The 72,089-nt window shown below is 34.2% G+C and overlaps 3 protein-coding genes and 1 long non-coding RNA gene across 6 annotated transcripts; 3 read left to right on the forward strand and 1 right to left on the reverse strand.

Moving 5' to 3' along the window:
- The first annotated feature begins 6,814 nt into the window (after positions 1–6,814).
- On the forward strand, positions 6,815–10,967 carry LOC136216537 (uncharacterized). Its single transcript, XR_010683329.1, has 3 exons — positions 6,815–7,502; positions 7,915–9,213; positions 10,613–10,967. It is a non-coding gene; the product is annotated as an uncharacterized lncRNA (long non-coding RNA).
- Positions 10,968–26,967: 16,000 nt separating this feature from the next.
- On the forward strand, positions 26,968–33,501 carry LOC136211137 (uncharacterized). Its single transcript, XM_066002685.1, has 7 exons — positions 26,968–27,268; positions 29,122–29,291; positions 30,001–30,103; positions 31,015–31,131; positions 31,231–31,401; positions 32,756–32,879; positions 33,189–33,501. The coding sequence occupies exons 1-7, from the start codon at positions 27,011–27,013 to the stop codon at positions 33,326–33,328; spliced, it is 1,083 nt and encodes a 360-aa protein (XP_065858757.1). The 5' UTR covers positions 26,968–27,010; the 3' UTR covers positions 33,329–33,501.
- On the reverse strand, positions 33,160–45,286 carry LOC136211138 (uncharacterized). 2 transcript variants are annotated; one of them, XM_066002686.1, is made up of 4 exons: positions 44,595–45,286; positions 39,289–39,421; positions 39,122–39,196; positions 33,160–33,299 (listed from the first exon to the last, which is right to left on the reverse strand). In XM_066002686.1, the coding sequence occupies exons 1-3, from the start codon at positions 44,765–44,767 to the stop codon at positions 39,140–39,142; spliced, it is 363 nt and encodes a 120-aa protein (XP_065858758.1). In that variant the 5' UTR covers positions 44,768–45,286; the 3' UTR covers positions 33,160–33,299; positions 39,122–39,139. The 2 variants fall into 2 exon arrangements, with proteins under 2 accessions (XP_065858758.1, XP_065858759.1); XM_066002687.1 differs by having other exon boundaries at positions 33,184–33,299; positions 39,103–39,196.
- Positions 45,287–67,049: 21,763 nt separating this feature from the next.
- On the forward strand, positions 67,050–71,919 carry LOC136211140 (BTB/POZ domain-containing protein POB1-like). 2 transcript variants are annotated; one of them, XM_066002689.1, is made up of 6 exons: positions 67,050–67,499; positions 67,700–67,837; positions 68,214–68,341; positions 68,424–68,487; positions 69,527–69,806; positions 70,899–71,919. In XM_066002689.1, the coding sequence occupies exons 1-6, from the start codon at positions 67,241–67,243 to the stop codon at positions 71,707–71,709; spliced, it is 1,680 nt and encodes a 559-aa protein (XP_065858761.1). In that variant the 5' UTR covers positions 67,050–67,240; the 3' UTR covers positions 71,710–71,919. The 2 variants fall into 2 exon arrangements, with proteins under 2 accessions (XP_065858761.1, XP_065858760.1); XM_066002688.1 differs by having other exon boundaries at positions 67,052–67,499; positions 67,700–67,852.
- Positions 71,920–72,089: the final 170 nt, after the last annotated feature.

The following is a 72,089-nucleotide window of genomic DNA, read 5'->3' on the forward strand; positions in this document are numbered from 1 at the left end:
TTTAGGCTTCTATGCTGACCTCTTCCTGTCTTACTTTTTATATTTATCTTTATTTATATTTATACTCAACATTGAACAAACTGATTAGTACAATTAAAATAAAGCACTTAAATTTAATTGTCTCTTAATCATGGATGATTTTGTCAAATCAAAATCTTGTGGAAAGGTGTTTCAACAAATCCTTCCGAGCTTTTTCAATCCTCTACTGAGCTCTTTAAAGGTAGAGCATAAACCTTTTACAATAGCAACTGAATATGCAAGAGTACCGTCCTCTATTCGTCTACTCAATAGCACGTGACAACAACGTTGAAAATAAGTTACTTTTATATACGACATGATAGTCACGTGTGTGCATGTAACAGTTGAATTAAATAAATAAAAAATATAATTCTTATTATTTTACTATTATGATAAGTAAAAGTCAATCATTTTCAATATAGCTACCACATACATTATTCTAATAATCATTTTAAATAATGTGTATGAAACTTATTTCAAACTTCAATGATCATTACAATTTACTCTAATTTTTTACTTATTTCAAACATCAATCATCATTATAATTTACCCTAATTTTGGGTCAATTGGTTACTCTATTATATTTGTAAGGTAAATAACTTATTAGTCCTCTTTTTTTTACTATATACTATTTAGTCTTTTTGTTTTAAAAAACATATTATTCCTTTATCACTGTTAACATGTCTATTTTTCTTTAGATTGTTAACTGTTGTATTCGGTATAAACATGCAGATAAAAAATAACAGAGTAACATAGTCATTTTTTATCGCACTATAGCTGTCCTAAAAGCTAAGATAAGTTGGTTAAAAATCTAAAAAAAAAAAGACAAAAGGACCACAGAATCAACAGTGACAAAAGATATAGATCTTATAATGTGTTTTCTTAAATAGTGAATTAAATAGTGTTACGTAAAAAATGTGGATATTAATAAATTATTTAGGGTAAATAATTTATTAGTCTCTGCCTTTTTACGCAACACATTGTTTAGTTCCTCTATTTTGAAGAACACATTACAAAGTCTCTATTGTCTCTATTGTTTGTCAATATTAACCATTTAGTCCTTTTATCTATTTTTTAAAGATTTTTGACCGAACATATCTTAGCGTTTAGGACAGTCATAGTATGATACAAAATTGTTTGTTACTTTGTTATTTTCTGTCTATCTGTTTATGACAAATATAACGGTTAAAAATCTAAAAAAATAGACAGAAACGTGACAAATGATAGAGATTTTATAACGTGTTTTCCAAAAAATGGAAATACTCAGTGTTTTTTTTTTTGAAATACGGATCTAGCCCAATGGGAATTCCAACCAGGTTGGCATCCCCGAAAAGGCAAAGAACCAAATATATAAATGAAGAGATGAAAAAAAGTATGAAACCAGTACAAAGAATGTTTTAAGAAAATCTAAACATATCCCTACCAATGGCATTATCTTTAACAAGAAGGGAGCAGAAGTCTGGAAGGGTATTCCACATTTGTAAATCTGAGGCCAGACGTCAGGACTAACAAATTATTTTACCACTAAAAAATTATATTTTTCATCTTCACACGTGTCATAAGAAACTAAAAATAAATAATATATAAGAAAAAGATTAATGTATACATGTTCTCTTACCAAAATTATATAAAAGTTGACACAAATTTAGAATATTATCATAACATAAAAACAGAAAAAGGCAAGGGCTTGTCAAAATAGCTGGAATGTTGTATATATATGTCAGACAAAGTGCTTATCAGGTCACAGAAAGGAAACCCTAGAAATATTTTAATTTTATTTGTCTCCAGAATCTTTATATTTTATAAATAAAATTAATTAAAGTTTGATTTTCCATTAATCCAATGTACTTAGGCCTTAATTAGCCATTTCATCTGTTAATTAAAAATATTTATGTTTTAATTATATTCAATATTATTATTAGATTAATGTCTAGGGTTAAAACCATCCGGTTTCACATTTTTTACCGTGGTTGTCAAAATTTTCATATTTTTCCGAATTTAGTCGATAACGGCCTCAAAATAAAAAGTTAGTATCATATTTATTATAAAACCATATTTTTTATTTTTCAAAATCATAATTTGTGCAGTTTTTTCTCTCCAAACATTAATTTTCTCTCTCATAAAAAAACAAATTTAAATAACCTCAAACCTAAAAGGTTGAAAAATTAAAGTTGCTTAAAATATTATTTAATTCTTAAAAATTTTCATTTTGAGGTTGTTATCGATCAAATTTAGAAAAATAAAAATCATACCAAATCATAGGTACCGGTCTAAAAAAATGTGAAACCACATAGCTTTATTTGAAATTAACCCTAATTTCTATAGGCGTGTGTTTTCGTAGAAATTTCTTTTTCTTTGTATAATTTTTATGTTTTAAATGTTATCAGCATTGAATCGACCTAACTGGCTCAATCCGTTATGTTTTTATATTTTGAAAACCGGTTTAGAAAACTACTCTCGAATAGACTAGTTAACCGTGAACTGTTTGAACTGGTGCCGGTTGAAGGGTTTGGTCCAATCAATTCTCTAATCACATTTAATTTAAAAATCAAATTTAAGTTGTATAAGATTTTAACTTTAGACTTGTAGATTCAAAGCAATCATGCTTTACTATTAAGCCAACTTTCAATTAATATTATTCAATAAATATTGTGGAAAAATTACTTTATTTTTTGGATATCAATAAACTTTAATTAGTAGTGGTGAAGCTCTTAACCTAGTGGTTGAGAGCTTACCTATGCCTTGGGAGGTCATGGGTTCGAATCACATCCGGGTTTGGTGGGGATTTTTCTTTCTTCTTTAATGTAAGCGCATTGCGCAACTTTAAAAAAAAAATAAACTTTAATTAGTATTTTATTTTTATGGAATTTTAATTAGTAATTAAATTTTAAATATATACAAAATAAATTTTAAAAGCGTAGTAAATTATATAATGCAAATTTAATTATAAAATATATGTTGAATTTATTAATCTCATATCTAGAAATTTTAGTATAGTTATTGTTAATATTATTAATATTCTACTATCATATAAGATTAAATGAGTATTAAAAAAAAGAGTTAAACAATTTAATTTGTCTACAGATCCTTATACTTTTATCTTTCTAGTAATTAAATATATTTTTTTCCTTATCAACAATATGTAGTATATCAATAGTTCTCATATGATCATTGTAATTTTCATGTATATCAATAGTTCTCATATGATCATTGTAATTTTCATGTAGTATAATTTTCAGTTCGGGTCGATTTTATTCGATTAATTTTAAATTAATCCCAAACCAAATTCAGTTCATCATTTTTAATAGAATTTTTAATTCATTTGAAAATTTAATTACTAGTTCAATTTTTTTTTAATTAGTGTAGGGGTGCAAACGTTTCTTGATAGTTCGCAAACTATTCGAGCTCGGTTCGGTGAAACCTCAATCAAAGCTCGGTTCGATAGGACTCGACTCGAGTTCGGAATCAGCTCGAGCACTAACGAGTTGAGTCCGAGCTTCCTCGGGTTCGGTTCGAAAGCTCGCGAGCATGCTCGATTGTTTTTAATTACTATATATATTTAATATATATATATATATATATATATATATATATATTATTGGTTATTATTAGTTTCCATCACAATTCACAGCTCAAATAAGATTTAACCCATAAAAAGGGACACAAAAAAAGCTTAGACATTTGAGTCTGTAGCTAGACAATTAGGTTTTGACAAGGAATAAAATACATTACAAACTTTAATATATATGTCATTGTTTGAAATTTTTCTCCGAGTTTGTATTTTCTGATTACATATACTGTTCTGGAATCTCGACAATAACATGATTGTTTTTCTTTATAAATATTAAGGCTTTTCTATTTTTTTTCTATTTTTTATGCTACTTATTTTATGCATGTATGATGAATTTGGTTAAAACTCGTTAGAAGTTCAATAAAAGCTCGGCTCGATCAAAGCTCGGTCAGATTCGGTCAAAGCTCGGCTCGGTCAAGCTCGTCAAAACTCGATTCGAGAGGGCTTGGCTCGAGATATTAATGAGCCAATACCGAGCTTACCTAGAGTTCGGCTCGGTTACACCTTAGTGTATGCAAACCAAACTGATTTAGCCCGTTTTAGATAGAACCAGACCGAAATGTAATTCTTTTTCAAAATTTCCTCTTTTACTGTTCAATTTTTTTCATTTTCATTTGATTTTTTGATCCGAATTGGTCAATCATAGGCTCAAAAAAATAGAAATTGGTTAAAAAAAATTAATTTATATAATTTTTTCCCTAATTAAAGATGTTTAAATAGAAGAATATTTTCACTGCAAAAAGAAAAAATAAGATTTATTCGTATGACCTAGATTGTCCCAGATAACTAAAAAGTAAACTCTAGCTATAGGGAATTGAAACTAAGTACAGTTTATAATATATTTTTAAGATGTAATTAAGTACAGTCCATGCTTAATTAAATATGCATATTCCAAATATTTTTATATAAAAAAGGAAAAAGAAAATTAAGGACATATGCAAAAGGCAAGTGATGGGGTTTCCACAATGCAAGGGATTGGTAGGATGGTTCTATATGGAACAATTAGAAAGCAATAATTTAAGAATATGAATAAATCTCTTTAATTTATTTATTATTAATTAGGAAATAAAGGTATTCCAAGAGCAATTATCTTTTTTATAATATAATTTTCTAATTTACTCCCACCGTATTATAATATAAGTCGTTTTAGAAAGTGATTTTTTTTTTCAAAATTTAAATCGTCTTGGTTTTTCAAGAATTTCTACTTTGGTTTTTCAGTCTAAGTATTGAATTTTTGTAAGTGTTTTTTAACATTCTAATACTTATCATTCAATCATTACATGAGAGAAATTTTTTTTTTTTCAAGTTAGCCAATGTAAAATTCATTAATTTGACTCTATATTAATTGTATTTATTAATTTCTGTGAAAACTATAGATTGACTTATATAATGGGACGGAGGCAGTATATCTGAAGGATAAATATCACATATACGGATCATCGGATTATCTCTTATAGTGCAGATAACGTCTGATATAATTTGCAATGAAAGCATGGATCACTACGACTTTCGTATAATTGGTCATGCTTCAACCACGTCGAGGTTAATCGGGAGAGGAAACGAATGATCCACGAACTAAGAGCGACTGTAGTTGTGTGAGAGAGGGGGCGGGACAAGGTTAAAGAGAGATGCAACCTTTCTCCATCTTTTTTTGTATTTTTTTGTATTAGGTTAGAAGGCTAAGTGTTTATTTATAGGGAGAGACTAAGGCAAACCCTGACCTCCTTTTCTCTCTTTTGGGGTTGGTTCATTCCATCTACGGACAAGCCATTTACTCGGCTTAAACCCGAATAATTTTAACATATAGTAGTCCTATAGTTACATTAGAATATACTATTTTTAATAAAAATAATAAACAACTAACAGCAATAAGAAGAGGTGAATCAAATCGACTCTAAGGACATGTTTAGTTTAGTTATTGTTGTAAACTGCTTATTGTAACCGCTAGTTATTTGCTATTACGGTTAAACGTGAGCTAATTTTTCTTCTGAAATAGTTATAAGTAGTTGTTTTTCCATACTAATTAAACACTTTATGTTTATTGTTTGAAATAAAACAACAAGAAAATTTACAATAAGGAAAATATGCATGCACTAAATTATGGCCACTCTATTAATAGTATGACTTCTAAACTTTAAAACGTAATATAAAAGTTACTAAACTTTACATGTTCTAGTATTATGGCAACTAAACTTTAATTAACGTCTCAAAATAATCGTTGATGACATCAAAATGGAAAATTTCAAGAGATGATGATATTCTAAGGAACTTTAATCCTTCAACTTTGTTCTTTTGATGTCATTTAGGTGTTGTTTGGTTATGAGAGAGAATGCTCAAGAACTAGTGATTTTCGAAAATAAAAAAGACAATTTCATAGTAAATATTATTCTGAACAACTTTAATTCTCGAACGTTTCCATTTTAAGATCGTCAATGGTCATTTTGAGACCTTAATTGAAGTTTAGTAACCCTCATGTTCAAAAATGTAAAATTGAATGGTTTTGATGTTACATTTTGAAGTTTAATCGTCATAATAATGAAACTAATTAAACTAAAAGTTTAAACTGATAGTTAAGACTCAAAAACATCTCTATATTAATCGCTGACGCACTTCGCACTCGAATACTCCTAGAATTGAAGCGTGTACAACACATAGTCATCTTCCATCTAGTTTTAATTTCACCAATTAATCACGATTCGAACTATCGACCACCTGGTCTCTAATACCACATCATGAAACCAATTAAAGTAAAAGTTTAAGTCGATAACCAAGGCTAACAATATATTTTACATTAATATATGACAGTCATACCATATAAAGTTCAGTAGTCATATATATAATATACCCTCAGTTTGTTTCACATGTTCCTGTTTTCTGTTTACTGTTGTTCCTGTTAATATATATTAGTCAATTTTTCTGTTAAAAGCAGCTCTTTCGAATTTTTACCTAACATTTTTTTTTGTCTCATGTTTATATTTAAAAGGTGAAAGAAAAGTTTCGAAAAATGAAAAGAAACGACGACTTAGCGAATATTTATGTAAATAGGATGAATATATATGCATATATATATACAAGAAAAATTATATATATATTTATTTCTTACAATATGTTATTAGTACTATTGAGAAAAATAGAATTATTTTTTTTATGTGACTTTTATTTAGCTATATAAATCCATTTGCTCCACTCTTAGATCCATAAGATATGCTTAGGTTCCTCTTCTTCTCTCTCTTTCTCTCTCTCTCTCTCTCTTCATCTTCAACCTTCTTTCCTTTCTCCATCTCTACTACTACTTCCTTGAAAGTGGCTGCAGAGATCTGAAAACTACGTCGTTTTGTTTTGATTATATGTATCTGTAATTAATATTAAATTAAGAGAGCTTTCTTCAGTCCACTCATGGATGGTAATAAGATTTAATTAGCTGCCGAGTCATTCATCCAAATACTGAGTTTTAAACCAGAAGATGTTAACTCAGTAACTGAGTGAATGACTCGGGAGACAGATTTATTCTTATGCTTTCTGTACTTGGACTGAAGGGAGCTCCCTTTTTTCTTATTTTTGTTTCCCCTCATTATTACTTCTTTAATTTCATCATTAATGATAATAATATACTTATTCTGTTTAATTAATTTTAATTTAATTTCTTCCTTCAAATTTCATCCATCTGAGGTAATAATAATTGTTTGATTCATATTTCATTACAAAATATTAGATTTTGAGTTATTTAAGTTCAAATTATTGCTTTTTAGTTACTATGTGATTAGGGTAAATAATCTATTTTTTTTTATAGTTTATCTGATTTCTCGGTTGGAGGCTCGTCAGACACTCTTTAAGTGGATCATCTCCCAATTAAAGCTTTCTGCATATGTTACGACTCGAGCAACCTTGTGTCCGCTCAAGACAATCTTAATTGGTACGGTAAATAATCTATTAGTTCTTACATTTTTACGTATTTTAATAAAAAAACAATAGTTTTGTTTTTGACTTTTATTTTATTCAACAGTTTAGTCTTATATAAACTGTTTAATAATTTAAATATTTGAGATATTAAACTTTTGAATATAATAAAAGTTAAAGATTAAATGATGTATTATTAAAATACGAGCTAAACCATTGTTAGGTAAAAATATAATAACTAGTAAATTATTTATCCATTATTTTATAAGTCTATAATTAGAAGATTTTAATTTTTTTCTTATATTTATATATATATATATATATATATATATATATATATATATTGTATTTATGATCCTAATTTCTTTTTTTTTTTTGTGTATCCTTTGAAAAAAAACCTAACAATGTTCATTCTTGTTTACTTACAGGAAACGGATCCACTTCGAATGCCAGGGCAACTATAAATCTCGATAGGAGTTTATAATAAAATTTACAGATTATCTATCAATAATAGCTAAATTTTAACTGAGTAGTAAATCCAACTTCAAACTTATCAAGTAGAAGTATCAACTTTTTACCACTCGGGCAACCCGAATCAGTGGCGAATATAGAACTACTGTACCGGAGGGGCAATTTTACATTTTTTCCACGCTATCTTGACACTCCAATCCCAATCTTTCGGACACAGTGCCGAAACCATCCCTAATAGAGGTGATTTCGGAAGTTGGTGGGCCGAGGCCCCGCCCAGGCCCCCCTTTGTCTTCGCCCCTAACCCGGATTGCCACTAACAATTGAATTAATAAAAAAAGGCCTAACCCTTTCCCAGCCCCTTAAACTTGTAACTTTTTTTCATTTAGCCAACTAAACTTAGAGTGTTCCCATTTAGCCACTTAAACTCAATAAATGAGACACCTTTAGCCCTTATAAGCCTACATGGCACTTACGTGTCACTTGTTGCCTTCCCAGCCCCTTAAACTTGTAACTTTTTTTCATTTAGCCACTATAACGGTAAAATTTCACCACTTAAAGTATCACGAAAACCCTCAAATCCGGGAAGATTGTTTTATGGATGTCCAAATTATGGGGTTAGTTGTTTAATAACTTAATTGGTTATGATAAATTAATAACTGCATTTGACGAATTGGTAATTTTTTTAAATTTTGATTTGGAAAAAGAGGCTAAAAGAGTTATAATATTTGAGTTTAAGTGGCTAAATGGGAAGACCTAAAGTTAAAGTGGCTAAATGAAAAAAAGTTACTAGTTTAAAGGGCTGGGAAGGGGTTAGATCTTGAGTTTAAGTGGCTAAATGGGAAGACCTAAAGTTAAAGTGGATAAATGAAAAAAAGTTACAAATTTAAGGGCTGTGAAGGGGTTAGGCCATAAAAAAACTTCTAAGCTTCTATTTATTCTTGTAGCAATCTTTATCCATTTTGTCTCATAATCTCTACTAATATTCATGCTTATCTTGTTTGTTTTATTTTGTGACCTAAAAAGTGAGCTATATATATATATATATATATATATAGCTCTACCTTATCTGCAAAATATTCTACTGTTGCAATTTTGTAGCTACTAGAATTTACAGTCTGATTAGAAATTTTATACTGTTCAAAATATTCTCTGCGAAGTTGTGAAGGTGAGAGGTCTTTTCTGATCGGATTAGGGACGCTCGTAAGACGGAACTTATAGTCCGGTGACCGGTGATTACACTTCGATACTTTAAATTAGTAAGTAATTAATTGGGCAATTATCACATTTTTATATCTAATTGTTGAGAGTTCTGTAATATTCCTGAAATTTCTTCCTTCAGTTAAAAAAGTAATATACATTTTTTATTATATCCTAAAAATCTGTAATATTTAACGATGAATCATTTTAATTAAAAGTTTAAACTGATAGTTAAAGAGTAAAAATAATTTTCTATTATTATTAATGATACATCCGCTCGTGTAAATACTCATCGATTTAAAGCATATACAACATAGATTAAAACTATCATAACTTACAAGAACATTATTGCAAATAAAAGTTTAAACCGATTGTTAAGATCCAAAGATTTTTTTTTTTCTAAACTATGTTTATTTTCATTGAAATAATTCTGATCCGGGTTTATTCATAATTAAAGCTCTTCACCCTTTTTGTAGATATATTTATTGGAAATCGAAGATGAAGATGAGATATATTCTCAAAAACACAGTTTTTGTTACTAATTTCACCCCAATATTTTAAGGAGGTGCAAATTTAGTCTTTAACGTATGAAATTGTGCAAATTTAACTCTAATGTTTTCAAGTAAAATTAATTTTAGTTATACATTATTGAATATTAGAAAAAAAAATTGGTTTGACTGCTGTTTAACTGTGACTTCATATCTTCCAAATATCAATTATGTCTAAGATATTTAGTATATTACTAACAAAATTATAAAAAGTCTGTTAAAATACTACAATCTAAATCTACTAAATATAAGTTAATCATATTTTTTTTGGTCAAACTGTCTAATATATCTAATGTTATTAATATAGTTACAAAGTAACCAACCAACCAAAAAACGTATGAAATTGTTTCAGTTTATCGACAAACTTTTTGTAAGGTCTGATGTGATAGTTGAATAACAGTAACTTAATACATTATTTGCCCCATGAATTTGTTCAAAAAGCTTGATTGACTCCCCGAATTTTGAAAGTGTCTCGATAGCCCCCTTAACTTACATAAAATGTCCAATTAGCCTCCTCAATTTGTCTAAAATGAAATCAATTAATCATTTAGTTGCAAAAAAAGAAGTAAATTAAATACGGAAGATGTGTTGCAGCGTTCATGAGGTAACTAAACATTTTATACAAGTTGGGGGCTATCAAGACACTTTGGAAAGTTCAGAACCAATCAAACTTTTCAAATCAATCTTTTCAAATTTTTGATAAAGCATGACTAAAATTGATCTTACTTAACAGCGTTAAAATTAAATTTACACCATTTTATAAGTTGGGACTAAATCTATAGTTGGCTTAGTTTAATTTGACCCTTATCCCACTATTTTATTTGAGTGGAAACTGTGAATTAGACTGTTTATTATATAAAGGAATATTCCGTATTGTGTACTTATAGTTAAGCATATGTTTTATTTGCAGTTTGAAGTGAAAGAAAGAAAGAAAGCAACAGAGAAAGAAAAGTAGCAGCTTTAATTAGGGTTTTGTTTTTTTGAAGAAGAAGAAGTGAAAATTACAATATGATCCTCGACATTAACTTCTTGGGGTTTGATCTTTTAACTGCAACAACAACAAGTTCCTAGAACCAAACCCTAAATATATCTCTGTCTCCTTTTGGTTCAATTACCCAAATATCCAGGCGGTGCTTCAGTCACTTTTTTTGTCTTTTTAATTAGGAAGAACTTTCTGTTAATCTGTTTCATTACTTCTAATTAATCTCACTTTATTTGGATTCAACTTATTTTAATTGTACTAGATGATTTTCCGTTACTTTTTGGCCCTGTTTGGGATTTAGCTGTTAGTTATTAGCTGATTACATTAGCTGATTTGACTAGCTGATTTGAATAGCTGTTTGTGTACCTGTTTGGTAAAAATTAGCTGATTGATAATAGCGGTTTGTGCAAAAAAAATGAATAAGGGCATTAATTTTGACGCAGGAGAAGAGGGAGCCTATTTATTGGGGTCAAAAAAGTCCATTAATTTTAATATACCAAAACGCTAATTGAGAAAGCTCCTAAAATGAGTTTTTTCAAAATTAGCGTTTTCATCCCAAAACGCTCTTCCAAACCTCTCTTCACCAAACACTCCAATCAGCGGTTTCAGTGGTCAAACCGCTAAAGTTGGTAAAAAACGCTCTTTTTATCCCAAAACGCTCTTTGCCAAACAGGACCTTTGTGGGTTTAGTTATGTAGTTATGTAACGGGATAAGAGTCAAATTTGCCCTAAAATTACTCGGGGGATATGATCCTTACGATATAACATGATATGATGTTGCCTTTATGGTAGAAATTAGTCTGTTCGGTTAACCGAAATGAATCGAATATTATTAAATCGAAATTTTCGGTTCGGTTATTAACCGAATAACCAAAATATATAAATTTCTCATTTAAATGTTTAAATTTATAAATTCTTATACAAAAAAGTATATTTATTTATGAAAAAAAAAACATTATATTTCTTATAAATTTGAATTTCATTGTTAAACATTAATTTGTCATTTTCAAACCAATTCACCTGCTATATATACATTTTGGTTTTAGTGAATATAAAATAATATTATAACTTTTTTCTTATTTATATATAAACTTTTATTTCGGTTTCTAAACTGAAATTTTTTACCAATTACCAAACTAACCTAAATGAAAACCAAATCAAAAAGTAAAAATAACCAAACCAAATTAAGGTTTTGGTTCGGTTATCAGTTTGGTCATTGATATTACCGGTTATTTTGTTCACACCTACTATTATTATTTTCAAGGGATTTCGATGGTGATTTTTGTCAGTATTTATCTCAGAAAGGGTAAAATCGAGCAAGAGTTTCTTCTATATTGTTAGAAGGATCAAATTCTATTAGTGATTTTAACGCTAAAAGAGTAAAATTGAGTTAGGATTTTTACCATATTATAAAAATTGAACTAAAAGTGTTCTCTTAAAAAAAATAAACTAACGATTGTTTTGTACAATTGGGATAAAATTGATCATCCCAAAAACAAAATTATAGGCAAATTTGATCCTTTATTTCGCTTTGTAATTATCGGCATTCACTCTATAAGGAAAAAATAAGAGAAAAGTGATGGAAATAAAAATATTAATTTTATTTAGAAGTTTATAAAATATAAATAAGAGTTAAAAAGTTAACTCCTATTAAAATGATTTAACTACTTTCATTAACCTTAATTTATAGAAATATCAAATAAGGTTAATTTAATATTTTTTACATTGTTTTTGAAGCATAATATTTTACATTTCGTTATTTCCAGGCTAAATTTTAGAATATGTTTCAAAAATGATATTAAACTATTTTTTTTAATAAAATCACTTAACTTTTTTTAATATCAATAAAGTTATTATGACCAATTTAGAAATAAATTAACTGAACTAGTAATATGTCAGTCACATTAAAAATGACTGATTTTTATATACGATATAAAAATTTATTGGAATAATAATATAATAGTCACATTGAAAATTCACTAGAATAGTAACGTGACACATGTTTTTTATAAATATTGATTTCTTGCTTCTTTTCTTAGACTTTTAATGAGAAGAAAACATATTAGACTTAAAAGGTTTGAGTTTTTCTAAGTGTTGAAAAAGTGCTAGCTAACTATATACCTATATGAATATGACACTGTAATTTTTGTCATCTTGACATTAAATTTATTAATTTTTTTCAATCTATTTTTTCCTTGCACAATCTTAATTAGATGTGAATATTATAATTTATTGAGATTTTGTTTGAATAATTAATAGTACGGTGTGGTATAACCATTTGAATTAAAAATTTAAATTGATAATTAAGATCCAAAATTATTTTTATTATAATATCTGACACACTATTTTGAAATAAAAAATGATAAGGAAAAAAAGATGAAGAGAATAACATATTTCATTAAACTGAATAAAGGAATTAGAAAGTTAATTTAGAGTTAGAGTGGCTAATATTTAAAATAGTCCTTAAATTTCTTAAACTAATCTAATCATCCTACATCTTTATAATTAATCAACTAGTAACATCCCCCCTCAAGCTAGAAAGTATAGAGTATATAATCTTAGCTTGTGTACCAAATCTTCAAACAGAGGTTTTGGTTTGTGGTTTTGTTAAAATGTCTTTGAATTGTTGAAGTGTAAAAACTAGCAATAAATGAACACTTCCAACTTGAAAAACGGCCGATAAATGAACAATTCCAGCTTGAACTTTTCATGGATGAAGTGATAATCAAGATTAATGTGTTTTTTTCTATTGATTATTACATTAGAGAGAAATTTCTCATCTGTGATTAACCCAATGTAGTTTAACATGTACAAAAACCACCGAAGTTCACAAGTAAAGTCATGCATTCAACTTCATGTCCACAAAGTATATTAGTATCCTATATAAGGCTTGTAAATGGATATATGTCGCACAGTCGGGGAATTGACTTAAAGAACTAACAATATGTCACATCCTGTGTTAGCTAATGGCCCTGTTTGGAAATTAGCTGATAGTTGATTACAGTAGCTGTTAGCTGATTACCTTTTTGGTTAGCTGATTGACTAGCGGATTGTGTGAACTTGTTTGGTAAAATGTAGCTGATTGCTAATAGCTGTTTGTGTAAAATGACAAATAAGGACATGGTAAAGTATTTATTTGGAATTAAAAAGTATCAATTAGGGGTAAAAATGTCCATAAAAAGAGATGGAACAATAAACTAATTGAAAATGCCCCTAAAATGAGATTTTTTAAAATTAGCTTTTTGGATCCAATAAGCTCTTTCAAATCTCTTTTCACCAAACACCATTATTAGAAATTTGACTAGTCAATATCTCTAAAGTGTTTCAAACCTCTAATTTTACTCCAGAAAGCTCTTTACCAAACTAGGTGAATAAAAAAATAGAGTTGAACTCAAACATTCTAATTCATTAACTAAATTCAAAAAAGAAATTTGCTATATTGTTTTAACTTCTCAATTGAGTGATTGTTTGACAAAATTAAAAAATTCTAGACAAGATTTAGTTTCATATCTTACCATGATAAGAATATGATTAAGGAATTAAACCACTTTGCATTTGCACTAGAATTTTTCCAAATGGGTTGGAAACATGAAGGCCCCATAGAATCAAAGATAAAAGATTGGATTTTTTTTTTAATCAAACACTTATGTAATAATGAATCTTTCCATAGGAAAAAAACATTGATATCAATATCTTTAGCAAATTTAGACTTATTTACTAAATTCTTTGCCAATGAAAATGTTTTGGCTTTAAGTCAAATCAACACTTATCAAACCTAATTTGGGACCACTAGGGGATGTGCACGTGGGAATTCCTATATCATCACATTAAAAATAATATATAAGGAAAAAGAAACATCTTTAGATCCTTTTATTATTTGAATTTTTTTTATTGATTGAAACTTTGATCTTTAAAGTTAATACATTGTGTACTTGATAAAATATGATTATATATATTAAGACTTTATTTATCAAATTAATTAGTTAAGTGTGGTTGTAAAATATGATTAGACTAGCAAATGCACTAGATAAACCAAGAGATCGATGTGGTCCAGCGGTATGAGTTCTTCTACCCTTAATCAAGAGTGAGAATTCAAACCTCAGTTGAGCATGAAGTAATTTTAAATCCTTGGACCATTTGGCTCATCTATATTTGAGGTATCTATCAACCAGCGAACGAGGATCAGTATAAATGTGAACATATCTTAAAGTCGTCACAATGAGTAATATGTAAATTTAGGTGAGCAATAGGGATGAATCGAGTACCTTTTGGGTATTGTGTACCTTATATTTATAGGAGGTCTATGTTGTGCGTTTTATATGTGAAAGGATCATGTGGCAGTCAGTCAGTGGTGATGTTAGTAATGGTCACAAACGACTCTACGTATGATTCCGTCAATCACAATGCTGGATGTGGATAATATTAAGACTTCTTTTGACGGGTCAATATAGCTATAACGGTTATAGTTGAGAAACGAGGCATCTTATTGGTCCATGTATGTTCATCAATGTCTTTGTCATCGTCGTGATTAAGGACTCTTTCACTAATTATGATGTCTCGTCATCTTCTTCCCAAAGTCTTATAAAAGGAGAAACAAAGGCTTTAACAAACTTTCCTGCTTCTTTCCGCTTAATTCTTCAGAGTTTTTAAACCCGTAAGTTTTTATGTTATCTTTTGCTTTTGCTTTTTTTGTTGTTGTTGTATATAAGGTTTGAGATGGAAGAACTCGAAAGAATCTCCTAATCTTGAGGATTATTGAAAACTCATCTCCTTTTGTGAATATTCAGAACACTAATGTGGCCTTTAAAAAGTCCAGATCTACTAAGCTTACTAAAAAACCCAAACTACTGAAAAATCTTCATCTTCCAAAACAAGCGAATTCTTTGGTTTATGATCAACCATCCACCATGACAGTGGGAGATCTCGTAACTCTTATGGCTTCTTATCTCGAATTAAATGAGATGAGTTCTCTTCTTCTAATTGAGCAGCAAAGGTCGTTTTATCCTCCAAAGGAGTACTTGAGGGTTTTCACTCAACTTGTGAAGTGGGGACTGTGATTTACCCTTTCGGACAGAATGTTGTACGCGCTAAGGAAATTCGACCTTTGTCCCTGTCAAATTTCTCCAAATGTCTAGTTGGAGTTTCTTGTTTTTGCGAAGATTTGGATATTAACATAACTAGAGCTCTATTTCAATTATGCTGGAAACTTATAAAAAGGATGGCCATCGAAAAGTGTTTATTTTCGAGAAGATACATATCGCGAATGATTTTAAGCCAAAGTGATTTTAATTGAAGGATAATCCCTTCATCTCCGAAGGAATCTATTCTGGTTGCTTTCCTTTTCCGAACAAGTGGAACAAAGACCCTGCCATTCAAGTACATGGCAACCAACATGGAGTTTGACTGAAGAGGAAAAGGTTGGTCTTGAACTCTTGACTAAGTACTCCATTAGGTGGTCTTATCGTACCGTGTTGGATATGGTTTGGTGAAGATCGCTTTAGCCCTTTTCAACAGGAAAGGGAAGATTATTTATAAAGATGCCAAAGGCTACCGGAGGCTCAGTGAAGGTGATTAGTATTTTGACTTTTTCTTTTCTTTTCACTTTTAAGTGAAGGTACATCTGTTAATATGCATGTTCGTTCCTTCATGTTAGCTCGCCTTCGTGCTTTAGAAGAAGCCAACCAATAAGATGATGCTAGAGTGGAGCGAGCTGCTCCTAGAGTAATTCCTCATGTGGTCAAGAAGAACGTGGCAGTTGATGCCTTTGTTATTGATCAGGCGGAGGTGGAAATGCAAGTGATACCTTCATCTCGAGAGGGTGAAACTTCAATTCCTAGAGAGATTCATTGAAGGGGGAGTTTGTATGGGGTCCAATTTCCTAAGGATGCCCATACCGAAGTAGTCAATTTGACCACACCAGATGAAAGGTCAGTTGTTGATGATCCATATTTGGCTCCAACAGATTATATTCTAGCAACGGATTTTGTTCCAAAAACTGAGGAGTTAGCCACTTATAGACACTATATTCGAGGTTCCAATGATGAAATTCATACGTTGGTACCGCGATAATTTTTGGGGGAAGAAAATTCCTAAACTTTTTAAGAGTTAGTCAATTATAGTCGAAATCGAACTTCCACCCTTTAGTCGAAGGCCATTTAGGTCCCAAAAATCTATGAGATGAGTAGAACTCAGGACCAATATTCCAACACATCGAACTACGCTAGATTTGGGTCTGTAACGAGCAAGTTGTGATGTAGGAAAGTTCGGGTCAGAATCAAGATTTGACATATATGATGAATTAATCAGCCTTAAAAATATTTTCTATCGTAGAGTCATAAAGTGTCCCATCATGGATCCAACAAAACTAACCTTGCTCAAACGTTCTGCGGTGTGAAATTCCATTTTTTTTTTCCTCGGGAGTCCATATAAGAACTTTTGATTCTCTACGAGAGTGCATATATGCGGTCCCATGGTCGTGCCACGTGGTATGAATTAGGACCGTGTATATGCCATCATAATCGTATATATAGGACCGTATGTACGTGGTCATATCAAGACCACATATACGCGGTCCTGATGGTGCACGAGACTGCGTATATGCAGTCTCGTAAATGTCCCCATGGGACAAATTCAGTCTGTATATACGTGGTCTTAATCTATCATGGGTCCGCGCATTCGAGCCAAAATTCAATCCAAACTAACTGAGATTTATGACATTAATTACGGATTTGGGGTGATTTTTTTACCAAAAATCTGACACATTCTCCCCCTAATTAATCTATAAATATACCAATTGAAGTTTAATTAGGGGCTACCAATTTTATTAAGCAAGGGAACTTAACAACTACGCATTTCACTTAATTTCATTAGAATCCCAAATTGGAATTAAAGTACTCAGGCTTTAATTCCTTGTGTTTTCAGTTCAATTTCACAATCAATTGAATCTTAGATCACTGAAATTGAATCGTACTTCTTTTGATATTGTTCGTGGAATCTCTACATTGCCATTAACGGTAGGGGTAATAAAATTATAATTATTAATTACAAACACGATCTGAACTTTCTATATTTTTTATATAGAAATAAGATATAAAAATACTCTTAACATCTACAGCTATAAGAAATTTTACCTCTAACGTTTAAAATGATATAATTTTACCCCTAATATTGGCGGCCAAGAGCAATTTTAACCTTAACGTTGGCAAGTTGGGTCAATTTCAGACATTATTATAAAACACATATATTTTGTTTCTTATTTCATATAGGGATGTAAGTAGGGCGGGGATTCCCCATCCCCATCGGTGACCCGCCCGACAGGGACAGGGAATCACCGATAAGAATCACCGATAAGAATCCCCATGGGACGAGGATGAGGATAATTTTATCCCCCGTAACGGGGATGGGGAACGGTATCCCCGCCCCGTGGGGATCCCCCGACCCTGCCCCGTTAATCCCTGTTTGGGAATCCCTGACAGATCCCGATTATTTCCCATTATAATTAAAATTATGCTTTAAATATTAGGGTAATTAATTTATTAGTCCCTATATTTTGACAAAACACACTGTTTAGTCCCTGTATTTTCAAAAACACATGGTAAGGTCTCTAACCTTTTTCTCATTGAACTGTTTAGTCCTTCCGTCTGTTTGTTAGATTTTTTGCCGTTTATGACTTCGGAAATGACTAAATTACTCTTTACTATTTACCTTCAAACTTCAGAAGAGGAAATCCAATTTAGAAGAAGAAGAAGCTATTTGTATGAAGAACAAGAAAAAGAACAGACCCAATGCTTACGAATTTGAACGATTAAGAAGAAAATCAAGAAGAAGAACATTCAAAGTTAATTTCAGATGCATTAGAGTTTAAAGAAAAGGAAAAGAAAGGAAAAGAAAAACGCAAATCCAAATTGACTAACAGAATCTTCATGAGAGTCTAACCGCAGGGACTAAACAGTTCACCGAGAAAAACGTTAGGGACTAAACAGTTCATCAAGAAAAACGTTAGGGACTTTACCGTGTATTTTTGAAAATACAGGGACTAAACAGTGTGTTTTGTCAAAATATAGGGACTATTAAATTAATTACCCTAAATATTATAATCTATAACGTTTAACTTAAATAAAATAGACTTATTTTCAAATAAAAAATTAAATGGGATAAATAAAATATTAGCCAAGGATAAATGAATATTTTTCCTAACCTAAACTAAAGGCATAATATCTCTGTCATTCTTTCGAACAAAACGTAGAATTAGAAATGAGAAGAGAAAAGAAATATATACGGATTTAAAAAAAATAAAAATGGTGATTCCCCACGGAGATGGGGATGTGGAATAGGGGAAAAATATTTTTAAACGGTGATGGGGATCCCTGCGGGGATGGAGATGGGGGACAAATTTGTTCCCGTCTAACTCGAGGGGATTGGGACGGTGATTCCCCGACTAGTCGGAGACAGGGATGAGAAATGCATTCCCCACCCCGTTTGCATTCCTAATTGCATATCAGTTCTTTTAAAACAATAAGATTTCTTATTTTTTATGATTTAATAATAGAATTGAAGATTAATATTTATAAATTCGGTAAAATATTTTAAATTTTTTTTCCAACTCATACAATTGACAATATATTTTTTAATTTTATTCTTAATTCTTTTCACGTCTAATCATATCTTTATGGTCTGTTACTAACGAGTGATAAAATGACTCACATGTAAAGTGCAGATGACAAGATTCATGACCGGGAATACAGTTTGATGAATTATATCTCAAATTGATCCAATTTGATAACATTAGAGGTAAATTTGCTATTGACTATTAATGTTAAGGGTAAAATTGTACCATTTTAAACGTTAATGGTAAAATTGCTCATAATTGTAAACATTGGGGGCATTTTTAAACCTTATCCTTTTTTTATATGATTTGTAAATAAATTACACAAATCAAATATGATATATAAGTGGAATTTATGGTCATGATTAACCTACTAATAAAAAAACGACATAAAATATTTAGAAGTATTATCTTATTCTACTGTACTTTTAAATGTCATTATTAATATATATATAGGCTTAATACATCATTTGCCTCCTGAAACTTGTCCAAAAAGCTTGATTGGCCTTTGAACTTTTAAAGTGTCTCGATAGTCCCCTCAACTTGTATAAAATGTTCATTTAGCTTCCTGAATTTGTGTAAAATGCAATCAATTGTTAACTCGGTTGCAAAAAAAAATAAGTTAAATGCGGAAGATGTATTGCACGCGTCTTAAAAAAAAGTAAAACAAAAAAATCGCGGTAATGTGGTTGTAATATTAAAGAATACACGTTTTATAATTAAGAAAGTAATAACTTCCTTTTTAATATATTCTTGAATTAAGTAACATTGTAAGATGCGTGGAATACATCTTCCGTATTTAACTTAGTTTTTTCAATCGAGTGATTAATTGATTACATTTTACACAAGTTCAAAGGGTTAATTGAATATTTTATGTAAGTTCAGGGACTATCAAAACACTTTAAAAATTTAAAACATCAATCAAACTTTTTGGACAAATTTAGATATGTGATGCGTAAACACAACAACCCGAATAACTTAATTGATAAATTTTGAAGAAAAAGTTTCAGTCCTATGGGCTGGGCCTTCTTACTTATTTTTGACCCAGCCAAGACTCTCTCTCTTATATACGGCGCCTTTTTTCATGGGAAATTACACAGAAATTCATATTTTAAAAATTATTTATAACTATGTCAAGTCATAATTTTGAATTATGTCAAACTAGTAAAATCAATACTTTTAATATATTTTAAGGATTTGAATTATAAATTAGAAGTTTAGATTATATGGGGGTTATGAAGCTGAATACTGATGGTTCCTGCCTCAGTAACGGTAAGATTGCGGCTGGAGGTGTGCTTAGAGATGTAGGGGGCGTCTGGCTTTCTGGGTTCTCCCAGAATTTAGGGTTGGGTTCTTCCTTTTCTGCGGAGCTCTGGGCTATTCTTACTGGAATCAATCTTGCTAAAAGGCTGGGTGTTAAGAGGCTCTCTGTGGAGTCTGATAATTTGGAAGCAATCAAAATGATTTCTGAGAATCATTCTATGGGTTTTAACAGTCGCAACCTCATCAAAGCTATTATAAGGCTTTGCTCCTCCTTTGAGTTCGTAGAGTTCAGACACATTTTTAGAGAGCAGAATCGTGTTGCTGATCGCTTGGCGGCGGCGGGCCATGAAGGGACGTTAGGCGTTACTACCCTTCCTGTTTCCCCTAGTTTCATCTCTCATCTTCTCTTAGAAGATAGGATTGGGTTAGCTTCCCTAGGCTAATTTCTGGGTAGTTTGTTGTTGTTCGTTTTTCTTTTCCTTTTCTACCAAAAAAAAAAGAAGTTTAGATTATATTTTCTAGGGTTTATGATTTATGAATTGGAGTGTAGATTTTTTAAATTATAGTGTAAAATCATAATATATAGAGAATAATGACATATTAAGAATTAAGTTTGATGATATGACTTAGTTGTAATTTTATACTTAATTATGATATTTATGTATTTGACCATTTCTTAAATCTAAATTTCTAAATTTTTTTGGCCCATTAGGTCCTCCTAAATCTGATTTTTTTTCTATTAGACACAAAAAAAAATTTACATATTCAGAATCTTAAACACAATGAGAAGTTTTATATTGGCATTTAAAAATTGGTTCTTGACCACTTAGATTATAACATGCATATATACGAAAAAAATTTAAACAAGTTCAATTTAACAAAAAAAAAAAAAAAAAAATTACACACCACATAATCGGCTCCTCCAACCAAACAATCATGTATTCTCCACTGGTAAGAATCCCAAATCCTATATCCCTAATTTCAAAATTCTATTAAAAACTATGTGAATCAGGGGCGGAGCCAGCCCGGGGCTCGGGGGGGCTGAAGCCCCCCGGCCACCGGCTCCGCCCTTGAGTATCATTGATTTTTTTTCGTCTAGCCCCCCCCAAATATTAGTTTATATTAACTGATGATGTAGTATTATTGCAAGAGTTAAAGGTAGCTGAGTTGGTTTTGGAGCATTATTTTAAAATGAAGGGAGTGTTCAATCCCCACCAAACTCATTTTGTTAAAAAACCTTTATTTATTTGAACTTTATTTTTTCAAATGGGCTCTTGAATTTATTTTTATTACATCTCTTTCTTTTACAATTTATTGCATCTCTTTTTCATTAAATAAAATCAAATTCTATTTTTAAGACTCAAATAACTTAATTTCTGAATTAAATTTTATGAAAATATAAATAATTTATATCTAAAAATAAAATAAAAATATAAAAATGTTAGCTAACATACCAAAATCACAAAGTTTCAACGTGCTCGATGCTATTTTTTTTAATATTATCTCTCTTTCATAAAAAAAAATTAAATTCTTAAAGACTCAAATAACTTAATTTCTGAATTAAATTTTATAAAAATTATAAATAATTTATAAACAGATTTCCGAGGTTTAAAAATGTACAAATGAAGGTATTTGGTAAACGTTATTATTAAATAAGGGATTTGTTTCGAATTTTTTAAGTTGTTTTCAGAAAAGATTACAAAAAAAATATGAAAAAATCCTTTATTTAGTAACGATGTTTACCACTGACCATTGTTCATATAATTTTAAATATCGAGGACATGTTTGCAAATGGCGAAAACCACAAGGTTTTTTTATTGTACCTTACAAAAATTAGAGAAATTTACATAGAAATTCAGTTTTGAAAAACTATTTACAATTATATCAAGTCATAATTTTGAATTATATAAAACTAATAAAATCATTATTTTTAAAGATTAAAGTTTATAAATTAGGGCTTAGATTATAATGTCGAGAGTTTGGGATTTATGAATTGGGGTTTAAACTTTTTAAATTAGGTGTAAACTCACATTTTATTTGGTATATATAGAAAAAAAATGACATATTGAGAATTAACTTTGATGATATGATTTAGTTTTAATTTTATAGTCAATTATGATATTCATGTAAAAAGTCCAAAAAATTATATATATCTTAATATCATTTTTAAAGGGTCCAAATAATTTATATTTTAGATAAAAAGAGCCCAAAAATTAATATTTTAGATTTAAAAGAGGTCCAATTACTTGTTTGAATATTACCACACTGCCTACTGGTGTGGTGAAGGATCTGCTAAATGAACATGGTGCTTGGAACCTTGATCTCATCAGTAGAATCTTTAATAGAAGGGATGTCCAATTGATCTGTTCAATTCCGGCGCGAAGGAGGCAGCGTGAGGATGACTGGTTCTGGCTTGACGAAAAGTCCGGTAATTACTCAGTAAAGAGTGGTTATCTCAAAGAACTTGGATCCCGCCCTTCTAACACGACACATCTCTCTATGATTAACTGGAACTTAATCTGGAACTTACAGGTGGCCCCAAAAGTTAAAAACTGTTTATGGAGGATCTGCACAAGCTGCTTACCGACTATGAGTAACCTGGCATCCCAGCGAAGCTCCCTCCCAAACTGTTGTCCAATATGCAACGCTTATGGGGAAGACGATCTTCATGTGTTTATCAGCTGTCCGCGAGCCTACCGAATGTGGCAAATCTTCTTTCAGGACAATAGGGTTTCGACGGTCACAGATCTCATCTTCTGGCTTTCAAATTGCATTGGAGGGGCGTCAGGGACAGGAAATGAAGTAGCGATGCTTTGCTGGAGTATTTGGAAAGCGCGGAATGATAAGGTTTGGAATAACAGGGAACAGACACCAGAGGAAATCCACCGTATGGCCTTATCGGAATTGCGCGACTCGAGAGAAGCTCAAATCGTCAATCTAAAACACCCCCAACCACAGTCGGTCGTAATCGCAAAATGGAAGAAACCTTCAGAAGGAAGCTATGTGTGCAATATTGAGGCAGGTGTGGATGACCAGAATAAACTCAGCTCCTATGGGTGTCTGCTGAGGGATCATCAGGGTAGATGTTTTGCTGCTAAAATGGGGCACCTTACGGATGTCACGGATCCCCCGTTGGCAGAGGCAATGGCGGTAAGAGAGGCTCTGTCCTGGATTAAGGATTTTAACCTCAGCCATGTGGAGGTCCAATCAGATTTTCTCGTGGTTATTAGTTCCATACATCAGCAAAAACGTCAAATATCTTATTTATCGGATGTAGTGAATAATTGTTGTGATTTGTTAAGAGCCTTGAACTCATGTTCAGTCTCCTATGTAAAACGTTCAGCGAATTTAGCAGCTCATAGCTTAGCTAAGGCTGTTACATCTAGATCTGTTCGTGGTGAGTGGACCTGTCCACCACCGATTATTTTTGACATTCTCGCTTATGATCTTAGTTAATAAAGTTTACCTTATTTTAAAAAAATTACTTGTTTGAATATAATTTGAGGGTTAATCTAAAAAATTGTGAAACATTTTTTTGATTTTGAGTAGATAAAAATATTAATAAACGTAATAATAATGTATCGTATAATTATTAATGAAATATATTTTTATTTATTATTTATTTTCAATTTTTTTATGTATAATTTTTTTTAATAAAGAGGTTTTTATGGTGGGACCCCTCCCCGGACCCTCGCTCAGCGGGGACGCGTAATGCGACCGGGCCGCCCTTTTTTTTTTTAAAGAGGTTTTTATCTATTATTTCATCTAGGACGCATAAATTTTCAGGATCGACCCTAATTTACATACATGATTATTCCTGTGTTTTTTTTTATTCCTGTGTTTTCATTGTCATAAAATTTTATTGGTAAATTATATTAATGCCAATGAACTATGATGATAATAACATTATGGTCTCTAAACAAGTGATCAACTTTTACATTATACCTCTATCAAAAAAAAAAACTTTTACATTATACCAATATTAACGTACAAATTAAAGAAATTTTTATTTTATTAAAAAGATAAAGTGTAAAAATACATCTAACGTTCACAGTCCGGAGCAATTTTACCCCTAACATCTAAAATAATACAAATTTACCCCTAACATTGGCACTGGAGAACCATTTGACATCTAACGCTGACAAATTGGGTCAAACTTTATAAATAATTTATCAAACTGTCTTATCGGTCATGAATTTTGTCATATACACTTCACATGTGCGTCATTTTATCACTAATCAGTTACAAATCACAAACATATCACTGGATGTGAAAAAAATTTAAAAAATATATAATGTATTTTGTACGAATTGGACAAAAAAAAATTCAAATATTTCGCCAGATTTAAAACTATTAATATCCAATTCTATTACTAAATCACAAAAAGTATTTGTGTTTTATAATGATATCTCAAAGTTGACTCAACTTGTCAACATTAGGGAACATTATACGTAAAATTGCATCTAATAGTTATGGGTAAAATTGTTTATGACCGTAAATGTTAGAAGTATTTTTTCACTTTATCCCTTAGTTCATGGACTACGAATGTAATTTACCCCCTAATATTATGTAAAAGGGTAATTAATTTATTAGTCCCTATATTTTGATAAAACATACTGTTTAGTCCCTGTGTTTTCAAAAACACATAGTAAGGTCCCTAACATTTTTCTCGGTGAACTGTTTAGTCCTTCCGTCTGTTTGTTAAATTTTTTACTGTTTATGAATTCGGAAATGACTAAATTACCCTTTACTATTTATCAGTCAAAAGCAATTCACTCAAATTTCAAAAGAAGAAATCCAATTTAGAAGAAGATGTATGGAGAACAAGAAAAAGAACACAGACCTAATGCTTACGAATCTGAACGATTAAGAAAAAAAATCAAGAAAAAAAACACTCCATTTCTGATGCAGTAGAGTCTAAAGGAAAGAAAAATAGAGGAAAAGAAGAACGCAGAGATATTTTTATTTTAAATAGATTTTGACACAAATTCAAATTGATTAACAGAATCTTCATGAGAGTCTTACTGTAGGGACTAAACAGTTCACCGAGAAAAACGTTAGGGACTAAACAGTTCATCGAGAAAAAAGTTAGGGACCTTACCGTGTGTTTTTGAAAATACAGAGATTAAACAATGTTTTTTATCAAAATATATAGACTAATAAATTAATTACCCTATGTAAAAATGATAAGAAAGATAAGATACACTCTCATCTAAAAGATTAGCCACAAACAGAAAGACATCATTGTATGGGAAGAGGGTTTGGTGGTGTTTCGGTTGTATTTTAGATTTGAGATCGTAGTTTCGACATTAGACGGAGAGGAATACATATGTTTATGATCCGTTATTGTTGTATAATAAAATGACGTATATATGGAACGGAGATGACAAGATTCATGACTGAGAAACCACAGTTTAATAAATTATTTATTAAATTGACCCAATTTGTCAATGTTACGAATAAAATTGCTTTTGGTTGCCAACGTTAGTCACAGACAAAAATACAGCATTGTATGGGAAGAGGGTTTGGTGGTGTTTCGGTTGTATTTTAGATTTGAGATCGTAGTTTCGGCATTAGACGGAGAGGAATACATATGTTTATGATCCGTTATTATTGTATAATAAAATGACGTATATATGGAACGGAGATGACAAGATTCATGACTGAAAAACCACAGTTTAATGAATTATTTATTAAATTGACCCAATTTGTCAATGTTACGAATAAAATTGCTCTTGGTTGCCAACGTTAAGAGTAAAATGGCACTATTTTAGACATTAGGAGTAAAATTACTCTTAACGGTTAATACTAGGGGGTATTTTTTCACTTTATCCATTATATATATCATATAATGGGAAAATTGACATTCATGGCGCCTCAACTACGAATGCTATTAATATTAGTGACCCTTAAACTTTATTTATTAACATAAAAATCCTTAAACTTTATGCTAATTAACATTAAGTCCAAATCAAAACAAATTCATTAAAATTTAACAAATAGTTCAGTGAATTTATGGTTGTCTCAAAATAGTCACTCAACTTCAATTTTCGTCTCAATAAAATCACTCTAACTTTGAGTTTTGTTTGATCACTCCGCCGATTTCGGTGCGTAAAATCAAAATAATGATATGGTAACAAGTCAACATGAGTCAACTCAGAAACGAACGTGACAACCACTGAAATCTGAGTTGACTCATGCTGACGTGTCATCTATGTCATTATTTCGATGCTTTTTAATCATTAAAATTGACAAAGTGGTCTAATCGAGACAAAACTCAACTTGATTTTATTGAAACAAATTGAAATTGATGACCATCTTGATTCCACCGTGTAAGTTCAGTGGCCAATAGTGCATTTAACCGTGAAAATGATAAAGAGGATAAGATACTCTCTCATCCACAGAAACACATAATTGCAGACTTTTTGCTGCTATTCAGAACTTCAATTGAAGGAAAAATGCTGGAAATTTTCGAAGTTGGACCTTGTGAAAATGGCTACGAGATGGGTTTTTCAATAGGCAAAAGATTTTGTAACGAGATAAGAAGTAGATTATCCAAAGATTTAATTCTTCAAACTCAGCTTCTTCCATTTTCTCATAGCTCAGAATCACAGACATTGATCAAATCTCTGATGAACAACAACAGAAAGAAGTTTCCTAATTATTGGGATGAGATGTTGGGCACTGCACACGGCAGTGGCGTGCCGTTACTTTATGTAAGTAACCGGAGGCGGAGAGACCAAGCAACGGATCCAGAATTCACTGATAGGGGTGTTTGGGGTGGTATTTTGTGATTTATGGGTGTTCATTTATCTTTTTTGGGTGTTTTTATATCAAAAATTAAAGTTCGGTCGCAGTTTTTATAGAATTTTCGGTGATCAATGGGTGTTTAAGCCTCCTAGTTTCTCCCTGGAGGAAGGGGTGCACGGGTGGATTCCGTAGCACTGGGTGCAACGGAATCTGCCCTGACAAAGGTGGTTTCAGACGGTCTTTTTGTTTGGGAAGAGGGTTTGGTGGTGTTTTGATTGTATTTTGGATTCGGGATTGTAGTTTCGGTATTGGACGGAGAGAGGGGAACACGGGTGGGAGCAACAGAATCCATCCTTAGAGGAGTGATTTTAGACGATGTCCCGGTCTAGGAAGAGGGTCTGATGGTGTTGCGGGTGCATTCCAGATTTGGGATAATAGTTCTGTTGCTAGATGGAAGGAGGGGTGCACGGGTGGATTCGTTTGCACTTTTTGCAACGGAATCTGTCCCGAGAGAGGTGGTTTTAGGCGGTTTTTGTATGGGAAGAGGGTTTGGTGGTGTTTTGATTGTATTTTGGATTTGGGATTGTAGTTTCGGCATTGGATGGAGGGAGGGGTATGCGGGTGGGTTCGTCCGTTGCACCTCTTGCAACGGAATCCACCCTTAAGAGGGGTGATTCTAGACGATTTCATGTCTGGAGGAGGGTTTGATGGTGTTGCGATTGCATTCTAGATTTGGGATACTAGTTCTGTCGCTAGATGGAGGGAGGGGTGCGCGAGTGGGTTCGTTGCACGTTCTCCAATGGAATTTATCTTGAGAGAGGTGGTTTTAGACAGTTTTCTGTCTAGAAAAAGGGTCCGGTGGTGTTTCGGTTGCATTTTATATTTGGAATCCTAGCGATGTCAGTGGATGCCTCTTGCATCGGAATCATCCTTAGAGGAGTGATTCCAGACGATCTTCCGTCTAGGAAAAGGGTCTAACGGTGTTGCAATTTTATCCGCCACTAGACGGAGGTAAGGGTGCAAGGGCGGAGACAGGGGTGGCCCGTGAACCACTCTTGAGAGGGATGGTTCAGCCCCCTTGTCTCCACAAAAAGCGGCTCGTAAGTTGACAGCCCCGAATTTTGAAGTCTGTATTCGCACCTGGAGGGGTGCACGGGTCTTCTGCCTAGGAAAAGGGTCTAATGGTGTTGGGATTGCATTCCAGATTTGAGATCCTAATTCCGCCACTATATGGAGGGTGAGGTGCTGGGGCGTGTCCCGGCACCTCTGGCTTTCAGCCTCCCTATCTCCACAGAAATGAGCTACTGGGTGCAAATTGGCACCCCCAGCTTTTGAAGTCTATATCCGCTCATGGAGAGGTGCACGGGTGCGCTCGTTGCACCTCCTGCAACCCAAATCCATTCCTAAGGGATGGTTACAATACAGACCACCTTAGAATCATGGGATAAGATACCAAAATAAGCCTATGGTTATTGGGGAAGTATCAATTTAGGCTCAACGTACAAAATAGCACCAATATAGGCTTAACGTTTAAAAAAGGTACCAATTTAGACCTCGATAACAGAACGAGACACGTCATTGATATTACTCCGTTAACGGAGTAATAGGAATGACGTGTCCAATCCGTTCTCGAGCCCTAAATTGATACATTTTTTAAACGTTAAGCCTATATTGGTGTTATTTTATACATGAAGCCTAAATTGATACTTCCCAAAAACCATAGGCATATTTTGGTACCTTATCCCTAGAATCATAGCTCCGTCACTGCTCGTAATTACGGTTTTAATTAAATTAAATTAACTAATTATTGGTGTTGCAGGTGATGTTAATCAATTTCAGGAAGGAGATACTTCCATTTCTTCCAAAAACAGGAGCAAATTGTGAAATTGAAGAAGTTTCGGAGGACTGTTCTGATATTCTCGTTGTTAATGATAAAATGGCAATTGCAGCACATAATGAAGATGCAAATGTTGCTCTAGTTGATCACACGTAAGTTTGAAATTAATCTTGTTTTTTTAGTATTAGTAGACATGTTAATGAGCCGGACTCGGGTCGGGTCCATCATGCTTTTATCTAAAAATTCTTAGTCCAAACCCAACCCATCCCATTGTTTAATTTAGACAAGCTCGGACCGGGCTGGAATTGGACTCAAAAATAAAAAATTATAATTAAAAATAAATATTAATATATAAATTTATTAATTAATATGCATAGATGGACTGGGCCGGTCCATGCTATTTCTATAAATCCCAAACCTGCCCAAAAAATAAGCGGGCTAGGTCAGGTTGGGCCTAAGGATAATTTTCATGTCCAAACCCAGCCCAGGGGATACGAGCCTGGGCGGACCAGGCAGGTTTGGGGCCGTGAACAGGTCTAGTATCTAGGCTCCGTTTGTTTCCTGAAAAAAAATATTGGAAAATAACTGATTTTTCGGTGTTTGGCAACACATTGGAAGACGGGAAAAAGTTGTGATTGGCTACTATTCTCAAAATGGTAAAAAGAAATGAAATAATTTTACATTTTTTTCAAAAAGTTATTACATTTTTCCCAGTTTCTTTTGTTGTTAACTTAAAATTTTCCATTTATTTTCCTGAACAAACAAACAACAAAAAATCAGTAAAATATTTTCATGCAGAATATTTTTCGACAACCAAACAGGACCTAATTGTCGTATTTAATGTTAATTCGGGTTTTGTAGGTATTTAGTGAAGGCAACTATGTCAAATGGGCTATCTTTTGTAGGTTATACTTATGCTGGAGAACTTCCAAGTTGTGCATTTGGGTTCAACAATTATGGACTGGTAAATTACTCTTTCATCACTGCCGACTTAAGTTTTTTTATTTACCGACAAAAAGAGCTTAATTTTTAGGGCAGTAATCGAACTGAACCGAACCGGACTTTAACCTGCTCATACTCGACTTGTTGAAAAATTGACGAGCTCAAACTCAATAGTTTGTTCATGAGCTGCTCGCGAGTTGCATTGCTCGTTTATTTGCTTAAGATCTTTACACACGAGCATCTCGGGAATATTTGTTAACGAACAGCTCCTTAATTATGTTCATTTGAAATTTCTTTAACATGAAACTACATAGTTCTAAAACCTACCATTTCCCTTTCTATAGAAATACTCTTATTAGAAAAATAATCGAACCAAACTTACTCACGAGCTTGTTTATAAACATTATAATCGAGTTTGTTCATGAATTTATTGACTGGGCCTACTTGCGAACTTTCGAACCAAGTTTCACCGTACTCAAGTTTGGCTCATTTATAAATCGAGTCAAATATGATCAAGCCGAACCTCGAGCCACTCATGAGCAGCTCAGCTCATTTATAGCCATATTCATTCTCCATAAATTTGCCATATATTCAAAATAGGGATTAGGTAATAAAAAATACGTTATCGTTGTTAACCAAGAGTATTTTTACTCCTAACGCTGTAAATAGTACAATTGTGGATTAACAAAATTCTCCTCAACGATGAACTTCGTTTGCATGTCATGTTATTGCTCATCAATAATAGATTAAAAATACGCGTACACATAATATGGTGTGGACATCACTAAGATATTTTTATATATGATAAAAATATAACAAAAGTTATAATTGTATTAAATAAAACGTGTCAGACGAGTTATCTCCGTAAATCGTATTATTATATAAAAAAATTGACATCTCTAACCTTTTGCCTCCTAACTAACATCTTTGCAGGCATTTACACTGAATTCGGTACCCCCATCGGAGACCGAAATAGTGGCCGGAGGAATCGGAAGAAACTTCATCTCAAGAGACCTCCTGGAAGCAACAAGTATAGATGATGCATTGAATGTAACAACTAACTAACAAACACTTCTTCTTCCTCCTCTCTCAAATTACAGTCAATTCAACAATGGAGTTTCTGATAACTCATCTTAATTCTCTCTTCAGAGAATACATTCATCAGATGTTTCTGTAGGGCACAGTTACAATCTTACCGATACAAGATCGAGAAAGATTTTGAATGTTGAAACTGCATCCCGAAATCGAGTTTCAGTTCATCACATCGGAATCTCACCGTTCTTCCATGCCAACATGTACCTCCACCTTGGAGTTGATCAGGTAACAATTCGGAACCTGAGGCTCTGTGTTACGAGGAGAAACTTGAACTACGCCTCAGTACTGGCACCGAAAGGCCAGTTTGCCTACAGGCCAACTGTCCTCCCGTAGGGCTGTAATCGAGCCGAGCCAAGCCGAGCTTTGACCTGCTCAAGCTCGGCTCGCTATAAAATTAACGAGCTCGAGCCTGAGCGGAGCTTTGGTCTATGGGTTAATCAGGTAACAATTCGGAACCTGAGGCGAAACTTGGTCTATGGGTTAAATGCATCATTGGTCACTCTTGTCTCAAAAAGGTCACTCAACTTCAATTTGTTTCAATAAAATCACTCAACTTTGAGTTTTGTCTCAATTAGGTCACTCCGTTGATTTTAGTGGTTAAAACGCACTGAAATAATGACATGGGTGACACGTCAACATAAGTTAACTCAAATCTCGGACCGAAACGAAATGTGACAGCCATATGTCGGGTATTTTTATGAAAAAAACTAAATTTTAGTTTTTCTTTTCATAAAAATAATCGACACGTGATAGCCAGGTGGCGCATACGTGGATGTCATGTGTCATTTCGGTTAGAAATAGGAGTTGTCTCATATTGACGTATCACTTATGTCATCATTCCGACGTTTTTAAATCATTAAAATCGTCATAGTGACCTAATTGAGACAAAACTCAAAGTTGAGTGATTTTGTTGAGACAAATTGAAATTGGGGGACCATTTTGAGATAACTATGTAAGTTCAGTGACCAATGGTGCATTTAACCCCTGGGTCTATGCCAAAATACCCGTGTGGTGCCAAGAGGCCAGTTTTCCTACAGGCGAACTGCCCTCCCGTTACACTATACTCCCTGATCTTTAAATATCACATTGAGTTATCGATCAATTATAATTGCATACATTGAGCTCCTAGTTAATAGGACAATTAGTTGTAATCATCAAACTCGATTACAATTTGAAAGCGGGTTTTTATATATCTAGTGTCACTAAAGAGACTATAAAAAAGTAAAAACTTGCTTTTGAAATTGTAAAAAACGAAATAGTAATAGGCTATGCGTTTTTAACCGATTTTGATGTTCACATCTAACTGTCTCGTTAACCAGTGACTCGCTATGTGTGATTTATGTGATCGGAGTCTTAACGTAACAAATCGAAAGATCGGGATTGAATAAGACCAAAAGGCCTTGGGTGAGACCAAAGTTAAATGGTGATATGATAACTTTCAAGTCAAGAATTTAAAACCTACCGCAATTCTGTTCCGGAAAAAAATCAAAACACAAACAAAGGTCATAACTTTATTTCAATGCAGATTTTCAATTGAATAATTTCATGAAAGAAGTTAAATACTAATCTCGTTTCACAGGTACACGACGACAACTCGATAACAAGGCAACACAGAGCAAATTTGCTACCAAAAGAATCAAAAGAAGACTTTCTGTCGCTTCTCGGCGACATGGAAGACAAAAAATATCCAATTTACATGACAGGTAACTAAGCAGCAAAACACTTTGAACCCTTTCTCGGGTAAAATACATCCATGACTACTAAACTATGACGCTACAAGCATTATCACCCCTAAATTTCCTTTCGTGACATAAAAGTTCTTAAACTTTACTTTATTGTAACATTAAAGTCTAAATCAAAGAAAATCCGTTAAAAATTAATGAAATGATGACATAAAAATAGATATTTAACCATAAGATTAGTAGCGCTACAGTTCAGGGGTCATGGATGTATTTTACCCCTTTTCGTCTTCAGTAATCTGTAGTTACGTACCATTTTGGCGTTATTTTCAGGTCCGACATTGCATACTCTTTGCACGGCTGTGATAGATCTGGATGACCAAACGCTATCGATAATTGAGGGAAATCCGAAGAATGGAAAAGTTTCCTATGTCTTCTCCATAACTGCAACACAGTTGAAGATATCACCATAAAAGCCATACTTAATTGGTTATTGAAAATGTTATGAAATGGATCAACTGTTGATTATAATAAGCTTGATATGAAACGGGAAATTCAACATGTAATCACGAAAACAAGAGATGTACGTGATTCGGCTATTTTTGGCTATATTTGTGGACGATGATGAGCATATAATTCATTAGTATTCGGAAGTTGGTACAACGGTAAGAAAATCTCATTATTTATCCAAATCGCTAACTCTCAAATCCGATGGGACTGATTAGGGCTGTAAATGAGCTGAGCCGCTCGTGAGCGGCTCGATAAAAGCTCAATCGTGTTCGGCTCAATTATAAACGAGCCGAGCTTGAGCACAGCAAAGCTTGGTACGAAAGCTCACAAGCAGGCTCGATTATAGAATCATGAACATACTCATGAGCAAGCTCGATTTATAATGTTTATGAACACGCTCGTGAGCAACCTTGTTTCGATTATTTTTTTAATAATAATATTTCTATATAGGGAGAAATGTAAAACAAACATAGTTGTGTGTAAACTTTAGTTTTGTAGATTTCAAAACTATGTAGTTTTGTGTTAAAGAAATTTCAAATCAATATAATTAATGAGTTGTTCGCGAGCGAAGTTCATAAACTGAATTAACGAGCTGTTCGCGAGCTAAGCTCGCGAATAGCTCGTGTGCAGCTCACCAACAGAATGTTGAGCATGAGCAGGTTAAAGCTCGGCTCGACTCGATTATAGCCCTTAGCGCTATAAATTAGCCGAGCTCGGCTCGATTTTTAAACGAGCCGCTTGCGAACACGATTTAGAGGCTCGATTCATAATGAGCCGAGCTTGAGCATGACAAACCTCGGCCCGAAAGCTTGCAAGCAGGCTCGTTTATAGGCTCGTGAACAAGTTCATGAACAAGCTCGATTATAATGTTCATGAATAGCCTTGGCAGAAGCTCGTGAATAAGCTTGATAGAATATCATCAATAAGCCCATGAATAATATCGAACATTATTTATATTTAATAATTACAATTTGATATATGACTCATTCCGAAATTCTTTTATTTGATATTATAGTAAAATATAAATTAGATTAGGGGATAAGAAAGGGATTTAGGTTTCCTCACAAGAATCCCTTCCTTATACAACAACAACAATGCCTTAGTCCCGAAATGATTTGGGGTCGGCCAACATGAACCATCATATAAAACCGTGAAATCAAGTCGTGTCAGCGACACAAATTCTCTCCATCCACTTTGTCCTATCCACTACCATAGTTTCCCTAATCCCCAATAAACTCATATCACTCTTGATCACCCTCTTCCAAGTTTGCTTAGGTCTTTCCCTACCCCTCACCACTACATCCCTTTGCCACTCTTCAGTCCTCCTAACCGGCGCATCAAGCGCTCTTCGTCTTACATGGCCAAACCACGTTAGTCGGTTTTCCCTCATTTTATTCTTAATAGATGTAACCCCTACTTTTGTCCTAATTATTTCATTACTCACCCGATCCTTTCTAGTATGACCACACATCCATTTCAACATACGCATCTCTGCCACCGACATCTTATGAATGTGACAGTGTTTCACTACCCAACACTCCGTACCATATAACAATGTTGGTCTGATTGCCACGCGGTAGAATTTTCCCTTCAATCTATTAAGCATGACGGGGTCCCAAAGGAAACCCGTAGCACTCTTCCACTTCGACCAACCAGATTTAATCCTATGAGCAACATTCCATCTACTTCTCCAACCGTTTAGATAATAGACCATGTGTGGGAGGTTCTTTTCATAAACCATGTGTTCATGATACTCAAGTCATAGGCTGATGCGAATTCCAGAATGTCATTTCCTACTTCATTTCTATCTCCAAAACCATACCCTCCATGAACACTCTCAAACCCATCTCGCCTAGAACCAACGTGTCCGTTGAGATCACCACCCAGTACCATCTTTTCATCCCTAGAAACCTGTTGCACCACTTCCTCCAAGTCCTCCCAAAAAGCTTGTCTTATAGAGACATCTAATCCTATTTGTGGCCAGTGTTGTTAAAGGCGCGCCTCGGCTAAGGCTCCACCCTTAGCGCCTCTAGTGACCAAAGGCGGGCGCGGGCAATAAGGCGCGCGCCTTGGTGCGCCTTTGTGCGCCTCAAGCCAGGCACAAGGCGCGCGCCTTAGCTTCCTTAGGGTATTTTAGGGTATTTTAGGGTTGAGTTGAGGGTATATTAGGTTTTTTAGGGTATTTTAGGGTTTTCTAACTTCAAAAAAGAAAAGAAAAGAAAAGAATAGCAGACATCATCGCACATAACTCGCAGCTGCCAAAATTTTGCTCTCCCTCCAACAACGGTTGAATGATTTAGTGTTTGTGAAGTATAACCGAGCACTAAAGTTTCGTCGTGAAACTCGTGACACTATTGATCCTATTTCTTTAAGAGATATAGATGACTCCAATGAATGGTTGATGGGTAGATTGGATGGAGGGGAGTCGGGTGATGATGATCTAGTACACCCAAATGAGGGATTGAGATGGGCTCATGTTGGTGATGCTATGGGAGCGGATGAAAGTGCTTATCAAACTAGAGGAGTAGTAAAAAATGTTGCAAATGCATCTAGTTCAAGTGTTAGTTCTAAGGCTAAGGAGAAAGATAAGGGTAAAATGCATCTTATAGATGATGAACCCGACTTTGTAGATGATGAGTACATTGATGAGGAAGGTGACAATGATGAGGAGATTGAGAACCTTATTCAAGAAACATATGATGATGGAAGTGACGATGATGATGATGATGATTCTGATGAAGATTAGGAAGGAAGACTAGGAAGTTAAAGATTGGTAGTTTTCTAGAGTAAAGACTATTAGTTGTTTTAAGTTAGAATTATGAGTTTTAGATTATGTCTTAGTAGTTAACTAGAACTTAACTACTGCATTTTATGGTTTATTGTTGGTTTTTGATTATTTATGACTAGTTTTATAAATTTATGATTTTTTTTTTTTTTGGTGCGCCTCGAGTCGCTCGGGCGCGCGCCTTAAGTTGCGCCTTGCGCCAAGGCTCCAGGACCCCCCTTGCGCCTTAGTGCGCCTTGCGCCTTTAACAACACTGTTTGTGGCGCATATGCACTTATGACTTTCACAACCTCATCCCCTATCACAAGCTTAACACTCATAATTCTATCGCTCTTTCTAGACACTGCTACTACATCATCAATATACTCCCGATCAATAAGAATATCTACTCCATTTCTACCCTTATCCTTTCCTGGGTACCAAAGCTTATAACCCCAAGGAGCTATCTCTCTAGCCTTGGCTCCAACCCACTTGGTTTCTTGTAGGCACATTATATTTATTCTCCTCCTCTTCGTAACATCTACAATTTCAACTAATATTCTTGTCAAAGAGCATATGTTCCATGTCCCAAAGCATAACCTACTACCCCTACCCCTACCGTGGACTAGCTTATTTACCCGCAACCCTTGCATATTTGACACCACCCCCGGGCCCCGGGGTGGCGCGCCGCTTCGGGGCGACGACCTAGCAACCCTTGCACATTTTTCACTACACCCGGGTCTAGGAAGTGCAGCGCGTTGCTGAGTAGGGAACGCCCCCACGATATTCATATTTTGATTCATGTCATAAGATGTGGCTAAGTTTTCCGTTGACTGCCACAAACCTACCGCAACCCTCCTCCTTTGTCCGGGCTTGGGACCGGCTGTAAATGCCACCAAGTGACCCTCACAGGCGGAGTTAAGAATCTCTTCCTTACTCCCCTAATCTAATTTATAAATTAGCTTTGCTCACAAAATTCGGTTGAGATTGCCAGTGCAATCACTTATAAGATTCAAGACAGTTTGTAAGTCTTGGTATTCAATCATAACACGTACCGATTTCATAAAAGAACGTCTAAATCTTTCTCGTGCTGCCATATACAATCAGCACAACAATTTCCTTTACTTCATTATTCTTGATGAGTTTGCATCTTATCCATGTGCCCTCTACAAAGTAGATTCTGACGGCTCTTTATGTTATAAAGATTTTCATTTTCCCTATAAGGTTTTTCTTGATAATGGAGATGAGTATCGTGTCAAGGTTTGTAACAGTTGCGAATCTCTACATATGATGCTATACTCCTATGGAATCCATTTCTTCCAACAGAGTATAGCATAATACATTGCAAACCGAAATGGATTTCAGAAGTTGAATCAATTGCTATGGTTTATGTTCCAAACTCTGATTATTACAGGATTATAAAAGTCCCTTGCGAATCCCATATTGGTGAAGAATCCATTTCAGTTGAGATTTTTTCACTCAAAAGCAACTCGTGGAGAAGCAAGAGAGTATCCAAAGGAATTGGCTCTATTACTCTCCTCCGACAAAGTTGATTTATGCGAAGAAAAAAATAAGTATGTAGAGTGTATAGTATGTTTTGATTTGACTGAAGAAAGTATAGAATATATTAGTTTGCCTTCGAAAAGTCTCATTTGTACAGATGTGGTGAATTATAAGGAAACTATAGCAATTACAGTCGAAAACGGAAACGAAAATGAAAACGAGGCAACTACTCTAGGATGAAAAGCTCTTGGGTTCAAGTTTTGAGTTCACTTGCCCTTTCCGCACCCGCTTCTTCAGCTTTCAAAAACTTGAAAGGGCAAGTGAACTCAAAACTTGAACTTTTCTCCCAAGAGCTTTTCATCCCAGAGTAGTTTTTCAGGACCCATGCCTCGTTTTCGTTTTCGGCTGCAATTGCTATAGTTTCCTTATAATTCACCACATCCGTACAGATGAGACTTTTCAAAGGCAAACTAATATATTCTATACTTTCTTCGGCCAAATAAAAACATACTACACAGTCTACATACTCATTTTTTTCTTCGCATAAATCAACTTTGTCAGAGGAGAGCAATAGAGCCAATTCATTTTGGATACTCTCTTGCTTCTCCACGAATTGCTTTTGAGTGAAAAAATCTCAACTGAAATGGATTCTTCACCAATATGGGATTCGCAAGGGACTTTTATAATCCTGTAATCATCAGAGTTTGGAACATAAACCATTGCGATTGATTCAACTTTTGAAATCCATTTCAGTTCGCAATGTATTATGCTATACTCTGTTGGAAGAAATGGATTCCATAGGAGTATAGCATCATCTATAGAGATTCGCAACTGTTACAAACCTTGACACGATACTCATCTCCATCATCAAGAAAAACCTTATAGGGAAAATTAAAATCTTTATAACATAAAGAGCCGTCAGAATCCACTTTGTAGAGAGCACAGTGATAAGATGCAAACTCATCAGGAATAATGAAGTAAAGGAAATTGTTGTGCTGATTGTATAGGGCAGCACGAGAAAGATTTAGACGTTTTTTTATGAAATCGGTACGTGTTATGATTGAATACCAAGACTTACAGACTGTCTTGAATCTTATAAGTGATTGCACTGGCAATCTCAACAGAATTCTGTGAGCAAAGCTAATTTATAAATTAGAGTAGAGGATAAGGAAGGGATTCTTGTGAGCAAAGTTCGTGCACAAAAGAAACGAGCAGCTCGCGAGCTAAGCTCGTGAACAAGATAAATGAGCAGGCTTATGAGCAGCTCATGAACAAACGAGCTTGTAAACGAGTCGAGCTCAAACACAACTTTGAGTTCGAACCGAGCTCCAAGCTCGGCTCGAGCTCGTTAACATTGTGTGATTAGTCGGACTAATCACACATGTATATCCCAAAAGCACAAGCTCCAAAATGAGAGAAAGTTTTCAACTTCTGTTCTAATTAGGAAAACCAAATTAAATAGGATTCAACCTTAATAAAAAATGCTCACATCTGAAATCTGAAGCCCTTATACAGGTTCATACAGGCCTAAAACATGACCATCGATGCATCGGATTGCTGCTACCTGATCAGAATAATTGGTGTAACATAATATTAGAAACTGTTGTCATGAGACTAGGAATTTTTTTTATCTATATATAATTCAAGGTTTATTACCTTTCCGTGAATTTCATGTTTAATTGGACCGTCTAGCTCAGCACCTAAGGCCATAAGTTTTGTCACAGAAGTATTAATATCAGCTACTGTAAATGATAGCATAGAAGAATACCCTTTCTGCACAACATGGTCACTGTAAAAATGTGTTAGATCAAGCCGAGTTGACGGGTGTCAATTTTTGACACAACAATACAATTTACAAAGACAACCTGACTAACACAATACGATTGACACAATTATCATTTTTTTTTTGCATTTATATCATATATAATCATATGGAACATATAGATCAAAAACATGATTTTGACACACGACCGCCTAAATGAAACTATCCAAGATAACAATACTTTCTTCCACATATAGTTACACATGCAAAGGGAATTTCTTGTAACCCTCAAAGAAATGAAAGAAACTCGTAATTATATAAAAGGGATAAGGTCCTAAAATAGGTCTATGGTGTTTGGGGGAGTTTCAATTTAGGCTCCACGTATAAAATAGCACAAATATAGGCTTAACATTTAAAAAAGGTACCAATTTAGGTCTCGATAATGGAACGTGGCACGTCATTTATATTACTCCGTTAAGTTCTGTCAATTGTACGTGGAGAGAAAAATCAGAACTGAACGGAGTAATATAGAATGACGTGCCACGTTCCGTTATCAAGGCCTAAATTGGTACCCTTTTTTAAACGTTAAGCCTATATTGATGTTATTTTATACGTGGAGCCTAAATTGATACTTCCTCATAAACCATAGGTCTATTTTGATACCTTATCCCTATATAAAATGATTGCATAGTCAAATCAGTAATAATGTTTGCTAAAACGTAATCAAACTACGAAATAAATTCATGATTACACAAAAGCTCAATTTATCTTTCTTAGTTGCATAAAAAATTTAATTTAACTGCATAGTTATTAAGGGCGCAAGGCGCACTAAGACATCAGGGGTTCTGGAGCCTATGCACAGGTACAGGCGTGCGCCTGAGTGACACAAGGCGAACTAAAAGAAATAATATATAATCATAATTAACAAGAATAACCATTTCTAGAATGCAACAAACCGTCAAGTCAAATACTAAATCATATCTAATTATCCATAATCTTCATCATAAATTCTAGCATGAAATAAATTCCAATTTAACTATTAATTCTTCCATAATCGTAAGCCATAATAATAGATTCTAAATCTAAGGATGAAAGTTCAACCTAATCCTAAGTTAATTAACTAATAGTCTAATAACAACTTTTCATCAAAACTAAAAGGCCTAATACATCACCAGCTCCTTGAACTTGTCCATAAAAGTAGATTGGCTCCCTGAACTTTGCTAGTGTTTCACCAGCTTCCCAAACTTGCTTATTTCGTATTCCCAGCTCCTTAAACTTGTCCATAAAAGTACATTAGCTCTCTGAACTTTGCAAGTGTCTCACCAGCTTCCTAAACTTGCTTATTTCGCAAGCACTAAATACAAAAACTTATTAAACCTAAATTCTAAAAGTACATCTTCATCTATTTGAGAGGTAATTTTTTCTCTTCTCCTACCTTTCAACCTATTATAAGAGTTAGTTTTGCAGGTTTGAGAGATTGAATGGGTGAGGATCGAGAGTTAGTATTATGGTTTTTGTATTTAGTTGTTACGGAATAAGCAAGTTCAGGAGCTAGTAAGGGAGTTAATCTACTTTTATGGACAAGTTTAGGGAGCTGGTGATACGAAATAAGCAAGTTTACGGAGCTGATGAGACACTAGTAAAGTTCAGGAAGCCAATCTGCTTTTATGGACAAGTTCAGGGAGCTAGTGATGTATTAGGCCAAACTAAAATCTCCATACTCATCAAAGTCATCATCACCACTATAATCATTTCCAACATCAAATTCATCTTCAAGGCTCTCAATCTCATCCTCTTCATTTACAACACCAGATTCTTCTTCCTACTCATCTCCAAAAGATGGTGCTTTTAGCCTTCTCTTTTAGCCTAGGCCTAGTACTTGAAATAGATGTATTCATGATAATCTTTTTCCTACTATGGTATGACAAACACTTCCTTCTAGGGCTGGGCACAGATCTTGGAGCTGGATTGGACCCAATATCCCAGGAAAAGAAATCCAAGATTGGACGGAACCATTGACTTCTTTTAAAGAACTGCCCCGAATTGGACCTTTGACTTTTTTTCAAAGAACTGGACCAAACTGGACCGAAATTTCTCCAGAACCGGACCGATAACCGAATTGGATTGGATTGGAAGAACCGAAATATTTATCAGTCTCTCTATCCAATTCTAGAGATTTAATTTTCCAATCCAATTCTAAAGATTTAATATTATAATCCCCGACTTTCAATCAAATAGTGGAGATTCCTAAATCCCCGGGTTGGATACTTTCTTCAAGCAAAGATGATATAAATAGGGAAGAGTTGGGATTGAAACAACCACTTTTTAACTTGAAACCCTAAGAAAATTGTCTGGTTTATAAAATCAGCAAGGTGCTAGCCTCATAAAGGCACTCTAAGGAGCCAGCCTTTTGGCTTCTCAAGCGACAAGCCTGGAGCCTAGCGGATGAGGCACGCCTCTTTGATAACTATATTTAAATGTAAGATGCATTACATGATATAATTACTTGCATTTTACTCAGTGATTAGCAGATCCATAACCAATAATGCATATAAAAAAATAAAAACCATGACTGATTTATTCCATGAATTTTCAGTTTTTAAATCAAGAAAACAAAGACAATAATATCAGTTAGAACATAGTTATTAAAGGTGCAAGGGGGTCTTGGAGCCTATGCCCAAAGGGGCAAGGCTCAGGTGCGTTCTTGAGCAACAGAAGGCACACTAAAGAAAAATAATATATACATAAAATGGTAAATAACAAAAGTTAAACATTACAAAAATGTAACAATTAGTCGGATACTAAATCATATCTAATTATCCATAATCTTAATCATAGAATTCAAATTAACTACTAACTCTTCCATAATCATAATTCACAATATAAATTTTAAATCTAAAGACTAAAGTTGAACCAAATCCTAAGTTAAATAACCGCTCATCAAGACTAAAGTCTCCATTTTCTAAACCCTTCAAAATGGAGCAACGTTTTCTTGTGTTGTTCTTTCCAGTATTTCCATCCACATCTTTTTTTGTTTTTTTATGTATTTCTCTGTATTCTAATTCAATTTCATCCATAGATCATATAGATAGGAAAGGGCTAAGATTAAAACATTCTATTTTTAACTTGAAACCTTAAAGAACATTGTATAGCTTCTAAATTTGAGCCTAGGCGCGCCTCAGCCAAGGCGCTAGGCTCAGAAAGTCACACTCAAGCATGAGCCTCTTGAACAGAGCCCGCCTTTTGGCTTCCAAGGGGACATGGCTGGAGCCTAGCGCTTTTTGAGCCTGAGGCACGCCTTTGATAACTATGAATTAGAAATTTAATTACATTGTGTTCTACTATATGTAGCCTTAATGATAAAACATGTGACTTCCAATGTACAACCACAAAAAAAAAAGACAATTTCAAGCATCCATCTAACATACTGGATAATGAAACAGTAACAACTATTTTGGAATTGGCTTAAACCATATGGAGTCCCCTAAAGTTGTCCATTTTGGTCACTTTGCCCTCTGAAATTAAGGGACAACCCATGAGCCACTCTTAACTCCCTGAAAGTGACATAACACGCCAGTTATTTTTCCTCAATCGGAGAAAATGTTAACCCGTGAGGACCGTCACCTTTCGGTTGACTTCCCATATGCAATGTGGCTTTTCCTTTTGTAAAAATTTGCAATGTGACCTTTCGGGATGATATTTCAAAGTGTGTATGCATTTAGAGGCCATCATATGCTCTAATAAGGGCTAAATTTTTTGAAAGGAAAAACCACATTGCATATCGGAAGTCAACCAAAGTGGTCAAAATTTCTCCAATTGAGGAAAAATAAGGGGCGGATTAGGTCACTTTCGGGATGTTGGAGTCGCTAATGGGTTGTCACTTAAGTTCGGGTGGCAAATTGACCAAAATGGGCAACTTTAAGGGGCTCTGTATGGTTTAGGCCTTTGGAATTCTATGATGACCACTGAGTGATCAACTAAGCGAAGAAACCCAGAAATATCATAATACTAATAATCTCAGAAGGCAAATGCAGACAAACTAATTGTAATTTTCTCACTTCTCATATGATCAAACATCATAATCCCCACAGAATTCAAGGAAACCTAAATTAGCATTAGCCAAATTCACTCTTTCAAAGGTCTCCAATTACTTGAATCCTCTTAAAACAAGTATACTGTTCTCCAAGTTCTTGTAGACATATCATCAAACAGAAACAAGGAACTAAAAATTAGAAGCACGGATAAAGAATTACTTAGCATTAGCCAAATTCACTCTTTCAAAGGCCTCATATTACTTGAATTCTCTAATTAAAATAGGGAGGATAAGGTGCAAAAATATCCCTAATATTGACAATTAGGAGCAATATTACTTCTAATATCTAAAATTGTGCAATTGTACTCCTACCGAATGGTACAATTTTATCCTAACTTTGGCACTGAAAAGTAATTTTACCCCAACGTTGGCGTCATTATAACACATATATTTTGCTTATTATTCTACACTAGTTGCCTATCAGTTTCATTAAAAAAAAAGATTTAACATTTTTTATTTAATAATAGAATTGCGGCCTAATACATCCCTGGCCCCTCTAAGTTATCCAAAAAATGCAACTGACCCCTGAACTTCAAAACCTTACAACTAATCCCCTCAACTTGCTTATTTGGAACAAATAAGCTCTCAAATGCCACATGGCAGCGCGTGATAGCAGCACGTGATAGTAGGGTGTTAGTTTTAACGTTTTGAAGTTCCGATCACACGTTGACAAGTGGAATTTTTAGGGTTATTTGTTCCAAATAAACGAGTGAATTAGACGTAAGGTTTTAAAGTTCAGGGTCCGTTGTAGTTTTTAGATAACTTGGGGGAGATGGGGATGTATTATGCCTGGAGATTGATATTTTTAAATTCGAACTAAATATTTGAATTTGTATGGTTGTGACTTGCTACTAATCACTGATAAAATACAGCAAATATAAATCGTAGATGAGACCATTAAAACAGTTTGATGAATTAAATCTTTAAATTTCAAATTGACCCGACTTATTAATGTTAAGGTTTGCCATTAGGGGTAAAATTGCATCATTTTAGAGTATTTTTGCAAAGTATCCCATTAAAGTAAGTATACTGTTCTCCAAGTTCTTGTAGACATATCATCAAGCAGAAACAAGACACTGAAAAAGAGAAGCACAGATAGAGAATTACTTGGGAGATTGCAAGAGCGCAAGCTTAAGTGGACCTGATTGAAGTTCAGCCCAGCGAAGGGTGCAGACATTTACAGTGAAGTCCAATCCTTCTGAGTAGAAACGAGCTGCTTTAGGCACGTCCTTATGTAGCTGTAATATCCACCTAAACGACGCCGCTGCTGCTGCTGCCATTCTCGTCCTCTCTTTTCAACGAATGACCAGTCTCCTGCTCCTTCTCACAGAAGCCAGAATTGAAAAAACAAACAGTGGGAACTATTTGAAAAGCCGCTCAGAATTCAGAAAACCTTCACAATGACACGAAGGCGAAGCATATTCCTTGCTGCAGCTGAGTCGAATTCAAGCTCATTTTAACCTAATTCGAGCTCGTTTTAACCTAATTCAGGCTCAATGCTCTGTTTTGAGAGTATTGATTTCTCGAGTTGAAGTTGGTTTGAAAAAATATATATCAAATCGAGGCGTAAATCGATCAATCAGATTGAAAAATGGGACAAGAACCCAAATCAGATATCAGAAAACAATAATTTCTAGAATCGATTAAAGGAAACCCGCCAAAAGGAAAGGGCGGAGATGCAGAACAACGGCCGGATCAATCTCGGAAATGGCAGAGGATCGGCAAGAGAAAGTGAGGAGATAGGAGAGACAGCGACGCCGGAGAAGGAAATCAAGAAAACTATAGTACAACGACGACGTTTAGGAAAGGGATGAGACTAAACTAAAATTGAATTTAGGTCAAGTCTCATCTAGGTCTATTAAAACCCGTCTATATTTTGGACGGGTTTGAGATTGATAAAAATAATATGGAATGGTCCAGTCTAGTCTGTCTATTAATATTAATTAATAAATTTATATATCTATATATTTTTTTTAAAATAATATATTTATATATTTATATATCCATGAAGATGAAGAAGGGTAAAAAAGGGATTGTGGCTCTCAAGCTGGATCTGGAGAAAGCTTATGACCATTTAAACTGGAGTTTTCTTCTTGATAGTTTAAAGAGAGCTGGTATCCCGGAAAGCTGGAGGAGATTGATTGAGGATTGCATTTCTTCTCCTGTTTTTCAGGTTTTGATCAATGGAGATATGTCTGATGAGTTCTCTCCCTCCAGGGGGATCCGTCAAGGGGATCCTATGAGCCCTTTCCTTTTTGTTATTGCTATGGAGAGGTTGTCGCACCTGATCCAAGAGGCTGTGAGCAATGGGAATTTCCATCCTGTGTCCATCAACAAGTTCTGCCCTCCGATTACCCATTTGTTCTTCGCTGACGATGTGATGATCTTTGTGGAAGGGAATGAGGAGCAAGTTGGTGTGGTTATGGATATCCTTAATTGTTTCTGCGCTGCTTCTGGCCAGAAGATCAATATCCAAAAATCCCGGATGCTTTGCTCTAAAAACATGGATAAAGGCGTTTGTAAAAGGCTAAGTGATTTATCTGGTATTCCTCTTACTCACTCTTTGGGGAAGTATCTTGGGGTCCCCCTCCATAGCGACAGAGTTTCCAAAGCCTCTTTTAAAGAAACTCTGGATAAAACTAATGGGTTGTGTGCTAGTTGGAAAGCTAATTCTCTTTCCCTGGCAGGCCGTCTAACGTTAATTCAGTCTGTCAATTGCGCGGCTCCTAATCATATCATGCAAGCCTGTAGACTGCCTGAGCCTGTTCTTAATGAGCTTGACAAAATTAACCGGCGTTTCCTTTGGGGAGAGTCTAGAGAGAGGAAAAAGATTCACCTTGTCCCTTGGAAGGAGGTCTGCCAGCCGAAGAGTATGGGAGGTCTTGGGATAAGACAAGCTAAGGATAATAACAAAGTCTTATTAATGAAGCTCCTCTGGAGAATGTGGCAATGCCCCTCCTCTCTTTGGGTTCGTCTTCTCTGTGGAAAGTATCGAAAAGACAAAATATTTGGGGGCCCTAAGGAGAGAGTTGTCAATTGTTCTTTCCTTTGGAAAGGGCTTAGCGCTGTGTTTGCGGAGTTCTGCTCGGGGGTTGGCTTGGAGGTGGGTAATGGCAAATCCATCAGTTTCTGGAATGATATCTGGATTGGGGACAACCCGTTATTAGAAGTGTGTAGCTCCCCTCCGCCTAGTAATATCCGTAATTGGAGGATCGCCGATATGGTTGATTCTGAGGGGGATTGGACTTGGTCTAAGTTTGACACCTTCTTTAGCCTGGATACTCTCCTTAGAATTAGATGAGTGAAGATAAGTAATCAAGAGGAAGATAAGGATAGGCATTGCTGGGCCCTGACTAACAATGGTGCTTATTCCTGCAAATCGGCCTTTGAAGCATCTACCCTCAACAGGTCCGGTCCTATCTCTGATACTTGGAAATTCATTTGGGCCCTAAAAATCCCTTACCGTATTAGGAGTTTCTTGTGGCTGGGGGTTAAGGACAAGTTGCTTACTAATTGGGAAAGGCACAGACAGCATCTGGTGGATTCAGGAGCTTGCAGTAGATGCAGAGGCCATGATGAAACTTTGTGCCATGCTCTTAGGGACTGCTCTAAGAGTAAAGAGGTGTGGAAGAAAATTCTCCCACACCACATTCTTTCTTCCTTCCTTGCCCACTCTGAGCGTGACTGGTTCTCTGTTGGTGTTAGTGGGAAGTTACTGGCGAACATGGAGCATGGCGATATTTTCTTTGCTATCATCTGTCACCAAATTTGGAAGTGGAGGAACGAGGAGATTTTTGGTGATAAAGCTGTTTTTATTCCTAACTTAGCTGAGTTCTTCTCGGAAAAACTCTCTAATATTACTGAGAGTTTCAAAGGGGATTCCCTTGCCAGGTCTACCCAGAAGAGAGATGTCCACCTCCTTGGTTGGAGCAGGCCAAGAGAAGGGGTGGTGAAATTGAATACGGATGGCTCCTGCCTCAATGATGGGAAGATTGCTGCCGGAGGTGTTCTTAGAGATGCGGGGGGCGCCTGGCTGTCTGGGTTCACCCAGAGTCTGGGGTTGGGCTCTTACTTTTTAGTGGAGCTTTGGGGTATTCTCTCTGGTATCAAGCTTGCCAAGAGTCTGTGTTTAAAGTTGTTATCTGTTGAGTCTGATAACATGGAGGCCATTAAAATGATTTCTGATAATCATGCTATTTGTCTTAATAGCCGAAACCTTATCAAAGCTATTAAAAAGCTCTGCTCTTCCTTTGAGTTCATAAAGTTCAGCCATATTTTCAGAGAGCATAACCGGGTTGCTGATCGCTTGGCGGCGGCTGGTCATGAGGGGATGTTGGGCGTCACTACCCTTTCTGATCCTCCTATTTTTCTCTCTTCTCTTCTTTTAGAAGATAGGATTGGGGTTAGCTTCCCTAGGCTGATCCCAGGATAAGTTTTCTTTTGGTTGGTTGTTTTTTCTTTCCCTGTTTCTACCAAAAAAAAAATATTTACTTTTAAATATAAATTTTATTTTATTTAATTAAAAATTATGTATATATTTTTAGGTAGGTTTATATGGGTTGGATTTGGGATTTGATTTTTAACCCAACCAGATTCGAGCCCGCCTAAATTAATAACGGACTGTGCTGGGTTGGACGGATTGTTTTTACATAAAAGCCTGTTAGGCACGGTCTATAGACAAGTCTATATTATAATAAAAAAATTTACTATATTCAATTAGGTGAATAGTAAATTATTTACGGCCTGTATAATTTATAAAAAAAAATTAGAAGAAAAGAGAGGTGAGATATTAAAAGAAACAAACTCGTTATCATTTGAAATGGATTCACGTGACACGATATGAGCAGTCTTATTTGCTAATATAAAAAAAAGATTGTTGTAAGTTGAACTAACTGTGAAATTTGTTAAAGAAAGATTAATTGTTACAAGCTTGACAAACTCGTTGATGAAGGTTTAATTCTAAGATTAAAACCTTAAGAAGACGGTTGAATATTCCCCAAGGATTACGTCTGACGTTCTTTGAGGGTGATGGTTGAAATTATTTGATTTTCCTCAATGTACACTATGGAAAGAATGTTCTTCCCACAAATATTATGATGCTAAAGTCAACAGATGTAATAATTAATCAGCTTTCGTCCCAACAAATCTTACCATTGTAATATTGAATGAACAACTATTTATAGTCTTAAAGATAGAAGTTACCTGGATGGTGGAAATTACCTGGATGATGGAGGTTACCTTCAAAGACCATAATCCATGTTTAAGATATGGTTTTAGTTAGAAAAAAGGCCTAATACACCACTAGCTCATTGAACTTGTCCATAATAGTAGATTGACTCCCTAAACTTTGCAAGTGTCTTACTAGCTCTTTAAACTTGATTATTTTGTATCACCAACTCCCTAAACTTGTCCATAAAAATATATTATCTCCCTAAACTTTATAAGTGTCTCATTAACTCCCTAAACTTGCTTATTCAGTAAAAACTAAATACAAAAACCATAATACTAACTTTCAATCTTCATCCATTCAATCTCTCAAACCTGCAACACTAACTCTTATAATAGTTGAAATGTATGAAAACAGAAAAAATTACCTCTCGAATAGATGAAGATGTATTTTTAAAATTTAGGTTTAATAGGTTTTTGTATTTAATTGCTATGGAATGGGCAAGTTTAAAGAGTTTGTGAGATATTTATAAAGTTCAAAGATCTAATCTACTTTTATGGACAAGTTCGGAGAGTTGGTAATATGAAATAATCAAGTTTAAAGAACTGGTAAGACACTTACAAAGTTTAGGGAATCATTATACTATTATAGCTGGTGATGTATTATGTCAAACTTTTATTAACTGTAAGGGTGAGGTGGAGGCTCCAATTGCTAATAGTAAGGTAAAAGGTTAACTACGTATATATTGGTTATATCAATTGATTCTCACTTTTAATTTTGGATTTTTTTTCCAAAAATAAAAGTAAAAATACATATTTAAAAAATATTAGAAATATATATAAAAAAATATTTGAATAAAATTGTATCTGTTTGCATCATGATTAATTTTTTGGCTTTATATAACTTTAAATGTATTAATTGGTCTAAATTACGTCTAAACAGATATTTTTAGAGTGAATATCAGAAGAAACATAAGGGAAATTGAAAAGGTCATTTAAGATTTTTAATGTGTGTTTTGTAAGCCAATTAAAAAGCACGAAAGTTAGAAAGTGTCAGTATCAATCCATCGTGAAAGTTAAAGTGGAGCAGTTATTTGATATAGTAGAGAACGTGGATTGGTGGAAACAATAAGAAGTTGCTCTCCACATCTATAAAAGGTGGAAATCACGATGGAGAAAAGGAACTGAACACACACTCATGCAAAACTTTAGGAACTTCAAGTACAAAGTTCATTTATGCTTCCAATACAATTTTATTTTTATTGTTCTTCAATCATTTTTGTAAGGTCGGTATCGTTTTGATAATCAAATCTTTGGAATTTTACAGTCTGTTTATTCCTCACAGTCGTTTGATAATTAGAAGTTAGTTAGGCACAATTTTATTCCATAGTTCGATAGTATTATAGTTCTCTGGCACGCCCGCATTTTTCACAAAAAGAGCCAAACAAAAATTGGCACGTTCAGTGGGACCCAATCACAATGCCGCCGAAGAAAAATGATAAGAACAACTGTAGGTGCCGCGGCCTCGCCCGGAAGACCCGGGGGGTGGACACCGTTGACAACAGATGTTGTGATTGGCGCCGAAAGCAACCAATCGCGAAATCAAACTTCTCGGCAAGGCCGGAGCTCGGAGTATGGAAGAGTCGCCACCCACGAATGGGAAATGAACACTGATCCCTTACGGGAGACCGGTGAGGGTTCGAGAAATGTGGGTACGAGCCGAGAAGGCTAGCTCCTTTCCGGAGAAAGGCTACTAGGCATCCCGACATCGCCCGGTTCTGAACCACCGGCCTCCTACTTAGCATGTTAGGCGCTAACGGACTAATCGCATATTTCTTTAAGTTTAAAATTCATTTGAAACCTTTTCTTTCTCGTTTTGAAAACTATTTTGAGCATATTATTGAAAGCCATTTTAGTAAAGGATCACCCATTTACATGAATTAGAATATGCAGAAGGAAGAATCGGTTTATTACAACGCGAATTATGCTTTAAGCTATACATTAAGTCTAAACTAATCTTCACTCCCCAAAGAACAACTTATTTACGTGGATCGTGCCTTAATCGTCGTTGGAACGATTTAGGCACATTTCAAAACCCCGTTGATTTACTTGCTTTTCACTCGAATCGTCGTTGGAACGGTTCGAGTGCTTGAAAACGTGAAAAATGCACATTCAACCGAAAACGTGATTAAGCATACAAGTCCATTTATTTTTGTACAAAAACCGTTTAAACCAAAAACGATTCCAAACTCTATTATTTACAAAAAGGCGGTTTTAATTATAAGGTTCGCTTAATCCATCGTTGGAACGGATTAATGTTTCAAAACATGACATTTGGAAAACCATTTAGAACCAAAAAGGAATTAAAAACTCTTATTTATATTTTTAAAAGTCTCCAAATACCTTTAATCTACATAATCAACTTGAAATCTTTTTTGTGGCTTGTTTTCCCATTTTTCTCAAATTAGTCCTCACTTGAACATAATTACAATAATTAACAAATTCAATCCAAAAATTCACCCAACCAAACACATTTGAAATAGATACATTTTGGTAAAAATGGTATTTACACCTATAGATTAAAAATGAAGTAATGAAATAGTACATACTATAATTATTTACATGTACTAATGATAATGAAAATAATACTAGATATAGTACACCCTTAATTTTAATTAGAAAACATGTAAAAGAATGAACAAGGTTCACAAATGTTTTTTTTTCCTTTCCTTTCCTACCAAAAAAAAAACAAGGTTCACAAATAGAAAAATAACCTTTAATCTCCAAATAGTTTTCACATAATAAGTACATAGAAAATAACCCTCCAAAATAATAATTAATATGGTTTAAATGCATTTAAGGAAAACATATATAAATAGATATAGTCTTTACAAAACCAAATTAATGAAAATGATACCCAAATGTACAAAATAAGTAAATACATAATAAGTAATTATTAGTTATATACCCCAAAAATAATTTTAATAAATATACTACATAATTACATATACATATATATAAGATTAAATGCCAAAAAGGTAAGAAAAATGTTCAAAAATAGACTTTTTAAAGTTCCAGCAGCTTTAGACGGAAAATCCGTCGCTAAACATATATTAGTGACAGAAATGGTAGAATTACAGAATCAGATCCCAAACTTTCCAGATTTGTTAAAAGGCTTTAGATCTAATCTATTCTATCATTTTTGGCCTCCGAACTATCCAATCGGGTCATAATCTATAACGGAGCTCCCAAATGATGTTTTATTTCAAAACGTTAATTAAAAAGCTTTTTAAATTCTATATTTACAACGTTTTAGTCCCGAACTACCCTTAAATCGGGTCACGGTTCGTGTTGGGACTTTAAAACGAGGTTTTTATTTCAAATCAAAATCAAAACGTTTATTTAATACGAGACGGAAATTAAATAAATACGGAAGAATAAATAAACGTGATAAAATAACCAACTAGAATTATAAATAAATAAAACTATATACTAAAATAAATAAATAAAATAAGTAAATAAGTAAATGAAATAAATAAAAAACAAGTCTAGTCCTCGGATAATACCTCAAGATCGGTATTGATAGCTGGTGTCGGTTGATTCCACGAGTTATGATTTTTTTGGTGTTTTTTATGTTTTTTTTGTAAAATATTTAACTTTTTGGAAATTTTCAATTTTTAGGAAAAAAAAATGTTTTCTCCCAAAAATTTACTCTCTCTCTAAAATAATTTTTTAGAAAGAGAAGCTCCCAAAATCCACTCCCCCTTTCAAATGCATGGGGATCCGTGCCTTTTATAGGAACGGATCCCAAGGTTGGGCGTACGTGCCCGAAGGCGTCGGGCACATACGCCCAACATTGTTGGGCGACGCCCAACACCTGTTGGGCGATGCCCAACTCTATTGGGCGTACGCCCAACAGGGCGCGCGTCTAACAATCGTTGGGCGACGCCCAACGTTCGTTGGGTGCCGTCCAACGAGTTGAGCGTTCGCCCAACGCTCGTTGGGCGTTCGCCTAATGAGAGTTGGGTGACTACCCAACGAGCGTCGGGCGTACGTCAAACGCCCGCCGGACGAGCGTTTGACGCGCCGAGCCCGTGTCTAGCGTTCACGGGACGACGCTCGTCGCCCGCTGACCATCGGCCGACCTCCGGGGCCTTCTCGTGATTTTTATTTTCAAACTAATAGAATCAACCGCCTTAGCCGTCTATAGTGGGTTTTCGTCACAGGTCCTTCGACTCGGTGTCTACAACAACAAAGATCATATAACAGCCAGTTCTGAAGAAGACGAGATAATGGCAACAGGCAATGTTCCACGTACGGTTGAACGAATTGAAGCTAAAAAGATTGCTAACCCTAGAGGACAATCATTGATCTATACAGAGATCCAAAATTCACCATTCTTGGAGAGACGTTTCAGTTCCATCGAAAAGAATATGGAAGCTATGCGGAGTGACATAGATCAGAAGATGGATAAGATACTCCAGAAGCTGTCGGATCCAGGGGTAATCAAGAATGGTTAAAATCATGCTCCTCAAGGCTCCCTGGAGTCCAACGATGGGCGTGAGGTGTCCGACGCTGAGAAGTATCAAATTCCACCTTTGAGGGATGAAGTTGTCTTGCAAAAGGCCGCTAGTTCAGCAGGCCGAGAGAATACTTGTGTTTCCCCTACAATTACATGGGACCTAATTAAAAAGGATCAACGTAGAAAAAGTGCCAAATAGAGAAAGAGCCGGAGAACACCGCTCAACCAGAACCATCCGCAAGAAATAGAGCAAACTGACCAAAAATGAAAGGGGAACAGAGTTTAGGTGGGCAGTAGCACGTCCCACGAACCAAAGCTAGTAGAGCTCGAAAACAAAAAGAACGTAGAGCAAGAACATGGGCAGGTGGAGATCGTGGGAAGTCCACAAAGAAATAGAGCTCGTTGCATAAAGGGAACCAACTGAAGGAACGTGGGTTAGTGGAACAAGAATGTGGGCACAGTAGTTACCAGCACTAACAAGACACAGTATTTAAAGAAGAGAAAAAGCAAGAAAAGGGATCCAACTCAAACCAATTCAACAAAATGAAATCAAATCAAACCAAATCCTAATGGAATTCAAACAATTCTTCCATTACGGACTCTAGCTATTCTACAGCCTTAGTTTATTCATCTTGATTTAACTTTCAACATGTAAGTTCTAGCTCTAGTCTCTCAGTTTCTATCAACAAAGTCATTCAAATACAATGCAAGCAATGTTATTCCCTTTGCAATCTCTCTTTTGCAACATCTTAGTATAGTCATAATCAGTATTTTAGATTCCACTACGAACTCTAAACACTTTTATGTCCTTTAAGCTTTTTACACTTTCGTTTGACTATAAGTTAGATCCAGCTCTTAGCTCTTTTTGTAGTTTTTTGACAAAGCTACTGGCACGCTCGCAATCCGATCCAATCCACACAAGAAAGGCACCAAACAATTCTGGAACGCTCGGTGGGACCCTGCTGAGATGGCACCTAAAAAGAATTCGAAGGAGAATATTGTTGCATCTATGGATGCAGATGTGTATGGAGCTACAAGACAGAGAAAAGGTCCTGTGGAGGTTACTGATGAAACTGAAGCAACATTCCTAGAGTTTCAGGATATAGGACATGTTCGGCCAAACAGAGCCAGGGAGAACACTGGACAGATCCTAGAGCTAGAGTCTTCTCCGACCGTAGTTGGTGCTCTGAACAATTTGCAGAAATCTATAGACATGATGATCAAAATGATGGCAGAGGGTTTCTCTCAAAAGTAGCCAGAGACCCTAACTGGAGCCAGAAAGGTCATGATGGAGGCAAATAAAGTCTCATCACCGCCCAAAGGAAAAGAAGATGTGATCTTACTAGAAGGTCCACTATAAAAGTACTAGATACCACCACTAAGAGAGGATGGAGTCTAAAAAGGCGCGTCAATTGGGGGGAAAATCCTGGTGGGGTTAGAATTACTCAACCCATCACACCGGCTACATATTTCCAAGCACACACAAATGCGTAAACTGGTCCCCAGTTTTATCACCGGGAAGATGATATGCCTCAAGAGTCAGGGGGCAGGCTTCGAGGAGGGGGAGGCAGCCCATGTGGAGCCTCTTATGGTCCCCAATTCAGCTCTCACCAGAACCAAACAGGAAATCCTACTATGAATATGGAGATAGTAAGGGACATGGTTCAAGAGCTCTATGGCCCTGGGCTCAGATAAGTAGGGAGGCTAGAGTTCCACAAGCCATACCCAGTGGCTATAGACAGAGAATCCTTATCCTCGGGGATATCGAATTCCTGACTTTACTCTTTTCTCTACAGAGGAAGGACAATCTACGCTGGAGCATGTGGCTAGATTCACCATCCAATGTGGGGAACTAGCTTTCACTTGGTTCTCTTCTCTCCCGCGGAATTCCATATTTACCTAGCAGGACATGGAGAGACAATTCCATACTCAGTTTTATCATGCAGAACCAGAGATGTGTGTAGCAGAACTTTCCAGGATCTCCTAGAGAAGTGTAGAAATGGCTGACAACTACATTGCACGTTTCAAACGTCTTAGAAGTCGCTGCAGAGTCTTCCTCCTAGAACATGTATTTGTCAAAATGGCCCAAAGAGGGTTAGACATAGAGCTCCGAAAGAAGTTCAAAGGGATGGAGTTCAAAGATTTCTATGAACTGGCCTAGAAGGTGTCGGAGTATGAAGATTTGCTGAGGGAGGACAACTACCAGAAGAAGACCTCGATGGGATCTTACTGTCAGGAAACCAACAAACTGGAGGTAGTTGTGGAAGAACTATTGAGCAAGGGGGCAAAGGTGTGCCCAGATCATTTTCGACCAATCAATGAGGTAGATCCCAAGAAGAATGTTGTCCAATACACCTTTGATGTGGAGAAGATTGAGGAGATCTTCAAGTATCTGGTCAAGGAAAGGTTCATTGTCTTTCCACTAAATTACAAAATGCCAGGAAGAGACGAACTGAAGGGGAAGACCTATTACAAATATCATGATGCATGGACGCATTCTACAGGAGTTTGCTGGACTTTTCGCAACCTCATCTAAGATCACATTGAAAAAAGGATATTGAAGTTCCAGAAGAAGCAAGAGCCCATAATCATTGATGAAGATCCCTTTCCGCCAACAACTTGGGTTAACATGAATTTTTTTTGCTCTTAGACAGATTCTGAATAGCAGGAGAAGCAGGGCAGAACAAAAGCCAAGTAGGCCCCAGCCAATTCAGAATAAGTGATGGATGCCAAGAAGGAGAATCATCATTCATGAGAGGTTACAATACCCGGAAGGAAATGCTAACTCTACAGGGAAAGAGCCACAACCTAAATTTACTTAGAGGCGGCCTAAGTTTGTGGTTCCTTATCCGACAAAGGTCAGCAAAGAGTAGCAGGTGGTGAAGCATAAAAAGTTCCCCAACCCAGTCACTAGAACTCAAAAGCGTAGACTGTTGAGGAAAAAGATGACTGAGAAGTATAAGGCAGAGAGGAGAAGAAGGTATGGAGGCCAAAAAAGCACGCTGCTAAACTCCCAGGGCCAATTGAAATAAGGATATGTGATATTGTAATCCCAATCAACACAATATCACTTACTTTACTTGTAGACTTATAAGGGGACAACATGAGAAAAGAGTACACGGTACAAGTGCAAGAAGTGACAGCAGAATTTGAAGCTTGGGAGATACCTAAGGAAGTGCCCAGGATTAGCAGTGGGATCACGATCCAAACCCCATCAAATGGTGGTCCCAAGAAGGTGGTTTTTGAAAAGCCCTCCATCCAGATGACCCAACATTAAACCTTTGTATATCAAAGCCCATCTCAATGGAAGACCTACTTCTTGGGTGTTGATAGAAAATGGGTCAGCTGTGAATATCATTGGGGAAAAGCAAGGCATATCTTATTGATACTGAAGTCGCAGTATCTGCATTCAATGGAGAAGTCACCAAATCCTTGGGCATTCTACCTCTTGAGGTAAAAGTAAGAACCAAGTCAGATCTATCTACCTTTTTCATGGTTAATTCCTCAGCCAACTACCAAGTCATATTGGGGAGAGAATGGATACACTCAAACTGCTGTTTACCATCTTCTCTCCATAAGTTCCTATTAGTTTGGAAAGGGAATAAGGTAGAGGTGGTATGGGCAGATGACAAGCCATTCGTAGCAGTGTCAGATGCAATCGATGTTAAGTTTTACGGAAGGGAGATAGGTCCAATCAGACTCATCGGACATAGCAAGCTTGGGATGCCAAAAAGGATTTTCATGGGAACGACCAATGAGGAGGCAACCTTTAGGCAAGAAAGAGCTCTAGCAGGACCAAGAACCAGTAGGCCACTAGATGATGCACCAATCATCGAAGAGGTTGATGATGATTAAGTCCTCCTAGGAGCAAAAGGTGGTATCTGCAGCCGCTAAGATAAAAGTGCATATACAGGAGCTGCTAGAAAAAATGTTGCGTATAGAACAACATGAATGTGTCGGGACTGAAGTAATTTGGGAGCAAGAGAAAGAGCTTGAAGAAGGAGAGGAAGAGATCCAACTGTATGAGCTCAAGGCCGCATCACAGAAGTTGGAAGATAATCCCCGATAGGTAGAAGATCCTTTGAAACTAAAAGAGGTGATTATTTTTTTATAGTGATCTGGTAAAAACTCAAGGAGTAACGAATAGTGGTTATAATAAGCCAACACTAGGTTAGAGAAATTGCCTAATACATAAATAACCCCCTGAACTTGTCCAAATGTTGCAACTGCCCCCCCCCCCCCCAACTTTCAATTGTAACAACTTACCCCTCAATCTTGTCCAATTGTAAAAAATAACCCCACAAACTTGTCCAATTGTAAAACATAACCCTAAATTGGGATTTTTGTTACCCCATACTTGAAGCAATCGTAAAAACGTTTCCCCAGATTCGTATCACACCATGAAATCTTCAATGGAACTATTTCTCCACATAAACACCTTTTCACCGCTATAATATTCCAAAAATTTGAATCAAGAAATCACTAAAAAATGAATATAAATAACAAAAAGAAGAAGAAGAAGAATGGAGGATTTCTGATTTACCGTTAGGTTGAAGAATAAGTTGAAGAATTGGGGATTTGGTTACTTAAATACTGATTTTTTTGGGTCCAAAGATCTGATTATCACATTCCATGAGCGTTGCAGCTTTTGTATTTCACGTGTTTCTTACAGTCCATCTCAGCAATTTGGGGTTCTGTTTTACAATTGGACAAGTTTGAGGGGTTATGTTTTACTAATTGGACAAGTTTAAGGGGTAAGTTGTTACAATTAAAAGTTAGGGGGGAGGGCATTTGCAACATTTAAACAAGTTCAGGGGGTTATTTGTGTATTAGGCCTAGAGAAATTATAGCTATGAAATGATTCAACCAAGTGAGTATAAAAAAGCTATGCTAACTTTTCTTATACATAATAAGTCGCCCCCTGCCTATTTCCCAAGTAAAATCCCTTCTCCACAACTTTAATTCACAAAGAGAGTAGTTAGATACCGCCTCTTGAAAGGAATTCATAAGACAATTAGGATAAGGAGACTTCATTTCTTTGTCAATACCAGGACGAATCTATATCCCATATTCTCCTCAGTTGTCCTGTTACCGAAAGGATATGGGCTTCTTTGGACTTATCAAATTTCAAGAACCTGACAACGGTTGATTATAGTGTGTGGTGGTGTGCTACAATGAATACTAGCTCACCGGAACATGCAGGTAAGTGGGCAATGCTGCTTTGGTTTGTGTGGTATTGGCGAAACCAAAAGGTCTGGAACATGCGTTTGTTAAGTCCGGATTTAATCGATGGTCAAGCAGCAGAGTTCCTTCGCAGATGGATGGGGGTGCAGGAATTGGGACGTCATGATGCTACTGCAACTGAAACTCGGCACCCTAAAATCTGGTTTGCCCCTCAAAGCGGATTAAAAATAAACTTCGATGCAGCGGTAAATCCGATGGAAGGCTTCAGTGGTATAGGCGCTGTAATTAGAAGTGTTTCTGGTTCATTTGTGGCTGTCAGGTTTCAACGAATTAATGGGATTTCTGACCCACTTATTGTTGAGGCGATATCGTGCAGGGAGGCTCTTAGCTGGATAAAGGAGAGAGGAGAGACAATGGTATGTGTGGAAGGAGATTCTCAAGTCGTCATTCAAGCTCTACAAAACGAAGATGAAGCAAATTTCTCTAGTTTAGGACTTATACTTTTTGACTGTCGCTTTATTGCGGATTCGCTGCCAAGCTGTGCCTTCGGTTTTGAGAGAAAAATCACACAACAAAAATTGATGAGATCATTTTTTATTTCTGAAGACCAATTCAAAACGATTTAATAATTATTAAATAAACTAGATTAAAAATTAATTTTAAATAAATAAATGTTAAAAAAATATATGAGTTCACATCAATCCAACACGGTACGATTTGGTCGAACGAGCAGTGCATGCGTATGTGGTGGTCATGCACCATATAGTCACAACAATAATTCGATTCTAAATTGCATGGTACATAATCGATCCAATTACTACACTCAATAACTGTTCAATTTCGAAAGGAAGGAGAAAAATAGAGGCGAAGAAAAAAAAAGTTTTCTCTTGTGAACTTTGAACATTTATATAAAAAAATTGAACTGAGAAAATATTTTCAGAAACGTTTGAATAATGTGGGGGAGAAAAGTGCGGTCATTTGAGAGAAAAATGTGCACAACAAAGATTAGTGCAACCAATTCAAAAAAAATTAATAATTCTTAAATAAACGGATTAAAAATTAATTTTAATTAAATAAATTTTGTTGAAAAAATATGAGAGTCTACATCACTCCAGCCCGACTTGGTTTGATCGGACAGATGGTGGTGCATGCGTATGTGGTAGTCATGCAACATGTAGTCACAACAATACTTTGATTCTCAATTGTACGGTACAGAATCGATCCAATTACTATATTCAACTGTTCAATTTCGAAAGGAATGAGAAAAATAGAAGCGAAGAAACAAAATTTCTCTTGTGAGCTTTGAACGTTTATATAAAAATTGAATTGAGAAAATTTTTTCAGAAATGTTTGAATAATGTGGAGAGAAAAGTGCGTTCAGTTGAGAGAAAAATCGCACAATAAAGATTTGTGAGATCAGTTTTAATTTTTTGAAGACCAATTCAAAACGATCTAATAATTATTAAATATACTGATAAAAAATTAATTTTAATTAAATAAATGTTCAAAAATATAAGAGTCACTTCAATCTCACGCGACACAATTTGGTCGAACGGACAGATGCACCCGCATGTGGTGGTCATGTACTATGTATGTTCTCGCTCTTCAATAAAAGTGGGTACTCCTTAGGGCTCATCCTATGTATGTGGAGCACCAGCTTATGAGCTTTTATAACTCTTTCTATATCTCTTGTGGGGCTCCTTCTCTTTTTCTTTTTTTTGAATGAAAGATTGAGTATTATAAATTAATGAATGTCAAAAGCCAATAGGCTAACAAATTGGGAAGGAATAAAAGTTGTTACAATCGGAATTGAAGCAGATAAACCTAATCTGGCAAAGGCATCTGCCACTTGATTTGCTGATCGCCGCAACTAAATGCACTTTTCTCTTCCCACAGTATTCAAACGTTTTTGAAAATATTTTCTCAATTCAATTTTTATATAAATGTTCAAAGTTCACAAGAGAATTTTTTTCCTTCGCTTCTATTTTTCTCTTTCCTTTCAAAATCGAACAGTTATTGAGTGTAGTAATTAGATCGATTATATATCATACAATTCAGAATAAAATTATTATTGTGACTACATGGTGCATGACCACCACACGCGTGTGCACCGCCATCCGTCCAACCAAAACAGGTCGGGTTTGACCGGATCGGAGTGATGTGGACTCTTATATTTTTCGAACAAAATTTATTTAATTAAAATTAAATTTTAACTAGTTTATTTAAGGCAAAAAGCATAATTAAGCCCCTGAACTTTACCTGTTTTAAGGATCAAGCCCCTGATTAATTATTTTTCCACATTGAGCCCCTGATCATTGATTTTGTTATGGATTTGGCCCTTATTTAACTTTTCGGTCGAGTTTAGGAGATGAGAAGATCGATTTGACGATTCTAATGTTGAAAATCACAAAATGAGAGAGGAGAAAATTAAGTTTGGAAGAATATACTGGAAATTAATTTCCATAATTTCGTTTTAGTTTTTAATTTTTATCTCTCCTAGTCAAGGAATTCTTATTTTTACTTGTCCATGTCAACAAGCCGAATCGCCCTAACGATATATACAATCCAAACTCGATGGAAAAGTTAAATAAGGGTCAAATCCATAATAAAATCAATGATCAGGGGCTCAATGTAGAAAAATAATTGATCAGGGGCTTGATCCTTAAAACAGGTAAAGTTTTAGGGGCTTAATTATGCTTTTTGCCTTTATTTAATAAATATTAAATCATTTTGAATTAGTCTTCAGAAATCAAAACTGATCGCACTAATCTTTATTGTACGTATTTTTCTCTCAATTCAACACATTATTTTCTCCCCCATATTATTCAAACATCTCTAAAAATATTTCTCGAGTTCAGTTTTCATAGAAATGTTCAAAGTTCATCAAACAAGACATTATCATTATTTTTCATTCGCTTCTGTTTTTTCCTTTTGAAATTAAGCCGTTCTTCCGTGTAGTAATTACACAATTTTGTACCGTAGGTGCAATTCAATTCCGGATTATTATTTTGACTAGACTATCTATATATAATATAAAACAGTAACGATGGAGCTGAGGTGTCACTTCCTCCTTTTTTACTGATAAAAAATAAAATAAAATATATAATATAATATATAATTTTAATTATACTATTATATTTATCTATAAAAAGATAAATTTTATCCGTACTATGTTTAAGAGTTTTATAGAATTTAAATTAATCCCTAAAATCTCTCTAATCCTCTACATATCTATATATTCTATATATATAATATAAAACAGTAACGATAGAGCTGAGGTATCACTTCCTCATTTTTTACTGATAAAAAATAAAATAAAATAAAATAAAATATATAATATATTAATTTTAATTATATTATTATATTTATCTATAAAAAGATAGATTTTATCCGTACTACATCTAAGAGTTTTACAGAATTTAATCCCTAAAATCTCTCTAATTCTCTACATATCTATCTATATATAATATAAAACAGTAACGATGGAGCTGAACTGTCAATTTCTCCTTTTTACTGATAAAAAATAAAATAAAATATATAATATATTAATTTTAATTATATTATTATATTTATCTATAAAAAGATAGATTTTATCCGTACTACATCTAAGAGTTTTACAGAATTTAAATTAATCCATAAAATCTCTAATTCTCTGCATATCTATATATAATACTAGCTTAAGTACCCGTGCAATGCTCGTGATATTCAATAATTTTCTTCAGCTACAATATTTATGTATTTTTTTTTTTGAAGATTACAATATTTATGTATTAATGTATAGATATATTTGAAATAAATAATAATAAAACAATCTAAATTTAATATTTTAAATATATATATATTAACATATTAATTAAATATATATATTAACATATTAATTAAGAGAAGTTTATTTTACTTTTCAAAAGAGATGTATTTTTAAAAATTTATACTCTAACTTATCATATAAGGATAATTATATATTTATCTTTATTATGGTAAATAAGAATTTAAAAGTTAGTTTTGCTTTTAAAAACGGACATCTATTCAACCTTTCCTTAAGGTATGGTTGGAAAGAGATACACCAATATATTAAAATTAATATTTTTCATGGCTAGCAATTATCATAGAGAAACAAATAATAATAATAAGTCTTATTATCTTTCTCGAAATTCAAATTGCAATTTGTTATTAATGGTGTGATAATGAATCGGGTATAAAAAAATTGCATCCATTACTACAACAATTAAATATGTCATTTCCCGATGTTTCATCAATTAAATTACTATAATTTGATTCTTATTTCAATTTCATCACATATTTGATCAATAAGTTAATATATATATATTTTTTATAACGGAAACTTATATTGGAACAAAAGAAACAACATCATTCCGAATACATGAAAAAGCACAAGCAAAGAAATCTTCTATAAAAATTTCCATCTGAGAAAGAGATCGTACCCAAGCAGCTAAATTATATGCAACCATATTCGTTTGGCGTCTCTCAAATACGAATTCGATTGACACAAAAGCACGTGCCACATCGAATATATCGCTTAAAATTACACCCAACCAATTTGTCAAAACTTGATCTCCTTTAAGCAATTGGATTGCTGAAACCGAGTCAGATGCACCTAAAATCATTTGATAACCACAACCATGAACTACCCGCAATGAGAAGAGAATTGCAAGAAGCTCTGCATGTAGTGTATTTAAGACATGAGATGTCCAATGGAAGTAGCAATTTAAACTCCAAAAGAATCAATTCACAATTCACAGATGAGGGAGGTGTTGCAGATTTTATAATAACGACCGAAATTGGAGGTGAAATTCTTCTTAGCAAAGAAAAACACAATTGATGAACGTGAAAGAGAGCAATTTTCGAATATAGAAAGAGAAGTAGGTCGAGAGAGATGGGAAATAGCGGGCTGTTTAGATTGAAATTTCTCAAACGTTGGTTTTCTCTGGAAAAAACTGGATAGAAATAGCTGATTTTAGGGATATGAATACGTTAGGGATTTGAGTTTATAGGATACGTGAAGTTACTGAGTTAGTGGGAGAGTCATCATACAACTAAAATTTTAAAGGTTGTGAATAAGTGGGACAATAACTATTAATTTTGAATAAAATAAAAGAAACTAAATAATAGATTAATAAATATTAAATAAATAAATAATTAATTAAATTCAGAAATTACCTGAAACTGACACATCAGCATTTTATCTCCAGCTTTTAGTATATGTATAGATAAAACAGTAACGATGGAGCTGAGGTATCATTTCGTCCTTTTTTTACTGATAAAAAATAAAATAAAATATATAATATATTAATTTTAATTATATTATTATATTTAACTATATAAAGATAGATTTTATCCATACTACATCTAAGAGTTTTACAGAATTTAAATTAATCCCTAAAATCTCTCTAATTCTCTGCATATCTATATCTATATTCTATATATAATATAAAACAGTAACGATGGAGCTGATGTGTCACTTCCTCCTTTTTTACTGATAAAAAATAAAATAAAATATATAATATATTAATTTTCATTATATTATTATATATAAAACGATAGATTTTATCCGTACTACATCTAACAGTTTTACAAAATTTAAATTAATCCTTAAAATCTCTCTAATTCTCTGCATATCTATATATTCTATATCTATATATAATCTATATTCTATATAAAACAGTAACGATGGAGCTGAGGTGTCACTTCCTCTTTTTTTACTGATAAAAAATATAATAAAAAATATAATATATTAACTTTAGTTATATTATTATATTTATTTATAAAAAAGATTATTTTATCCGTATTATATCTAAGAGTTCTACATAATTTAAATTAATCCCTAAAATCTCTCTAATTCTCTGCATATCTATATATATATAATATAAAACAGTAACGATGGAGCTGAGGTGTCACTCACTCCTTTTTTACTGATAAAAAATATAATATAAAATATAATATATTAACTTGAGTTATATTATTATATTTATTTATAAAAAAATTATTTTATCTGTACTATATCTAAGAGTTTTACAAAATTTAAATTAATCCCTAAAATCTCTCTAATTCTCTGCATATCTATATCTAAAAGTTCTACATAATTTAAATTAATCCCTAAAATCTCTCTAATTTTATGTATATCTATATCTAAAAGTTCTGCATAATTTAAATTAATCCCTAAAATCCCTCTAATTCTCTCCATATCTATATTCTATATATAATATAAAACAGTAACGATGGAGCTGAGGTGTCACTTCCTCCTTTTTTACTAATAAAAAATATAATATATTAACTTTAGTTATATTATTATATTTATTTATAAAAAGATTATTTTATCCGTACTATATCTAAGAGTTCTACAGAATTTAAATTAATCTCTAAAATCTCTCTAATTCTCTGCATATCTATATCTAAAAGTTCTACATAATTTAAATTAATCCCTAAAATCTCTCTAATTTTATGTATATCTATATCTAAAAGTTCTGCATAATTTAAATTAATCCCTAAAATCCATCTAATTCTCTGGATATCTATATTCTATATATAATATAAAACAGTAACGATGGAGCTGGGGTGTCACTTCCTCCTTTTTTACTAATAAAAAATCTAATAAAAAATATAATATATTAACTTTAGTTATATTATTATATTTATTTATAAAAAGATTATTTTATCCGTACTATATCTAAGAGTTCTATAGAATTTAAATTAATCTCTAAAATCTCTCTAATTCTCTGCATATCTATATCTAAAAGTTCTACATAATTTAAATTAGTCCCTAAAATCTCTCTATTTCTTTGCATATCTATATATAATATAAAACAGTAACGATGGAGCTGAGGTGTCACTTCCTCCTTTTTTATATCATTAATTGTAATTATTAATTATATTTTTGTTAATATTTATATATTAAGATGAATCCTTGCATCGCATGGGTCAAAAACTAGTATAATATAAAACAGTAACTATGGAGCTGAGGTGTCACTTCCTTAGTTTTTACTGATAAAAAATAAATTAAAATATATAATATATTAATTTTAATTATATTATTATATTTAACTATATAAAGATAGATTTTATCCGTACTACATCTAAGAGTTTTACAGAATTTAAATTAATCCCTAAAATCTCTCTAATTCTCTGCATATCTATATCTATATTCTATATATAATATAAAACATTAACGATGGAGCTGATGTGTCACTTCATCCTTTTTTACTGATAAAAAATAAAATAAAATATATAATATATTAATTTTATTTATATTATTATATATAAAACGATAGATTTTATCCGTACTACATCTAACAGTTTTACAAAATTTAATTTAATCCCTAAAATCTCTCTGATTCTCTGCATATCTATATATTCTATATATTATATAATATAAAACAGTAACGATGGAGCTGAGATGTCACTTCCTCCTTTTTTTACTGATAAAAAATAAAATAAAATATATAATGTATTAATTTTATTTATATTATTATATATAAAACAATAGATTTTATCCATACTACATCTAAGAGTTTTACAGAATTTAAATTAATCCATAAAATCTATCTAATTCTCTGCATATCTATATATATATAATAATATAATATAAAACAGTAACGATGGAGTTGAGGTGTCACTTCCTCATTTTTTACTGATAAAAAATAAAATAAAATATATAGTATATTAATTTTATTTATATTTATTTATAAAAAGATAGATTTTATCCGTACTATATCTAAGAGTTTTACAGAATTTAAATTAATCCTTAAAAACTCTCTAATTCTCTGCATATCTATATATAATATAAAACAGTAACGATAGAGCTGAGGTGTCACTTCCTCCTTTTTTACTGATAAAAAATAAAATAAAATATATAATATAATATATTAATTTTAATCATATTGTTATATTTATCTATAAAAAGATAGATTTTATCCGTACTACGTTTAAGAGTTTTATAGAATTTAAATTAATCCCTAAAATCTCTCTAATTCTCTACATATCTATATATTCTATATATATAATATAAAACAGTAACGATGGAGCTAAGGTGTCACATCCTCATTTTTTACTGATAAAAAATAAAATAAAATATATAATATATTAATTTTAATTATATTATTATATTTATCTATAAAAAGATAGATTTTATCCGTACTACATTTAAGAGTTTTACAGAATTTAAATTAATCCCTAAAATCTCTCTAATTCTCTGCATATCTATATATAATATAAAACAGTAACGATGGAACTGAACTGTCACTTTCTCCTTTTTTACTGATAAAAATATATAATATATTAATTTTTAATTATATTATTATATTTATTTATAAAAAAGATCATTTAAAGTAAATGTGAAAATAAAATAATAATATTTAATTTATATAGCATCTTTATGTCATTAATTGTAATTATTATATTATATTTTTGAATTTTAAGATGAATCCGTGCATCGCACGGGCCAAAAACTAGTTTTATCTTAAAAACGACCTGCTTTTAAAGCGTGACACGATTTAAAAAACGGCATCACGAATGTTTTAAAAGAGCGACTTCATCTGCGACTCTTTTTTTTTTTTTTTTTTTTTTTTGGTATGCTTCAAGGTAGGTGACAAATTTAAATTTGAAATTATAAAATAACCCTATTTGTTTTTTCCAATAAAGTCTCCAATGGTGGCCATCACTATCATCGCTCAACGAACTGTCTAGTTAACAGCTATCTACTAACCACCAAAACCGTAATTTACCAAACCTCCATTTCCACATTTCCCCTTATCTCTCACCTTCTAAAATTCGCTGTTCTCTAGGGTTTTCAGCTAACCGTCTGATTCCCAACAGCCCAAATTATTCCTTTATTTCATTCATAAGGTCGGTGTTTTTTGATTTGGGCATGAGAGTATTAAGCGCAGACCTCTTCGAACCTCGAACGATCATGGACTCGGATTACTCTCCTAGTTCCCTTGATTCCTCTGCGTCTGACCCCGACTTCGCCTTTGCCTTCAACGATAGCAACTTTTCCGATCGGGTTCTTAAGATCGAGATCGTCCCCGATTTGCCTGATACTAAGTCCGATGGCGACCCTTGCACTAGCATCGCTGATTGGGCTCGCAATCGCAAGAGACGAAGGGAGGATATCAAGAAAGAAAATGGTAGTTTCTTTCACAAACCCTAGAATTTTGAAATTGAGTATGGGAATTTGAATTTTGTTGCGCTCTAGCGAAGAATTTGCGGCGATTTTGTAATATTTTGGGCGTTATGGTTTTGGGCGTTTTGATGAGTTTTTGCAGATTGAAATTTATGTTTCTGTTGTTAATTCTGTTCAATTTTTTTTTTTTCGTTCTGGTTTTAGCCACTGAGGGTTTTGCGCAAAGTGAGGAGCAGATAATAAGCTGTAATATGCCGGATACAGAAGATGCTGTAGTCTATGAAAACCAAGATGAAGAACCAATGGCAATGATTGAAGAACCTCCTACTGATGCTGTTTTAGGTCAGACTCATCTAGGTATTTAATTTCATCTTATTAACTGAGTTGTGAGTATGATTTTGTTTCACAATTATAAATGGTTGAATTTAGGGTGTCAAACTATGTTGCAAGGGAAAAGTTATTTCTAAGAAAAATTAGCTAGGAAACCGTAGTGGAAACAGAAAAGAAATGGACACGAAAAGCTGAAACATAATGAAGAAGAGTTTCAGTGGAGACAACCCGACTGACTTGTTGGACACAATTATCATTTCTACTGCATTTGTATCATATATAATCACAGGAAGTATATAGATAACATGACACGATTATGGCATGCCAATCTGAATTGATACCCTTAGTTGAATTTTGGAGATATGTTGATGCTCTATTATTTCTGCAGATGATGATGTTACTGGAAGGGAGAGTAATGATGCATCGTGGAACATGGATTGTTCAACTGTTCTTAGAGTTAAGACTCTTCACATTAGTTCTCCAATATTGGCAGCTAAGAGCCCTTTCTTTTACAAGGTGAGGGGATATGCGGTGTTTTGAACTGCCCTATTCATTGGATGTTTCGTGGAACTTTACGAACTTCTATTGTTTCTTGCAGTTGTTTTCAAATGGGATGAGAGAGTCAGAGCAGCGACATGTAACTCTGCGAATACAAGCCTCTGGTTAATATTAATACTTTTCCGAGTTCTCTTACTTTTAGCATTTCCGCTTGCCAATTCTATTTGTTGGTTTATTTTTATGTGAAAATTTTGATCCAGAAAACCTTTTTCTTCATGCGAAACTGTGCTGTAAGAATTGTGCTCCATTGATTATTTATGGATCATTGTTCAACATTTTTGACATGATAACACAATTTAGAGAGACAACCTGACATGGCTCGTCACGAGTGACATGATTATGATTTTCTGGCATTTGTGTCATATATTCTCGTATGAAACATATTGATAACATTAACATAACACGATTTTGATTCGATAACCTGAATTGGCATCCCTAAACTGATTCTTATTTTGAAATACAAGCCTCTGGTGAATATTCATACTCTTCTCTTACTTTTAGCATTTCCGCTTTCCAATTCTATTTGTTGGTTTATTTTTATGTGAAAATTTTGATCCAGAAACATTTTTCTTCATGTGAAACTGTGCTGTAAGAATTGTGCTCCATTGATCATTTATGGATCATTATTCAACATTTTTGACATGATAATACAATTTAAAGAGAACCTGACTGACACGACACAACATGATTGACATGATTATGAATTTTCTGGCATTTGTGTCATATATTCTCGTATGAAACATATTTGATAACATAACACAAATTTTGATACGATAACCTGAATTGCCATCCCTAATTCAACGTGATACTGATTATTATTTTAAAATACAAACCTCTGGTGAATATTCATACTCTTCTCTTACTTTTAGCATTTCCGCTTGCCAATTCTATTTGTTGGTTTGTTTTTATGTGAAAATTTTGATCCAGAAAACATTTTTCTTCATGTGAAACTGTGTTGTAAGAATTGTGCTCATCATTTAGGGGTCATTATTCAACATTTTTTACATGATAACACAATTTAGAGAGATAACATAACACGATTTTGATTCAGTAACCTGAATTGCCATCTCTAATTCAATGTTATACTGGTTTTTATTTTAAATTAGACTAAAATTGACATGATTCTGGTTTGTCTCTGAGCAGAAGAAGCGGCACTGATGGACCTTCTTAATTTTATGTATAGTAATAGTCTATCAACGACCACACCTACTTCTTTGTTGGATGTGTTAATGGCTGCTGACAAATTTGAGGTAGCGTCATGTATGAGATATTGCAGCAGGATGTTGCGAAATTTACCTATGACCTGTGAGTCTGCCTTGCTCTACTTGGATTTACCTTCTACGGTTTTGATGGCCGAAGCAGTTCAGCCATTGACAGATGCAGCAAAGCAGTTTCTTGCTGCTCGATACAAGGACATAAGCAAGTGAGTTACTTCTTTTATTTGTACATGAGCATTCTTGTTTGAATATAAGACAAAATTTTGGATGGGTTGGATTTGGATCTATGTTGCATGGTCACTCCTCTATAGTAGCGTTTCTATGTTTCGTGTCTGTTTCAGTTTCCTGAAGGCTATCTTTTAGAAATGACGTTTCCCGGTGTTCGCTTCTGTTTTGGCATCCATTTCTGTGTCCGTGCAACATCGATTTGGATACATGGTGTGGTGGGCATAATTTACAACTGCTTTTGCTTAATAGATATGTAAATTAATATGATGAGCTTAGAGAGCTTAGAGGTGGCAATGGTATACACAACCCAACAACATAACACGAACCCAACACAAATTCAGTCAGTTAGCGTTTTATTAATAGGTCATTTTTGGGTTGACACGCGACTTTTTGGCTTGGGTTAAGGTTACCCTTACTAACTTGCAAATGACACGGATATTTAAAATTATTAAATTATATCCTCTCATGTTTTTAGATGTAAGCTTAACAGGTAATAATAAAATTGCAATTGACATGCGAACATGACTTGAAGCTCCCATGTTTTTATGCCATCCTTAATAAGTAAAATTACTAGTGACCTGTGAACACAATACACGAACCCAACATGATATTAACGGGTCAGAGATTTGTTATATATATTTTTGGGCAAACTTTTGGATGCTCAGAGTTAAGTTGCTAATACAAAAATGACAAATATTTAAAAGCATTACTATATCCTCCACTGTTTTTGAAGTCACCATTAAGAGAGGTAGTAAAATCACATGTGGCTCATGAACACAACATGAAAATGACTCTAACCTGGATGCATGGGTTGACACGATTATGACACGAAATTTGTTGGGTTGGGTTAGGATTGATTTATTTGAGACTAACCCGATAGTTGACACAACACGAACACGATGCTTACACGAATTGCCACCCCCACTCACGAGCTTATACTTTTTAGGGACTGCTTGAGTTTCTTCTGGAGAGCGGAAGAAGTGAACTTGAGCCCTTTTTGTTTATGTTTTGGCTTATTTTTTTATCTTTTTTAATTATGAGCTTTATTAGTGTTCTGTTTCTGTTTTTAGGTTCCCAGAAGAAGTCCTAAACTTGCCGTTGGCTGGTATTGAGGCAGTTTTATCTAGTGACGATCTCCAAGTAGCGTCAGAGGATACTGTATATGATTTTGTCCTCAAGTGGGCTCGCATGCATTATCCCAAACTGGACGAACGAAGAGAAATTCTTGGCACAAGACTTGGTCGACTTATACGTTTCCCATTCATGACCTGTCGAAAACTGAAGAAGGTTTTAGGTTGCAATGACTTCGAGCCTGAACTCACATCTAAAGTTGTGCTCGAGGCTCTTTTTTTCAAAGGCGAAACACCTTACAGGCAGCGTATTCTTGCTGCAGAGGAGGCCAGTACATATCGTCGATTTGTGGAACGAGCATACAAGTACCGACCAGTCAAAGTGGTAGAGTTTGAACTTCCTCGCCAGCAGTGTGTAGTGTACCTAGACCTGAAGCGTGAGGAGTGCGTACATCTATTCCCAGCAGGCCGGGTGTATTCTCAAGCATTTCACTTGGGTGGACAGGGATTTTTCTTGTCTGCACACTGCAACATGGACCAACAAAGCTCATTTCATTGCTTCGGATTGTTTTTAGGGATGCAAGAGAAAGGATCCGTAAGTTTCGCCGTCGATTACGAATTCGCAGCAAGATCAAAACCGACCGAGGAGTACGTCAGCAAGTACAAAGGGAACTACACGTTCACAGGCGGCAAAGCTGTTGGTTATAGGAACCTATTCGGCATTCCTTGGACTGCGTTCATGGCAGATGACAGCCTTTATTTCATCAACGGTATTCTCCATCTCAGGGCCGAGCTTACAATAAAACAATGAATCTTCGATCTTTTTCTCGCTCATGGGCCTGCGGTATGTACATTTTTGGTTCCTGAACTGTTTATTTGTTGGACTGATTCCCGCAGTCAAATTGTTCTTATTGCTGTAGATGGAATATATGTTTAAGAACTAACCGAATTTGCTCTCTGCAATCTATATAGACAGAAGAACTGAACAGCTAAAATGTCCATGGATTCGCCTTTTCTTTTTCTTTTCATTTTCCGTTTTTTTAACCTTGCTTTGACTCTTCCCGAAGACAAGCTTAGCCATTATATGTCATCATATACATATTTGCATTGGTATATGTAGCTATTAATAATATCGATATTTTTTTCGGGTCTTTCGAGCTTTAAAAGAACATTTGTCTCTCAAGTTGGCTA

This window comes from Euphorbia lathyris, chromosome 1 (genome assembly GCF_963576675.1).
Source record: "Euphorbia lathyris chromosome 1, ddEupLath1.1, whole genome shotgun sequence".
In the NCBI taxonomy this organism is placed as follows: Eukaryota; Viridiplantae; Streptophyta; class Magnoliopsida; order Malpighiales; family Euphorbiaceae; genus Euphorbia; species Euphorbia lathyris.

Coding starts and splice junctions, on each gene's coding strand:
- LOC136211137 (XM_066002685.1), top strand. CDS start 27,011: ATGCTGGAAATTTTCGAAGTTGGACCTTGTGAAAATGGCTACGAGATG. Junction 31,132..31,230: donor GTATAGATGATGCATTGAAT/GTAACAACTAAC, acceptor TTCTCTCTTCAG/AGAATACATTCATCAGATGT. Junction 32,880..33,188: donor ATATCCAATTTACATGACAG/GTAACTAAGCAG, acceptor CGTTATTTTCAG/GTCCGACATTGCATACTCTT.
- LOC136211138 (XM_066002686.1), bottom strand. CDS start 44,767: ATGGCAGCAGCAGCAGCGGCGTCGTTTAGGTGGATATTACAGCTACAT. Junction 39,422..44,594: donor GCGCTCTTGCAATCTCCCAA/GTAATTCTCTAT, acceptor ACATTTTTACAG/TGACCATGTTGTGCAGAAAG. Junction 39,197..39,288: donor AACATGAAATTCACGGAAAG/GTAATAAACCTT, acceptor TATTCTGATCAG/GTAGCAGCAATCCGATGCAT.
- LOC136211140 (XM_066002688.1), top strand. CDS start 67,241: ATGAGAGTATTAAGCGCAGACCTCTTCGAACCTCGAACGATCATGGAC. Junction 67,500..67,699: donor GGATATCAAGAAAGAAAATG/GTAGTTTCTTTC, acceptor TTCTGGTTTTAG/CCACTGAGGGTTTTGCGCAA. Junction 68,488..69,526: donor TCTGCGAATACAAGCCTCTG/GTTAATATTAAT, acceptor GTCTCTGAGCAG/AAGAAGCGGCACTGATGGAC.